Source organism: Medicago truncatula, chromosome 2 (genome assembly GCF_003473485.1).
Source record: "Medicago truncatula cultivar Jemalong A17 chromosome 2, MtrunA17r5.0-ANR, whole genome shotgun sequence".
Taxonomy (NCBI): domain Eukaryota; kingdom Viridiplantae; phylum Streptophyta; class Magnoliopsida; order Fabales; family Fabaceae; genus Medicago; species Medicago truncatula.
Window position 1 is genome coordinate 51,889,867 of NC_053043.1, and position 72,089 is coordinate 51,961,955.

General features: G+C 34.7%; 4 protein-coding genes and 1 long non-coding RNA gene across 11 annotated transcripts; 3 read left to right on the top strand and 2 right to left on the bottom strand.

Annotated features, from left to right (window-relative positions):
- Positions 1–1,962: 1,962 nt before the first annotated feature.
- LOC112418978 (uncharacterized) lies at positions 1,963–5,429 on the top strand. Its single transcript, XR_003008955.2, has 2 exons — positions 1,963–2,106; positions 5,139–5,429. It is a non-coding gene; the product is annotated as an uncharacterized lncRNA (long non-coding RNA).
- Positions 5,430–7,456: 2,027 nt separating this feature from the next.
- Positions 7,457–11,113, top strand: LOC25488020 (uncharacterized). The gene is made up of 4 exons (XM_013610196.3): positions 7,457–7,548; positions 7,641–7,793; positions 10,147–10,297; positions 10,398–11,113. Exons 1-4 carry the CDS (start codon positions 7,495–7,497, stop codon positions 10,928–10,930), a joined length of 891 nt encoding a protein of 296 aa, XP_013465650.2. The 5' UTR covers positions 7,457–7,494; the 3' UTR covers positions 10,931–11,113.
- A 7,426-nt stretch (positions 11,114–18,539) lies between these two features.
- On the bottom strand, positions 18,540–39,401 carry LOC25488022 (uncharacterized ATP-dependent helicase C29A10.10c). 7 transcript variants are annotated; one of them, XM_013610198.3, is made up of 22 exons: positions 39,129–39,401; positions 38,663–39,047; positions 38,049–38,165; positions 37,877–37,956; positions 37,380–37,526; positions 37,128–37,276; positions 36,909–37,039; positions 36,671–36,793; positions 36,491–36,564; positions 33,983–34,585; positions 33,751–33,862; positions 33,492–33,629; positions 31,738–32,067; positions 31,017–31,290; positions 29,647–30,914; positions 28,492–28,894; positions 27,492–28,399; positions 27,339–27,404; positions 27,136–27,261; positions 24,913–25,157; positions 23,667–24,805; positions 18,540–18,891 (listed from the first exon to the last, which is right to left on the bottom strand). In XM_013610198.3, the coding sequence occupies exons 1-22, from the start codon at positions 39,278–39,280 to the stop codon at positions 18,875–18,877; spliced, it is 6,987 nt and encodes a 2,328-aa protein (XP_013465652.1). In that variant the 5' UTR covers positions 39,281–39,401; the 3' UTR covers positions 18,540–18,874. The 7 variants fall into 7 exon arrangements, with proteins under 7 accessions (XP_013465652.1, XP_024633063.1, XP_024633064.1 ...); XM_024777295.2 differs by having other exon boundaries at positions 38,663–39,039; positions 39,129–39,347; XM_024777296.2 differs by having other exon boundaries at positions 38,663–38,894; positions 39,129–39,266.
- A 254-nt stretch (positions 39,402–39,655) lies between these two features.
- On the top strand, positions 39,656–49,472 carry LOC25488024 (uncharacterized). Its single transcript, XM_039831149.1, has 2 exons — positions 39,656–39,709; positions 48,732–49,472. The coding sequence occupies exons 1-2, from the start codon at positions 39,656–39,658 to the stop codon at positions 49,194–49,196; spliced, it is 519 nt and encodes a 172-aa protein (XP_039687083.1). The 3' UTR covers positions 49,197–49,472.
- Positions 49,473–49,695: 223 nt separating this feature from the next.
- Positions 49,696–58,443, bottom strand: LOC25488025 (mediator of RNA polymerase II transcription subunit 33B). Its single transcript, XM_013610203.3, has 9 exons — positions 57,292–58,443; positions 56,502–56,904; positions 55,906–56,257; positions 55,109–55,319; positions 53,448–53,562; positions 53,174–53,335; positions 52,370–53,036; positions 51,678–51,884; positions 49,696–51,272 (listed from the first exon to the last, which is right to left on the bottom strand). Exons 1-9 carry the CDS (start codon positions 58,002–58,004, stop codon positions 50,152–50,154), a joined length of 3,951 nt encoding a protein of 1,316 aa, XP_013465657.1. The 5' UTR covers positions 58,005–58,443; the 3' UTR covers positions 49,696–50,151.
- Between the last annotated feature and the right edge of the window lie 13,646 nt (positions 58,444–72,089).

Here is a 72,089-nt window from a genome sequence, read left to right on the forward strand (position 1 = left end):
TATTATATTTAAAATTCTAGCACAAACTAAGCTTTTAGACATGCTAATAGGTTATGTCAGACTTTTTAAAAGGTCAAACCAAACTTAAAATAAAGTCTTTGACAGACTAATAGGCTAGACTTAAGCTTTAGTATTTTAAATTAAGTCCGATCTATTTAAGCAAAGTCCGACTCTATCTGATATATTCTCACCCCTATCTAACAGTTTGATCATTTATCTTCTTTTTTCATTTCAATTTTATCCTTTTGGTCCATTTACATTTTGATTTTAAAACTTCAAATCTAATATTCATACGCAAACATTGATTAAAGACCATATATTTAAAGATTAAAAGGTCATAAAAAAAAAAAAAAAAACATGAACTTTAAGCTTGAAAATCTATATGTAAGTAACCTAAAAGGGAAAAACTGAAATAAAATAAACAATAAAAAATTAAACTGTTATCTAAAATTAAGTTAAGGGACGCAATTTTCCAAAAAAAAAAGTGTTATTTAAGAGCTTTTTTTTAGGGGAGTGTTATTATTTATGAATTGACTTTTCGGGCAGGGTAGCGTTTAGCCTGGGAAAACTGAAGAATTTCCCATGATGGAAAAATTCACTTTTTACATATAGATGCCAATTTTCTTGGTTGTGAAACCACTTCTTTCTCCTTTAAAAAATAAATAAATAAATCATTTCTCTCTCCTTGCTCCAACCCAAATTCATTATCTAACGACGCCGATGCACCTCTTTCCTCATCCTCTTAGGCTTGTGTCAGAACCTCAAAGGCATGTGTCCCCCTCCATGGTTGAAATCTTTTTCATCCTTAAATATGAAGTCCCAACGACAACAATTAGAGATGAGAGCACATGCAAAGAGAAGCACCAACCTTTAAAAGAATGAACAATTCTCTTTGATGATAACAAAATATTGAAGAAAACTTGGATATGCTAATATTTATTCAAGTGTGTGGGACCATATAATATAATCTATTAATGAATTGAACATGTATTAGAGCATCAGAATCACAAGAGAAGTTTAAAACACTCTGGTAGTACAATTATGCCTTCTTCTGAAACCATGTAGAAACGGACAAAGACGTTCAATGACAAAGAGAATGAACGGACAATTCCAGTTTCAGCAAAGGAATTTCAAATGACTATTCAACGGAATTATTGATGACATGTCATCTTACGTTAATCTTAGCATGTTTTTTTAGTCAATTTCGGTAGGTTTTACCAGTATAACATATGAATATTAGAACAATTGCCTATGATTTGGGGACATTTATAATGTTTTTTAGATTTGAGCATGTAGTTCTATTCTTTCTTAAACATAGCAATTTTAGGATGTTTTGTTGTAAATTCACGAAGAAATCATACATATTGGCAAAACAAGGTATCTGAACATTTGCGAAGACCTTGGGAAAATGAAGAAGGTTGATTCAAGAAAGCCTCAGAAGACTTTACAAAGGGAGGAATTTTGTTCCCAAGTTCCAAGACATCTTACATAGAAGCAAATACCTAAAAGGCGAAGAAATAGGCGTTTTCAACACCGGACGATACACACATGCTCCCAACGCACAGAAAGAGGCGTCCAAAAGCCTATTTTCGTTAGATTTATTTTAATTAATTTTATATGTGTTTATATGTGCTCGTATGTGATTAATTGCCTCTATGTGTATTTTTGGTGGGGATCATTAGAATTCGGTGTTAGAAGAGTATTTTGGTCATTGTGTGAGCAAGAGTAAATTAATAATTTCACTGTGAGAATTATTTTTAGTGTTTCAAGTGAGAACCATTAATTTTACTAAGTTACTTGTGGGTTGTGGTAATTAGTTTAGAGTCGGTGACTATTAAGGCGTTGTGAATTGGTTAATGAGTAATTTAAGCCCATTAAGACATTAAGGGTTAAGCCCAATAGTGAGGAGCCTATTTAAACTCTAGTTTTGAGGAAATTAGGTCACATAGAATCATTTGTTCATTTTCACAAAACTTTTGAGAGAGGTAGAGAGAAAGAGAAAGAACAACGGTAAGAGAGAGGAAGCTTGAGAGAAGAAGAAAAAGGTTTGAGATTCAAGGGGTTGGAGCTGAATTGAAGTTAAGGCTAGGATTTGCTTGTTGTGAGGTAAGGGGGATAGATTTCATTCATAATCTCTTAGTTGTAATCTCTTCTTTAATTCTTTGCATAAGTGTTTATTTAGATAAGTGATTATTGTGAGTTTAATTGTTGAAATTCGTGCTCTTATTTTGATGTTATGTTTGGGTGTATAAATTTGTTGCTAAACATGTTGTTGTTGATTCTACATACTTGAATTGTGGTTATATGAGATTTTGTTGATTTTCACTCAAAGTGGCATAAATTAGTGTTGTTGTTGTTGATTGGGATGAATTCATGTTTAAATGAAGTTGTTGTTGAATTGAATGTGTTGTTGTTGCTGAATTGTATCATGGGTGTTCCATTTTGTGAAGTTGTTGTTTGAATTGGTGAAGTTTGTGTTGAGTTGTTCATGTGAATGACCTAAATGAAATTTTGATATATGAGTTTGTTGACTGGATTTTTTATGTTGTTGGGTGAGTTAGATCTAGTAGAATTTCTTTTTTCATGTTGCGGTTGTGTTAGTCAAGTCATTTGGGAGAAAACGGGATTTTCGTGTGAAAAGTCCGTGTATAAGCATTTTTGCAAATAAGCGATTATGTGAGGTTCTGGAAATCGATTTTAGGGTGGGTGAAACTTGAATTTTTCAATAGATTATGGTATATCTAAGTTCCAGGAGCGTGTAGGCGAAAACGGCGTCGAAAACAGATTAACAGTTTGGATTTTACGCGCGAAAACGTGAAAATTGGAAAATCTGATCTTATCTGTCAGGCAGCCATCATACTACCATTTTGACCAGGTTTTGGGGTGTTTTCAACACCGGAAAAATCATACTACGATGGGGGAAAATGGTGCAACGATTTTGCGTGACCAAAAACCTTTAAAATGCATTTTCTTCAATCCAATTGTTTCCAAACTTATTCCTAAGTGCATGGACTTTATCCTAACCATCTAGGGGTGGTTTTATGAAAGAAATAACTTTGTATAAAGGGTCTAATGAGTTCTTGTGTTGCTTGACATTAAATTATGTAATTATGAGACGAACTTAGGATTTTCTCAAATGAACTTTGGTGAAACTTTGAACTAATGTTTGTTAGGTTGCAAGTGGTCTAATTTCATATAGTTCAACAACTTCATACAATTTCTCACAATTCAAGTAAAAGAGAAAATACAACACATTATGATAAAAATCATATTCAACACGTAGAAAGCATTCACATATCTTCATATAATCATATCAAATTATCCACAAAAGATTTACCAAGTAATTGGTCTTAAAGATTATTTTCGACAAAGTTCGTATCATTTTGTAAAATGGATAATGACACTTTTCAAAGCAAAGCAACTTATTCAAGTTTGAAATCCGACAATTCAATCATAATCAATCATGTAAGCATAAACATATAGTTGATGTTGATTAATGCATATATGTTAATTGATGGTGATATTGTTGGTGAATGCATATGTGATAAACACAGGCCCAACCTTGAGGGTGTGCAAGGTGCTCAGCCAGGCCGGGCCTCCAAATGCTACGGGCCTCTAACGAAAAATAAATCTAATACCCACCCCCCATTTAAATAAAAAAATATATATGTTATATCCTTTTCTTTCTTTAGTATACGTTTGAGTTTTTTCTAGACTTCTAGTTCTCCTTTTTGTACATAAATCGGATCCTATCAAACCACCCCTAATTTGTATAATCACTTAATCAGTCAATTTGGAAGCTATTTCATTGAAAGAATCACAACAATCATTTTTTTCTTCGCATAAACCATTTGTTTTACCCTTTTCCACAACAGAGGAGTGACAAATCCAAACGACACCGTTAGATAAATTTCACCTCTTTCACTTAATTTTTTTTAATTCCTTTCATGTTTAGAACTTCTTCTGATTCTGATTTTTTTTAATGAAATTTAGCTTCACAAACAAATTACGTTTTATTTTACTAAGGGCCTATTTTAAAAAGAGAGTCGAGCCTCGTATTTCACGGGGACGGCCCTGGATAAACATAGTTGATGTTGAGTAATGCATATATGTTAATCATGATGATGATTATGTTGATGATAATGTGGTGATGACTCATATTTGAATTGTGACTTGTTGATTGTGTAGACGTAAATACTTGATAATGCAATTGTTGTTGGAGTTAATCAATGTAAATGGAGGGGATCTCTTACATTGTTGTTGTTGAATACATATGAGGTGACTTTGCATTGTCGAGTCTTTGCTTGTATGTCCATGCATCATAGTCATATTGAGTCTTAGGATGTTTACATCAAGTGGTGAGATTTGAATACTTTGTATTCAATGGTTTAGGATATTTATATCCAGTGGTGAGATTTGAATACTTTGTATTCAATGGATATGATGTTTTTGTTGCATCATGACGACCTGTTTTTGTTGGTGACGGTACCGCATGCATCTAGAAGAGTCTAGAACATTGCATGCATTTGAATGGTTGATGAATTGTGTCATAATTGAATACGTGACTTGGTGAATTTGTGCATTGGTGAAATTTGTTGAATGTTGTGATTTATTTGGATTGGTGTATATGTACAATTGGTGGACTTTGTTGATGATTGCGAATGATTGAACTATGTTCTAATTGCATGTCTTATTTGTTTGTGCTTATACTCTTAGTGAATCTATTTGATGATAATTATTTTGGTAATAGTAATGAGGTGAGAATTGTATAGGTATATATATATGATTTGGGGATTTCTTTAATAATGATGAATTGTGCTTGCTAAGTTAAGTATGCTAAATGAAGAATAAGGTAAGTAATCATTTCTTTGATTGATGTTGATAAATGATGAGCTTATATCGAAGACTCGATTAGAGAGTGAATATGTTTGCTATGCCATGTTCGAATTGTAATAGCATGACATGTATGGAATGGGGATATATGTATGTGGTGGTGATATTCTAGGAATGTTTAGTATGTATATGTGTTATGCATGAAATCCTTGAATGCTTATGTTTGTTTATTTGATTATGATTGATGTGAAGCTAACCCTCAGTGGTCTGTGGTGGACCGCCTACCTATTTGTATGAATGGGTAGACGGTGTGCAGGAGTAGTTGTTGATTGCTTGGGGAGTGCTCAGATAGCGGGAGCTATCTCCGTTATCGATCTTTTGAGTCTTAAAGTAGGCTCTGATCTAGGATGTCTGTCTTTATGATTATTCTAGATTGATTATGCTGGATTTATGTTATAGAGATTTTGCCGATATGTCGGGATTTGGAGATTTTTATGTATCGCCATATTTGGAGTAATAACATGTATACTTGGAGATGTATGATTTATATCCGCTGCGCAGTTGTTTGAATTTTATGCATGTTATATTCTGGTGAACTTTTGGAGATGTGACGTCTATTTCTTGAATAAATGCTTTATTCGCATGTTTTATCGCTTTAATAGAAATAGGGCGTTACAGCGCTTCTGCCTTGCGGCCCAAGGCGTTGTATTGTAACTTCGTGAAGAAATCCCGCGTTTTTAGCTCAAAATCAGTGGAAACTTTCTCGATAAAAACCGTCTTCCTCATTCACAATTTCTCATTCAGAACGAAGTGGTTCAAGAGGAAGGCAAGCACTTAGAGCTTTCAGGGATGAGTATCTCTCTCCTCACTCTAAGTTTTTCTAGAGTATGATTGATTTCTTTTGTAATTTGTTTTTAGTTAACATAGGTAACCAAATTTTTTTAGGCTAGGGTTCTAAGATGAACCTCTAATTTATTTGTTGGATAATTATTTAATTTAAAGTCGTTTATTTAGTTATTTTTAGTTCGCTATTTAGTTTTATTGTAGTGCGTAAGATTTGTCTCCTATGGAGCACAACCCTGATTTAGGCACTTAGTAGTGACATGGCCTAATATTGATAATTATATCTTGATATTTGTCTAACCATGAAGTAATTAGTTAGTAACTAGCGATACAAACCGAAAACGAGTGTACCCTAATAGTAAGTACTTAGGAGGTGACACAACTAATATTGATGCAAATCTGCTGAAATCATGTAGTAAGTAACTAGTTAGTAATTAAGGAAACAAGTTACTTCACGACTTAAATCAGCCTACTAACTTCATTCTCCTCGCACCTTGGTAAGGTAGACGTTGATAGGGTTGTCCGTTTGTAGAACTACCAAGAGGAAGATTGTCTTATGTACTTCTAAGGTTCATAGATGGAAAATTTAGGAACGCCAATTTAAGTCTATGTTTCAATTACCCCTGAGGGAGTAAGACTCCACACGTAAGGATCACCGTGTGACCACCAGGACTCAACAGGCGGAGGGATAGACCAAAAATCAACCGAGAGAGTACGACTCCGCACATAAGGATCACCGCGCAACCAGCAGGTGCAACTTGACAAACCGATTAAGTTATCAAGTCCTAAAGAACTCTTCACTTAGATAGTCTACTTGGAATAATTGAATGTGACTTGACTGTTAATTAATTCCAACAAATGAATAGAGGGGATTCAAAGAATCTTAACCGCCGCTAACATTCTGCAATCAAAACAAGTAAACTTGCTATGTTGCAAACAGATAAAAATTACAAACTCTAACCCTTATCATCTTTTATTTTATTTTGTTCAAAAAATAAGTAACACGAATTGTTTGGACGAAACGACAATCCTTGTAGATACGATACTCTACTTCTCACTTTATTACTTGGTAAACGATTTTGTACACTTTCTTAATCCGACCATCAATTATCCATATCAGGCAATGCCTCAACATCCTTGATTGGAAACTTCTCAAAGACTCTTAATGCACCGACACTCTTCTCCAACGTCTCTTAAATCCTACGTATAAAATGAGTTGAATATCCGAAGAAGATTAACAAAACTCTACTATTTTTATTGTGCCATTACTTTGTTAAAATCAACTAACGCAAAAACACTTAGAGATTTCTTATCAAAATTTATATCTTATAAATTCCAAGTTGTAAAGAGTCTGCTCTAGATTGTATTGTTTACACAGGGAAGCGGTGTCGTAGTGGTGCTCACAGGGAGGATATAATTTGTAGATGGAGTTTTTTGTTTTGTTTTGTGTGTCAAAAGTTGCCAACATGTAGCCAATTTAAAATCTGAACCATTTAATAAATTTAACAATATATCAATGACTATGACATTAATTAACTGCACTTGATCAGCTTTCCCATTCTAGATGTTGCCTTGGGGCAGTACCCCATGAATCCATGAATTTAATAACGTGGCATACATACATACATGTGCATGTGCTACACCAAAACACAAATGGCTCTGGTCTGGAACGTGTCTCCCCAGCTAAACGCCACGGTAAGTTTTTCGTTTCACCTACGTGTTTGTTTTTTAAACTGTAGTAAATAAATATAAATTGTGGAACTAAGATTGTTTCGACTTCTCGTCCATCCATTTTGTAGAAGAACACTAAAATAAGTAATGGGACAAGGCCAAGAGCAGAAGATCCGACCAGAACCCCAAATAGAAATTCAGGTACGTACGTTCTTCTTTTCAAACATATATCATATCATTAGAGGAAATTTGAAGTATCCATCAATTCATTTCATTTCATTTCATGCATGCAGGAAAGGGGTGAGATATTTTTCTTCTATCGGTCCAAAGTTAACAAGGAAGAAGCTCATAGTGCTGATGACGTACAGCGTCTCTACATCATCATGCGACCAGAGTCTGGTGAAAGGGCCGTCGAAGTGAAGCAACGAAAGGACGGTGGCAGCCAGGTCATAATTGCTCTTTCATGTTGGTAGTAAAATATATAATAATTAATTAGCTTTGTCAATATTATTTTTTACTATAGTATATACTACCGTATAAAGCATCACCCAATTAAGAGTGGTGATAGGTATACATACTTAGGTGGCATACCACTTTGTACCACCCTTAGGGATATGATCCTCTCCTGCTTTTAATATCATGTTGTATGTCTTGTGCAATTCTAGATCTTTGGATTGATCTAAAGGTTGAGACACAGAGGGAAGAGAAAATTAGGGGAGAGAGAAAAGTCTATCCTATTCATATTTTCCTTCAATTTTTGTGGGCTTTCTTTCTCAATCCTCTCTCTTCTTCTTCAACAGGTTCCATAGCCACAAATAATCTCTCATTTTGAGTTTGTCCTATAAAATATCTCACTTTGAGTTTGTAAAACAAGCAACCACATTTTTTTTTTCTGAGTTTCAGTTTTATCCGCCTACTCTTTAATAATGCAGCCCTCATCAAAACTTGTGATCCTTTGAGTTTAAATTGTATCATAGCATACACCACCAAAGCTAGTAGACTACCACTGTTAAAGATGCAATTCAACTTAAACTGAATATTGTAAATCCCTATTTCATTATAAAACTTGCCAAACAGACATTATTACCATAACTTCTAACCAATTTCCTCCACCATATTACCATAACTCTCTCCTTCTTTCTCTTCTCGGACTATTTTCTCCCTTTCTCTAGCTCTTCCCCAACCATCCCTCTACCTCATGACCGCCAGAGACATAGATCTGAAAGAAAGAAAAAAGGCCAGTGGTGGTTAATGGTGATGGACGGAAATCAAACCAAAACGCCGGTAGAGATGGACGAACGGTGGAGATGGAGAAGAAGGGGTTGTGGGTCGGTGATGGGTTACAACTGCACGGCGGCGGCGATGGCGATCTGAGAACGGCGGCGACGGTGGTATGTCGAGAGAGAAGAGGAAACAGATTATTAGAGAGAAGTAGTGGATTAAAGAGTAGGTGTGGTTTTGAGGTGAAATTACTTAGATGCCCATGCCACATAGGGTGGTATAAGAGTGGTACAAATAAAAAGGTGTCAATGTATATTTTCCCATTAAGTAATCCCTATCCTAAGTGGAAGTAGTTGGTTGGATTGCATTTGGAGGTGTAATTTGAAGCTTATTTATTTTGTGGTTACGGATAATTGCCCAAGGCATGGATTTTAAAATAAATAAAAAAAGAAAAATGTTATCGAGTGTTCCGACACTTTTAAGAATTAAAATGGGCAAGATATTATGAAAATTCAATGCATATATTGCATTGAAAATTGAAGTTTTAATTTCTTTTTTAAAGAATAATTTTTTCATTAAGGATACTTAAAGACTATCCGAAACACTCGTTAACAAGATCCAATAAAAAATTATTTTATAAAAAAGTTAAATATTTTAATTTTGCACTTATATTCATTAAAAGTTACCAGTACCAGTACTATTTAAAGGCTTTAAAATAATATTTTCTGAGGCACTCATTAGCATCTTTTCTTTATTTTTCGTTTAAAAATATGTTTTGAATCTGAGAGCTTTTGGGTTCGAGCTTCACGGGTGCCTTTGGAGGCAGATAAATTTAAATACTTTTGTAAGTGTGATTTGAGTCTAAGGTCTATCCACCCTTGGACTAGGGTGTCATCCATTCACCTTAATTTTTTTTATTAAAAAGAAAAAGGAAATAGAGGATTTTGGACTAGCTTTTTCAATGTTCAATTATATCCTTAAACAAATTTGTCTATAATAATGTTATATTTTTAATCAAAACCAAAATTTCATTAAAAAAAACATTGTTTACATGCATTAGTGCATTAATAAAAGCGTAATTGATTTCACGGGTTAATCATAATCATTTTCTATAAAGTCACCCTCTTAAATAAAGTTATAGGTTTTTATCTCTTTCTCGCCCTCCAAAAGCCCCACTTCCCTCCTCTCTGAACGTCCGAAAGTCGAGAAATTAGTATATAGTTGTACACCCAGATATTTGTAAACTAAAATACGGGTGAAGATCCTCTCCATTTGGCAAAATAAATGGAGTTTTACAAGTTGGAGAGAGATAGACACAAGAAATAAATTGTGGGTCCCACCATCATTAATTTTATTTTATATTTTTCAAGATTTTACGTGTCTTTATCTCTCTAAATTGAAGAAATGGAGAAACACATTGAGAGGATCCTAACCCCTAAAAAAAACTTACTGATGTACTTGTATTAGGTATATTATCAATCAATATAAATTTGTAGACTCCATATTAATTATTCCCTAACATGTAAAATTAATGTATCTTTCTTGGTTTTTGCTTTTAATTCCAAGGTACTTGTGTAGGAAGTAAACATTGAAGAGCAACCATTGTTTCGTTTTACCGTAATGGGACGAAAAAGCCTCCCTGATCCGAACGAGAAAAGCAGGCCATATTGGGGTTTTGTAGAAATGGTTACCACAAATGCAGATCATGTGAAAAATGCTCTTAAAGGAGGTGAGAAGTGCTTATTTTTACTTTTCCTTTTGATTATTACAATGAACAAATTTACAATTTATCTATTTTTTGTTTTATCTTTCTATGAATGGATTGGCAGGAGAGTATGAAACTAAGAGTAGAGGAAAGAGACATACTAGTGATGCCAGAGCATTGGGAGAAGGCATATACCGCATTTTAAGGCACAAAGCAGAGAGTGGGAAAAGAAGCCACACCCATTTAATCTACAAGTTAGAATTTCCAGGTGAAGATGAGAAGAATGAACCCCAGGAAGCAATCAACATTGAACGTGAGGGATCGTTCATAATTCAAATAAAGAACCCTGAAGAAAAAGTTGGTGCAGGTGGAGGTGGTTTGCAAAAGAAACGCAAGGCGATGTTCCCGGCTCACCTGCAAGGACAATTAGGTCATGTCAGATTCGCCCCAGCTGACCCACCAGACTTTCTAAACTATGAAGGATGCGAGTTTTTGCTCATATCTGCTTCTGACCATATTGAAGATGAGTTGGGTCTTGAGCTTCTGACTGAAGAAGGGGAGCATGATGCATCCTGCTCTGATCTCCTCGACACTTTTAAATTTGAAGACACTGCAACTCCCTCTACTGTTCCCCTTCTCAAGGGAATTTGGACCTGAAATCAAATCAATATAAATATAGCTTTCGAATAGTATAGTCATGTATGTTAATATTGTTAGATGCGCATATCTATATATCTTTTGTAGTTTCCGCGTTCAGTGTCCAAAATCAAGATATTGAGTGTAAGACTCCTTCTTTTCATTTAATCCGTTATTATAACTCAATATCATACTAGTCATCCACTCTTAAGTTACAACATAATTTTCTTCTCTTAAGCTCAAGGGTGATGCCTAGGTCGCCATTTATTAGTCATATATGTTAGTTCATAAATGCAAAGAGTATCTTTACTCATATGGTTAATTAATTTCTTTGAATATTGATTTTACATTCTCTTTTATTGTGGAGGTTCTCTTGTTTGGTTTACACGTAACACCTTTGGCCTTTGGGTGAGATGGTTATTCGTTCAAGACTTTGGTGTACTACTCTATTTACAAAAAATGAAATGTTTTAATGCATGAAATAGTAAAATCCCATGAATTTAACTTTCTTGCTTTAAAGGAATTTTTACATATAAAAATATTCTGGTGTATGATATCTATCTTTCTGATATTGTTATTGTGCTTTTGAGTTACACTTTTTATTCGCCCATTTATTTGACAAGTGTATAAAAATTATATTTTATTTTAGAGAAATTGTTAGAACCCGTGTTGGAGGACTGCAACAAATTTTAACAGGATGAAAATTATGAACATTATAAAGAATGTACATAAATTTTAAAACGTGAGTCAACACTAAGTTTTAGTTTCTATTTTCCTCCATCGGTTTATATCAACCGGATGCAATGAGTATACAAGCGAATTCCATTTAAGTTAATTTTGAATCTTACATAACTTGCAAATTTACATCAAACGTATCGCCTATTGATATTTTACAAAAAAAATTCTCTCATTTACGATAGAATATTTAGTATTATTTTCGATAGAATTTTGACATTGTTTATGAAAAACCTAATAGTATGTTTGGATACACGTTTCTCTCTTTTCTCACGTCCCAAGGCAATATTTTCGTGATTTTACAACTCCAAAATTCCAAGCTTCTTACCATTCGTGTGTTTGAAAGTTGTTTCAACGTCGAAACAAACGGACACTATGTCTTTTGGTAACACTAAACAACTTTTTGAAAGAGTTTGTTCATGAATGTACACAATTGTTACATTGCTTCGATGATCAAGCATTACACCTATTTAATCATTGCAACTTTATAAATTTAGTTTAAAAATTCCTTTCACATTTTCCGCCAACAATTACTAATATAACTTTAGTTAACTCTATAACAAATATAACAAATAAAAGAAAAAAAATAAATATAACAAATACGTTTCCAACAAGGTAAGGAATTAGGATTACCACTTAGGATAGGACAGCAGAATCAAACTAAGAATGTGAATCAAATTTACAATAATATTTTATAGAATAAACAAATATGATGGTGGATTTTTTAATGAATTGATTATATATGTTTTCCTGTTTCGAATTGGAATCTAAATTCACTTGGGAGCTATATCTCTTTATGTTGACTAACATCTTCGTCTATCCACTTTTTTTAATTACACTAATGCATATAAACCACGAGCAATACTTTTTATAAAATTTTAATTAAAATTATATGTACAGATATTTTTTTTTTTTATATTGTAACAAACTTATAAATTCTTATATTTTTAAAGAGAAATGCTAGGGACAAACTCCCTAACACACTCTTTTAACACACTCCAATTAAAATTTCTTTTATTTGTTATAGGTTGTTCTAGTTGCTAAACTTAACAAAAAAAATGGTGCAGTTTTTTTTTTTCGTTGTCTTTCTAGTTTTTACTATGACAATTTTGTAGAATGACAAATACTGTTGTGATAGTGAGCCATCATTATCGTTCCACTTTTTTCCATTTCTCCTCCGTTCTCATTCTCAATTTCCATACCTTTCTTCTCCCGTTCTAATTCACTTTTATTTTCAATTTCTAACAACAACCCCTCTTCTCAATTTGTGAAGATGCAAAATGAAAGAAAAACATAAATCTTAAAGAAAATTGGTGACAGTGAGCGCTGGAACAAGTATATTGGAGTCATGGATGACAAAATGGGGATGATGAGATTTTTTCATGGGTCTTCAATGAAGAAACCATTGCCATGGATCTTAAGGAAATGGGGTGTATAAGTCATAAGGGACCACAAATTGAAAAAAATCAGAAATGGGTCTTGTTCTGTTGGTGTCGTTATTTTTTAAGAAGGAGGATCTTATTGATGTCTCCAAACACCACCATCGGCAGAAAACAAATCAGGGAGGAAGACGGCGAACAAATTTTTTAACGTTAAGCGACGTTTATTTTTGGAAGGAAAAGTTAAGCTACTTGTTGTGCCCGTGCCAGGTTAAAATAATTAAAAGAAGGGGTGATGTGGTTAAATTTTATTGGAGTGTGTTAGAGAGTGTGTTAGGGAGTGTGTCCCTAGCATTTCTCATTTTTAAATGACACAAACGATATACTACCTCCGTCCCTAATTATAAAGCCCTTTTGAAAAAATAACGGGAATTAAGATAGTGGATATTTGTATTAAATATGTTTGTAATTACTATTGTTTTTACAATTTTACCCTTTAAAAAAGAGGGTTGGCTTATATTTTCAACATTCTATTTATTGCTGATTGAAGAAAAAGATGTATAATAAATAGGGGCATGTATGTAAAGAAATAATTAATGTAGTTGAAAATAGAAAATGAATCTTATAAAAAGGGACAAAAAATTCTCAAAAGGGTCTTATAATTAAGGATGGAGGTAGTAACATTTTCAAATGCAAGTATATTTAAGGGTATATTGAAAATAAATAAATAAATCACGCCAAAACCATGTATTCTTTATGTGTATAGTATAGATTTTAATTTTTTTTCTTCTTATTTTGTTATAGATTGATTGGTTTGTTCAATATGGATACGGTGCCGCTGACATGTGGATTTTCTTTTATCTTTTCTCAGTGTAACCGTTGTAAATTTGATATCAAAGAAATGAAATAAAAGAAGAAAACCTAACTAGAGTTAGATAACTCGTTAGTTCTTAAATGTTTGACATTTCTTCCAATTGAATGAAAACTCAACGAATCATTTAATTCAAATGTGATAATAAAAAAGGGTCATGCGCTAACATGTATTTTAAGGGTACAAGTTAATAAACTAAAATTAGAATTTAAAAATAATTCTTATATTGAAATGATAAAAGTTTGAACTTCCAAAATAAAGAGACAAATTTCAAAATTTTCTTTCTACTTCTAATTTCTTAACTTGTGTCATTAAATCACAAATTAATATTTCTTAAAAAATAATTAAAGGCAAATACGCAAATTACTTAATTAGACTTTTAAATATAGGGTTAAGATTCTTAAAAAAAAAAAAAAGGGTTAAAATCTCTCCATTTAAAACCATCTTCATTTCTTCTGTTTGAAAAAAGATTAAAATTTGAAAGATTTATAAAATAATTAACAATGATATTAACATTTTTTTTAAAGGGATGATAGAAAAACGTAGCGGTACAATCTACTATAATTTATTTATGGGGTTTGCTAGAATACACCCACTAGTTTTTATGTGGGAGTGTTTTTACCAAAGATATAACTAAAAAGTTGTTAAATACACCTTAAGATGAATGTTGCTAAAACACACCTAAAAAATAAGTGGGTATATTCTAGCAACTCCTAGAAGTTAAATGCACCTTAAGGTGTAGCTTGCTAAAAAACTCACATATAAAAACAAGTGGGTGTGTTCCAACAAATCCCTTTATATATATATATATGAGTAAATAGTCAATTTCCCCCCTAAAATTGTAAGTTTCATCAATTACCCCCCTAAAATTAACAAAACTTCAATTACCCCCCTGAAATTTCACAACGTTAGTCAATTTACCCCCTCCGTCAAATTTTTCTGTTAGTGAACATGACGTTTTGCAAATACCCCTCTGAAGTTTTGCACTTATGTGCAAAATGCCCCCCCAAACTTAAAAATTTATATTATTTTTTTCTTAAAATCAAACAATTAATAGTTAAATATTAAAACTAACTATTAATTTTGGAATTTTGGAAAACTACATGCATATATACATCAAAATAAGAAAAATGTGTATTTATAGGGACTAAAATTATATTTAACCCTTTTTATTTTTTGGGCAAATTAAATCTAAAGAGCACACATGTAATTTCCGTATTTTCTTTTACGAGAAACTCTTTATGTCCCTTTGATTCTCTTTCTTTCTTCCTTCTCCATTCCCTTTCTTTTTCTTGAGTTTGCGACTCATCATGCTCCATGGATTTACGTCGTGTTTCATCCAAATGCACGAACTCCTGAGACCAAAAAACTCTTGCACTACATCCAAATGTTCATCCCTTCCTATGGCAGCTCTAGTAAGCTAATCAGAAATATGAAAACTATGCATCATAGAAGAATGGGAAACAAATTGGAGCTGGTGACGTGGCTGGAATTATCTTTGGTGTTGCTTTTGTTGTTCTTTTAGTTGTTGGAGTCTATTATGTTAAGGTCATTCGCCAAGTTAACATGAATAGAACCATTAATAATGCTCAATCTCATGCTTAATATGTATTGAAGTAATATCTCACTTTCTTATTTCTTATATTGTAAATCATATGCAACAAATCTTGTATTGAAGAAAAGGTATACTCATTTCGACCGTGCCTCCATTTATCTATGTCACAATCAATTGAATCCAAATCCAATAAAACTAAAACTCACTTCCACTCAAGTTTTTGAGCTATTAGCGAGGTGGTGGAGGAGCAAGTTTTGAGCTATTAGAACTGAAACATCCCATGGTGGTGTTGGCGCTGGAAACGGAACTCAGGGAAAGTGGTGAGAGAAGGGAAGAGAGAAAGAAGAAAGAAAGAGAACGGGAGGTACATGAAGAGTTTATGTGAAAAAATAAATAAAAAATCCAACATTTAAACAAAATTTACATTTGTGTCCTTTAGATTTAATTTACCCAAAAAACAAAAATAAGGGTTTTTATGTCCAAGTGTAAAGGTGTAGCTTGCTAAAATAGACCTTCATAAAATGAAGTGGGTCTATTGTAACAAACCCCTATATATATATATATATGGTATTTCAAATGAGATAATTTTTTAAATGAGAGGGTGAGAGGAACAAATAGTGGCCAATGGATTAAAATCAAAGGTTGTGATTAAATTTTGTTTAAAAAATATCATGTACGGCATCACTACCCTTTTGTCCCTGTCCTGCTTCGTTTCTGCAAACTCCCCTTCTTCTCAGTTCATTGCTTCGTATTCCATAACTTTATTCCACTGTTTTTTTTTTTTTTTTTTTTTATAATTTGCATGTTCTTTACACAACCCATCCATCGCTGATTTTAATATCATTCTTGTATCTCTTCCCAGTTTCGTTTATACTTGTTCTTGCCAACAATTATTTTCTTCAACAAGAGGATTTAATCATTCTGGAGGAAAAAACTAATCTTAAAATTAACATCTATCATAAATAACTAATCCCAATTTTAAGATTAGTTAATTGTTCTTGTTATGCAACTGATGTAAAAAATGATTAAGGAATTTGATCTATCAAATTCATCACTGGAATCGCTCTTCAGCGTTGAACAAGATGGGTACGAGAATGGTCGACATCGTTGTCGGAGAATCACCGTCACAAAATCATTAGGTTAGAGAATTGTCGAGACTGATAGCAGATGATGAGAGATGAGAGCGCTTCTATGTTGAAGAGGATTTACTATGAGCGCTTCTAGAGCGCTTCTACGTTGAAGAGGATTTACTATGAGCGCTTCTATCACCGTCACAAAATCATTAGGTTCAGTGTGTGAATTGATGGAGAGGAACCCAAGAAGGAGCAGCACGTTTCAAGAGAAGAGGAAAACAGTAGAAAGGCTAATTGAGGAAATTAGATACCTCAAAACAGGATGAACAAATCTTCATCAATTTCTGTTTCCACATATGCAACAAATCTTCATTAAAACAGATTTTTTTTCTTCTTTTTAATGATGCTAATCATAAACCATGGAGGAGGAAGAATTGGGTAATGATAAAAAAAAAAAAAAAATTATTCAAAATTGGCTATCACATATCCTACTTTTGATTACGATGATGATGATAGTGAAATTAAGACTATGAGAAGAAGAGAAACACAGAAAGAGATTACCCGTGAGAGAGAGACAACAACAAAGTGGAGAAGATGAAAGGAAAGTTGAAGGTTGCATACAATACATGACCCTTTTTAAAGTGCAATTAAATCTAAAGCGTTGATTTAGATCCAACGGTTTAAATTAATTCCTCTCATCTCTCATTGTAACTACTCCTCTCACTTGATATGCTCTCACTTGATATATACATGATACTAAATCATAGCCGTCCTTTATTTTAATCTTAGTGGCTATCATTTATTCAAGGGTTAATGGTGTTTTACCCCCTGTAATATAGGTCATTTTTTGTTTTCCCCCTGTAAAATATTTTTTTTGATTTACCCCTCTACAAAAATAATTATTTTTTTGAATACCCCCCTAATAGGTCATAAAAAAACGAATTTTTTTTTTAAAAAAAATTTATAGGGGGTAAATCAAAAAAAATATTTTACAGGGGGGAAAACAAAAAATGACCTATATTAAAGGGGATAAAGCACCATTAACCCTTTATTCAACTAATTGTTCACGTCGGGACTCTTCAAAAACATATAACGCTGCTCTCATCTTTAAGATTTCGTTGGAACAAAGGTTATACTGTTGATTTTTGGCGAGGAATAGGCAGAGAGAAATGACAGCAAAAGCAAAACCTAGAAAGTGAGTGTGATTGTGTGAGGAGAGTCCATATAGAAGTTATTATGTCATTAATTGTTGTGTATATATATATTTCTCTCTAAAGGAACTCTACATTTGTTTTGAGAAATTGAGATGATTTTGACTTCTAAATAAATATGGATCATGCTAACAAATGATGCACATATTAATTATCATCTCTCACCTCTTATTTACATATGATTGTTTTCTATTTTTCAGGGCAGAGGAACGGCCAACTCAAGGGATGATATCCTGTCAACTTACGGAACCACTACATTAGTCCCCTGAAATTAAAGGTTTATTATGGTAGCAATGTCCAACAACATATACAGTATACTATCACAAATATTTTGGGGGTTAGAGTTGACCTAATAAAACTGCATGGAAATATCAATGGCGGCTGTTTCTTTGACTGCAGTGAATGTCAACGCAGAATCTGAATAAAATACTCCATGTTGCATGGACAGGCTTAGAGGTGGTAATAGACTAGATCACTAGACTAGATATGGAAAGACTTGAGCCTGGGCTACTTTGATAAAAGCTTAACAAGTACTATAAGGTGATATACATAATTTTTCAGAAAAAATGGAGAGAGAAAAATCTGAACTAATGCAGTAAAGTTATTACTCTGATATTTATATTTTATCTGTTTAAAATGTTTAATGCAAGTAAAAGGAAAATTTGTTACAGATATTATGAGGGAAAACTAAGTATTAAGTGCTACAGAAAATCTAAATTTTCACATGTAAGCAAATGAAAAGTTGTATATTGCAGTAAATTATTCCATTTTATTCTTATGAAGAAAAATGTTTTTCCATTTTATCATTTGGAAGAAAAGGATATAGGTATTCCACTATGAACAAAATTTCTTGTATTTGCACAAATCTGCCACCATGTATACAATATATCTTTTGTTCCACGTTTTAGCCAACATCCATTAGAGTAAACTAAACCATTTAAGTTTCTACTTTCTAGTGATTTCATGTTTTACAGTAATAAAAACCCACTAACCAATTAGATTATAGATAGAAAAGCATCAGCGGAGCAGCAAAAAACGCCTTCATCCAAGTGGCAAGACAAAAAGGTGATCACAACAGGATCAGGGAAAAAGCTTCGGCCTAAACCCTCATAGAAAAGTTGCTTCTTCCATAATTCCGTGCTCATTCATCGGGTCTCACTGGAAAAAAAATCAAAATTAGAGGGATATCAAACAACAAGCACATAACCAGCTTTTACTACCCTATATATTCATTTGCTTACAAAGAAAGGCGATAACCATCTTTAAATTGCAATGTGAGTTTCTGGCAGAAAATATTAGAAATTTTTGCAGCATAAATTGTGATTATTGTTGATGTAAAGATTGTAGATTTATGTGAATGTGGTTCTGTAAGAAAGGTTGTCGGGAGTTGAGGAGGCGGTCGTAGTGGCGTGGTTAGTTATTAAAAAGGCCACCGGAGTTGACAGCGATTTACGTATGTAACCAAAAATTGAAAGGTTGTGCAAGCCGAAAGTGGTTGTGAAGCACAAGGACAGGTCACATAATCAGAACCTACTCTACTCTGATACCATGTTAAACTTTGGGTCGGACCTAACTCAATCTTACAAAACCTGCTTTGAAAGGATAAATTAAGTCCAATATAAAAACCTAAGATGGTATAAGAAATTATGGTTCGACCGAGTCTTTGTGTCGAAAGTCTTCTGGGCAATGGTGGTCAAGCGACGTGTCCTGTTGATGTAGTGGATATTAGCGATGTTGCAAGTATATATGGATAAAAAAGCTTCCGTTTGAGGGGAACATATACCCAAATGAATGAATGACTCACACTTGAGGGGGACATTGTTGTGTATGAAGTGTGAGATGGATGAAAAAGTGAATAATGAGTAATAATATACAAGTGTAAGGTTTTGGGTTAAGATGTGGTGTCTAACACACTTGTGTTGTTGCTGCTGGCCCGATATGGATGAACCCCCCAAACTCCCCTCATGACCCAATAGAAGCAGCACAGCGGGGGCAAAGCTTTTATTCACCCTACAACTAAAATTCACATCGGCCTCCAGATACAAGAGTGTCAGTTTAATAACACATCAATACTACCACAAGTAGCAGCAACCATCAGAGGAGTTTTATGCTCAACCAATATGCCCAAACCCATTTTGCCGACCATACCAAATCCCCGCCTCATTAATTGAAGGTGCTCCTTCCCTGCCTAAAAGCAATTTGAAACCTTCAATGTCATTGTTAGAAGGAAGTTCAATAAACCTGGGAAAAGAATCTTCAATATTAACAGTTAGTGTATTCATATCCTTGTTTTTGATTTCTGTGGGCCACCACACATGCTTCGGTTAATGGTTATCATCAGTGGAAGTTGAAGCCCATGTGGTGGCCCAGAGAAATCAAAATTACGGTTTTCAATTTCGTGTTGTCAGTTGTAGAAGTTTCAATTTTCAACTAACAACGAGGATATGAAAACACTAATATTGAAGATTCTTTTTCCAGTTTACTGGAACTTGCTTCTAACAATGACATTAAAGGTTTTAAGTTGCTTTTAGACAAGGAAGGGGCTTCTTCAATTAATGAGGCAAGAATTTTTTATACAATCGGCAAAATGGGTCTAAGCAAATTGTTTGAGCATAAAACTTCTTTGATGGTTGATGTTACTTATGGTAGTATTGATGTTATTAAACTGATACTCTTGTGTCCGGAGGCCAATGTGAATTTTGCTTTTCCGATGAATAAAAGCACTGCCCTTAACTGTGTTGTTTATGGTGGGTTTGTTGGTTTATGAGGGGAGCCCTAGGGATCGTCCTCATTGGGCCAAGAGCAACAATACAAGTGTGTTGGACACCACATCTTAACTCAAAGACACCACATCTTAACTCAAAACCTTCGGGCATTAGGTTTATAGGTCTTCACATGTATATATTGCTCAACATTCACGTTTTCATCCAATGTGGGACTTTTATCTCAGACTCTCTACCCCACTATCTCTCCCTAATGTGAGTCACACATATATATTTCCCGACATTCACTTTTCCATTCAATGTGAGACTTCTATCTCACACTTGGTACACAACAATCTCCCTCTCAAGTGTGAGTCATCCATCCATTCATTTGGGTATATGCGCCCCTTCAAACAAGAATTTTTTCATCCACATATACTTGCATCATCGATTCATCGTTGACACCCACCACATCAATGGGACACGACACCTGACCACCATTGTCATGAAAACTTTTGACTCAAGGAACCGATTGCTTCCTTCGTCAAACCATCGACTCTGATACCATATTAGGTTTTTATATTGGGCCTAACTCATCCTTAGAAAACCGACTTGTAATGCCATATTTACAAGCAATGTCATAAATCCGTCACTTCATACCCAACACAATGAAGGTGTTTGAGACTGCAAATCAAGGCACCCCAAATGCCGCAATAAGGCGTCTAGGGTGGACCACAATGATGGAGGAATTTCCAACAGGGTCTTTACTAACTTCACCCTCATCCATCCATAGTCAGTGGTGTTTATGCATCTTCGGATATCATTCGTCGTCGTTGGATAAGTTAAATGTGTTGGTTCCTCATCTTTCACTTTTGAAGTCCTTGAATTGTAAGGTATGTCGGCTTTACAAACATGCTAAGAGTATCTTTCCCAAGCAGAGCCAGTAAAAGATCCATGTTTTCATGTGATATTGTTTGTTATGATATTTAGGATCCTCGTTGTGTGCCATTTGGGATACATTACTATTAATATGTCACTTTCATTGATGATTACTCAAGATGCACGTAGATTATTTTATTGAAGGATCATTCAAATTTATTTGATGCCTTTCAGGCGTTTTGTTCAAAGATAAAAGACCCAAAATTGAAAGGAAAAGAAAATCGAATTTTGCGGAGTGACAATACAAATGAATATTTTTCTGCACTATACAACTCCTTCATGGCTTCTCGTGGTATCATATATCAGTCAAGTTGTACAACACACCGCAAAAAAAATGGTGTCGTTGAAAGGAAACTGTCGATAGAATTGAAAGCAAAATTATTCATTAGTGCTGATTTGGTGCTGATTTGTTGGTCATTAAACCAGCAGATTTGCACAGACTTGATTGCAAGTCAAACCAACATATTCTACATTATTGTATAGTTATAATTGTGTAATTATGTATTTATTAAATAGCCTAGCTGTAGATAACAGTTACAAATTGTATCAGAAATATTTAAATGAAAACAGTCCAGCAAAAGGGATCATAGTTTTGACCCTAATTTCTGAGTTTAACTGAGTTTAACAGAAACATCATCACTTAGTCGATGCACCTTTAAAATTTTGTGGTGATGTTATTCTCTCTTCCTATTATTTGATAAACTGCATGCCATCTTTAATATTTAGGTAATTTTGGTGTGTTTAAAACTGAGTTATCACCAATTGTCTCCTCCTTACCTTTCTTTTGTTTCTGCTCTTTTATTTGTCTCTTATTCCCAAGACAGTTCGGGAAGCATTATCTTTACCTAGGGGGGAAACATGTCAATACTGATGAGATTATAGCTTTAGATTTTAGACTCTAACCATACTTGGGAACTTATTCCACCTCCTCCTGGAAAATTTGTTGTTGGTTGCAAATGGGAGTTTAATATCAAAGTGGGACTGATGGACAGGTTGGTCGATTAAAGGCTTGATTAGTGGCGAAAGACTTTACTCAGGACTATAGTCAAGATTACAGTGAAATCTTCTCACCCATTGCGAAGATGACATTTGTTAGTCTCTTTATAACTAGTTATGCCTGTCTTGAAATGTTGGCCCTTATTTCAATTGGATATCAAGAATGCTTTCTGACATGGTGACCTAGAAGAGGAGATTGGTCAAATGGAACTTGTATGTGATAACCAATAAGCTTTGCGCTTCTCCAATCCACTTTTTCACGAGAGGACAAAGTTGGTTGTCACATCATTAGGAAAAAGATTCTCTCTAGAGTCATCAGAAGTTCCTTTGTCAATTCTAAGGATCAACTTGCCAATAATTTTATGAAATCTCTAGAGTCTTCGAATGACTTACATGTGACAAGATGGATTCATATGATATATATGCTCCACCTTGAGGGGGGTGTTGAGAGATTGATATTTATTTATTATAGGCCAAATATCTCCCTGGGTCCTTTAAGTTTCATGTTTGTTTCAGATAGGTCCTTTAAGTTTCTAACGTTTCAGATAGGTCCTTTAAGTTTCGAGTTTGTTTCGGATAGGTCCTTTAAGTTTCTAAAGTTTCAGATAGGTCCTTTAAGGTTCGAGTTTGTTTCAGATAGGTCATTTCTATCAAATCAACTTTGGCTTAACGGAGTTTGATAGAAAGGACTTATCTGAAACAAACTCGAAACTTAAAGGATCTATCTGAAACCTTAGAAACTTAAAGGACCTATCCGAAACAAACTCCATACTTAAAGGACCTATTTGAAACCTTAGAAACTTAAAGGATCTATCTGAAACAAACATGAAACTTAAAGGACCTGGGGATGTATTTGGCCTTTATTATAATACGATAGGATTACATTCCTATTTAGATTATATCTTGCATGTACAGTATATAAATAGTTGTTCGAACCTTTTCATTGATAATGAAAAATATTCATATTTAAGAATCTAAAATCTGGCACTTCACATATATTCATGTACAGTCAAGAGAAAAATACGATGGAAAATGATGCCAAAGATGAGGAATTGATGACATCGGCACTTTTAGGATGACAATTGATGATCATGTAATGATTAGAAAAAGACAGAAATATAGGAGCATGAGGGAAAATATCACTTGATTTTATTTAGAGAGAGATAAGAGAGTAGAATAAAGATAAGAAAAAATCCTGAAAAACTGTTATCATGGCATCATCACATTCCCATCAACAAAAGGGAAACAGCATCTAAATCATCAATATTAGTGAAGAGCAAAGATGAGGAAGTTTACCACTTCTTTTCTTAGGTGGTTTCATATTCCCGTTTGCAATAGATGAGGAAAAGGACCTTTTTGCAGAAACTTCTGTCGATCTCTCATCCTTCTTCGTAGATATCAAACATGAGTTAAGAATAGCATCAACAGCTTCACGCTGCTGTTTCCTTTTTGAAATTTCAGCCCCCATACTTTGATTAGAAGCTCTATCTTGATTATTCGCAACTCTCTCTTTGTGGCATCCTTTCATTGAGGATGCAGTAACTTCTGTAGAACTGCTCATATCCCCTCTGGAATGCATAGCCAGTTTTTCTGACTCAGAAGGTTTTGATGCCTGTCCACCGCCTAGTTTTTCCACCGGATGATCCAAATCAGTCCTTGAATTTTGAAATTTGGATTGCCTTTTACTCAATGGTGTCTTTCCCAAGCGAATCTTCATTCTATGTTTTCCTTCTCTTCCACCTTCTACACATGTTGTATCCTTCTTTACGGAAATATGCTTATTTTTGGAATCTCTTTCCTTGGCCTGAGGATTTTGTCCCAAAACTGAAAAGTTATTCTCATCACGACTATCATTATTCCTGTCTTTGACTTCAGAAACAGATTTATTTTTCTTGACAAGGGTATCGTTGTCGTTGACCAATTTTTTTGGTGCGTTGTGGCCATTATCCTTAACGTTCTTCTCATGCTTCGACGGCCTTGCGTGATTATCAGAATTTTCAAAAACACGCTTATTTTTAGCTGTTTTGAACAATGATTGATATGGCATCTTAGCCGTCATGATCAAGTTTCTTTCTTTAGCATCTTTAACAAGAGCTGCCCAGTTATGGTTTGTCTGCAAAGTTCTTGCATTACCCAAAATCCAAAGTGATAACTTGGCCCTTGTCAAGGCAACATTCATCCGTCTTATATCAGCAACAAATCCAATAGAGCTTGAGTTTATTTCAGATGCAGCAGTGCCTGAATGACCTGCTCTTACAGTGGAAAGCAACAATATATCCACCTCTCTACCTTGGAAACCATCCACGGTGTTAAATTCAATGTCAGCTATGGTCGAAGATCCAAATGCATTAAGAAAACGAGACCGCAGAAGAGAAAGTTGGCACTTGTATGGAGTAATAATGCCAATTCTTCCACCAATAAATTCAGCTGGGTACCTAAGGAGGCATACATACTTAGTTTTGTAAGAAGTCAACATACATAAGAGAGTGAGAGAGAGAGAGAGAGAGAGAGAGAGAGAGAGAGAGAGAGAGTACATTGGTACCTTTTCTTGAAAAATCTTAGTATTTCAATTGCAGCATCAGCTTCATGCTCATTACAAAGTGACATTGCACCAGAGTTTTTCCCATGAGCCTCCCGACCATCAATAATATCATAGAATGCATAAGGCCCAAGACCCTTGGTCTCATGAAATGGTGCTGATTTGCTAGACATTTGGCTACCATTTAGTAATTTGTTGTCATAGAAATGCAACGAAGGAAACTTGCATATCTCTGGATGCATTCTATACTGCCATTGTGAGAAAAGCCAAAGGGAAGGGATTCAGCTCTTTAACATAAAACAGGATAAACAAATATACAAGAACAAGAATATACAATAAGAACAAGACTCTGTGGGCAATGGTGGATAGCAGAGCGTAGCGGCAGGCCTCTAGTCATATAATAAGCACACAACAACAACCAAGCCTTTGTCCCACCAAGTGGAGTTGGTTACATAGATCAAACAGCACCATAATGTTCTATCATATTCCCACCCAACTTATTAATCTCTAGATCTTTCTTAATAGTTTCTCTTAAAGCTTTTTTGGGTCTTTATCTGCCTCTAGTGATTGGACTACTCTCCTTACTTCCAAATCTACAGGTCTTCACTCTACATGCCCAAACCATGTACGCAGTTATCGTATAACAAGATATTCCCCCCCTCCCTCCCTAAAAAAAAAAATATATTCCTTAATTCTGTTTTTATTAGGAATGCTTTAGTCTAGATTTATTGCCTTAATTAAGGAATTCTCTTTGTACAGTTTTCATTAGAAATACATCAAGTTGAGAGCTAATTCTCGAGTCATTCAGTACCCAAACCCAACTCTCAAGTTGGAACCAGAGCTCACGGTCAGTGGGCCTGTCAAGAGTGTGTGAGACTTGGGAATAATGATTGAAAATCCTATTGGATCAAGGGGAGTCCTTTCCAGATCCAGAAAGATGTTGGAGAATCCGTGTGACTCTTTCCTTTCTTATTTAGTGCAGATTTTCTATTGTATGTTATGATTTTATTTCCTAACATCTCTCCTTAATTCAAGGAAGAGAATTGATTGTAATCTCTCTATATAAATAGTCCTTGATTGATGAATAAAGCATAACAACATTTGCATCACTATTTTCTACATGGTATCAGCAGCACTGGGTTTCTTTTTATCCTTTTTTGATAGAATCTTCATTCCTCTAAGGGAGGCTGTTTATCCTTCTTGATTTCTAATAACAATTTATAGATCTGAATAATGTCTGGTAAACCTTCCTTGATGTAATCTATGTTCGTCGTCATTTGTTTCATCAACTTCACTTGTTCGTCGATCCATTTCTCCAAAGAGTTCATTATGGTTTCCATGGCACTGAGCATTGTGATCCGGCAGGTTGGACCAATTGTTAGAGTTCTATGGAAGAACAATCGGGGAAGGAGAGTTTATCATACCTGGTAGTTTTATTCAGTGTAGTCAAAATCTAGATTTTGCGCATGATCAGTAAGGGGAAGTAAAATCGTAAATCCTAACAGTAATCGTAAGATTATACAAAACTCATAAATCTCAATTTATATTTGATATGTATGCATGTAAAATAACATAAGACAAAAAAAAAACCTTAACACACTTGAAATACTTATGTAAATTTAAATTCATAAGCATAGCTCACATTAAAACATAGTTGCATAACACTTATGTAACTTAAACTTGAAATACTTATGTAGTTATAACACTAACACTAACACTCACATAACAGCAGCTTAACACTTGAAATACTTGTGCAATTCAAACGTTAAATCAAACTCATAAGTCACAAACAAAACAACAACTACAATAGCATTCTGTAGTTACACTGCGACCATAATCGTAGAATTATTTCAAAGATCCGTAGATTATACAAGATACCACCAAGTATAATCGCAAAATCATAAGATTTTACGATTCAAATCGAGATTTTGACTACCACTTTTATTGATTGAAAAGATAAAAGGAACACAAGAAAGAATGTTCTCTAAGATCACTCTTAAAGGAAAAGGAAGCCTTATATATAGGCATTAGGCTTCCTATACAACCATTGCTAAAGGGATCACAACGACCCTAATTAACTAACAAAACAGCCAAACCAGACAAACACAAACTAACTTAATACAAAATATTAATTCCTATACCTTCTGAGGCTTAGTATTAGGCTTCTTATTTACTTCCTTTACAAAAGCACAGTTTTGGATGATATCCAGAAGGAAAAAAAAGTACCTGTTCCGTAAGCATAATAACAGGATGCCCAGCCTTTTGTAAACGCTCAAACATGCTGCACTCAAAACGAAATTTACTTGCAATATTTGATAGGACAGTTGCAGGAAGCTGCTTTGGGTCACCAACCTTGAATAAATAACAAAGGTAAGTCAAACTACTTACCCTATCTCAGAACGTCAAAAGTTTGAGTGAGTAACTCTTACCATAATGCATTGGGTTCCAATTGATTTTAAAAGCTGAAGAGGAATTAGACTAGCTGGCTCAAGAGCCTGTAACAACAGAAATAGGTCATAAGGCAAAATGGAAACTAGAAGATCACGGACAAATTATTTATAGCAGAACAGAGATGTATATACTTGGGCAGCTTCATCAATTACAACAGCATCGAAAAGGGTATGTTCAGAAGGACCCCGAAACTTTGAGCATAACATTGTTTCAGTGCAAACTCCATAAAGGTCCCCACCACATCCACTCAACGTAGTTACCACAATTTCAGCTTCCCTTAGTATAGACTTCCGCAGCTTATTCCTAAGAGTTTTGGTTTCTTCATTGGCTTTCTTTTCCTGAGCCTGAACATTACGAAGATCTTTATATAGCTTCCTTTTCTGTTCATACAGCTTGCCTAACTTCATTTCAATTTCAGCATCAGACGTTTCTGTCTTATCCCACATAGCACTTTTAACATCAGAATCCACATCCCTTAAGTTAGCACGCTTGGTTTCATAGAATCTGATAGAATCAACCAGTTTCTCCAAATTAGACCGCAACACTGCTGATGAATCTACCCTCAAATCATTCCTCCCATCTTTTGAATGCATCCTCTCTTCAGCTACACGATGATCAACAATTGTATCAATAAAGAATGGCAATGAATTTGGATGGACTGTTTTAGCATTTCCAACCCTCACAAGATAAGGCTTGTACATTTTCCCATTACTTCCATAAAGACCGTGGCTAGAAATTCTTGATACCAATTCATCTACTGCAGCATTAGATTGAGCACAGATAAGAACCCTTTGTCTAGCACAGTTTCCGAAAGATTTTGATGAACTCTGGACATCATCATTTAATTGTCTAGCCACAGCAGCATCCTGCCATGCCCTTGCAATAGCAGCACTCTGGTCAACCTTTGGTCTTGAATAGGTAGATAAAGAATTTTGGGCCATGTTTTCATTTAAAGGATTTTTTAAACCATTTATCTTATGTGAAGGAGAAGCTAGAAGGGCACTGACAATTGCAACAATAGTACGCGTCTTCCCAGTTCCTACATATACATAACAAACATGCAAACTTCTTAATAAAAAACATTAGTAAAAAGTTATAAGATCTACAAAGTCAAGAGGGTGGATCGCATACCTGGAGGACCCTGAACAAGAGATAATTCAACAGTTTTCTTTTGCTTAGCCCTTCCAATAGAAACACTTATTGCTCGGAGCTGAGTGACATTAAACGAGGACCTAAGAGTTTGCTGCAATGACTGGCACAACTTGCTGAGATCTGCTTCTTTACACTCATCAAGACAATAGGAATCGTTGACAGGATTTAAAATGAGTGGAAGTAAGGGAATGTGTTTTATGGATGACAATGCATGAAATTCTCGAATTTGTGAGGTAATGCTCATTATTCGGCATCCATGCCATTTACTTCGTTCAGTGAGATTTCTTCTAGCTTGATTTAAACGTGACGAACCATTTTGAAAATAGAACCGGATGCAAACAATATTTATACTTCTGTTGTTGTCTTTCTCACGCCTTTCAACCTGCAAACATATACTGACTGCTTTAGAAGGAGAAATAAACCACATTGGCTTTAGGGTAATGTACATTGGGGAGCCAGCTATTTTCAGTTCATCAAAAACAAATGCACATCACATAGAAAAGTCTTACCAGTATGTAACTGATCTTACCTATAGCTCACTCATCTATAAATATGAAGAGACAGTTATGTCAAGTGGAGACATAACAATTTATATTCAGATTTCTTCCTAACTTTATCTTTTACCTCTTCTCTCAATTCTTCTTGAACCTTCAATCTCAATACTTAGTTACTAGAATTTAAAGTGAAAAATTCAAAGCGTGTTGGATTGGCAATCAATTATGAGAAAAATGGGCATGGCTTACCACATGTGATTAAACAATTTCTCATGTAAGTGAAAGCTCTCAGCAAAACGTGATAATGCCAATAAGTGGATCCATGTGCCAAATTGCCAAAATATATATATATATATATATATATATATATATATATATATATCATTATTTGTAAAAAAACACTAAGGCAATACTTGCTTGGGTGGGAAGAAAACAGAGAGGAGGGTGAAAATGGAGTGGGGTAAAAAGGTTTTAACCTGCATTTTGATTGTAGAATGAAAATATCAAGAGATTTCCCCTTTGTTTCAATATTTACATTTTGCACCTACTCTATCATGCATTGCCCAAAACAATCAAATGCAGGACTTCATAGATTAGTGACAAAACTCCCTAGATAAATCATACCTAGAGAACAGTATACCTTTCCCACCATATGAACATCGTGATTAGATTTATGTGGAGGATCTTTCGTTAGCAAAACTAAGTCGTTTTCTGAAAAGCTCCAGCATGTTGCAGAATCACCATCATCATGGACAAAACGAACAATATGAAAATCGTCAATTCTCTCTACTGACATCACAGAAAGGCTTCCATGAAACATCTCCTCCCACGAAGACATTTCAAGAAAAGAATTTTGAAGTTGTGCTTTAAACTCCTCCAAAACTAATGGCCGAAATATCTCCACATACTGTTCAGCTGATTGAAAACATACAGGAACTTCCTTTAATTTGTTAACAGCCCGGCTTTCATCTTTTCTTGCAGATGACAAACCAACTATTGCAAAATAATCTATTTCAAGAATAGGTTTATACCAATCATCCAAACTTGGTGGCTTGAATCTTCTCGTTGGGTCCTCTACCCTATGAAGACAAGCAGATCTGTTTTCAAGAGTAGTTTTTAGTTGAATAACTTTTCTTTTCAAAATTGAAGTAGGCTTTGGTACATACAACTGGGTACGTCCCACGGATTTCAAAGCAGTCTCTAGCGGATCATCTTCAGAATCCCGAAAATCACGTAAAATTTTGTTGGCAGTACTTGACACAGTGTCAATAATTTTGTTCAAATTTTTAGTGCTGACAGCTTCAGCAGAAGATTTTATCAAATTGACCCTATCCTTGGATTTTGAGATTACTTCCCTCTTACAAATCTCTGGGGCCTTTGAATCAATATCTGGAGTAACTGCAAGCTTATTCCGTATATTAGCAGAGTCTCTCTTCTGAGAAGAATGACAGAAAACAGCAGTAGTATCCTTTTTCTGGAAGGTCTCCTCTGTTTCCTTAGAAGTTTTCATGTACGAAACATTCTGGATTTCACGGTCAGAAGCTGGTAAATTATTACCAGCAGCGTGAGGGATTATGTTGCCATCAGATATGTTCTGACCTGTCTCACTAACTGGTAAAATGGCATTGGGAAACACTTTTGGTTCAGCTTCATCATCTGAAAGAATGACTATAGTTTCAATATCGTTTTTGTCAGTCATCACTTCAGAATCCAAAATTTGTAAACCTTTATCCTCCATGGATGAAGAATGAATATTAGCACTTAAAAAGTTCTTGTCAAATGGCAAGCTTTTAGATACTAAAGATTTGAGCTTCACATTTCCCTCCTGAAAATTACGAGAGTCTTTGCTAGATAGAGACATGGACAACCGAGAGACCTGTTCTGTCAATTCTTCCAAAGTATAACCATCTAAGTTGCCAATGCAAAACAAAAACAGAACATATTAATGGCATAGAACTTTAGAATCATGGGGGGAAACAAGTACAGGAAAAAGAGGGGGAAAAAACTCACCGCTCATAATAAGATTTTCAATGGTCATGATTGCTGATGCAGAAGTGTTATTACAAGAACCTTTGAACAGATTCAGTAAATAAGTAAGTGCTCTCTTCCAGTAAACGATTACAACTTTTAGTGATGACTTTCCCCACTCCATGAGATTTTGAAGCCATTTAAAACCCAATTTATTTTTTACCAGCATTGTGAAATTTCTAAGCTCTTCTTCACCAAATAGGCAGAGTTTATCAACAAGAACAGGGAGAATCTCAAGTAAACGAACACAAGTCATCTGAAACAACAAGGAACTATAGAGGTGAAGAACTTCCTGCTTCTACAACCAAGATAATCTAGAATCGCAGAAGTAAATATGCTAGCTTTTCTTTTGTAAAAGAAGAAACTTATTGATATTTAGAGAAAAATTCAAAGGGTGAAGTGGGAAAAGCTAAATTGAACCCAAATGTGATGGAATCTCAATTACTTATTTTAACCTGAACTCGGAAATCAGAAGCCAACATTGACGTAAAAAATCATTTATGAAAAACGTTCATTGATAAATTATGGACAGTAGCCAAATTTCACATTTGCATGTCATCAAATGATGACAGCATTATAAAAGCACCATGCTGAATATTCTTTGGGTTTGAAATAACAAAGTATTTTAAAATACCACAACATAGCCAGGAAAAGAAAAGGAAAAAGAAAAAGATTTCACTTAGAAAAATAGACTACATAATACCTGGCAGAAATTGTAATCAATAAATTCCTTGCCTTTTACCAGGCACCTGCAAAAAACGGGCCATGCCATTTCAGATAGTAAGCAACTAAATTTTTCCTTTATTTTTAGTTCAACGTTAATAACATGTTTATCAGTATCGATGTGCAGAGAATCAAAAGCTGGCTGCTTCAAAAACCCGCCTTGTGAAGAGAACTTTGACACCCTGGATTCACCGTGTGAACTTTCAGGCAACTGTGGGCCAAGTACACCCTCATCTTTGAGTAATTTGCATAAAAGAAACCAAAAATGATGTAAAGTATGAAACTTCAACAGAACAGAATCCAGTCGGGCCTAGCATGGAAACACAATGATATTAGTAAAATTGAAAAAATAAAGGGCAGTCGGTCAAATTATCACTAAATCAAGGATGTCAAACTTTAGAATTTGTGAGCGTGGAGTCTCTTCAAACTCGACTCGTAAACTTGTAATAGATTGCTTAATACAAAAGCTATGTTGTTTACCTAAGATGATTTAATACTATGTGCATAGTAAATATCCAACAATCTAATAAATACCAAGTGACCATATCAGACAATTATAGTTCAAAATTAATAAACAAATTCACAAATCACAAAATAGCTTTACGACTAAGCACGGAAAAAAAGCATAACAAGTTCAAAATCAATGTTCAAATTGACAAATCAACAAGTTCAAAATCACTAGAGTGAGGAACAGTGGGACACACGATGCTAAACTCAACACAGTAGATCCCAGTGTTAAGCTCATCAAAGTTAAGTTATAAGAAAACATGCAATGACGGTTTTGTTTTTGTTTTCTAGTTCATGACTTTGTCTATGTTGGGCAAAGATCACTGGTAGTTGAGGTGCTAGCATATCTGAATGTCATTTATCATGATGATGCTTGGGCATATCAATTTTGGATTAAAAGAAGATTTTGTTGTCTATGATGGGATCTATGGGGTATGGGCTCAATCCAACATAGTTCACCTCTTTTGAAGACGATTTCTTGTGGAGAAATTAGATGCATTGGTGCAATCAATTGATACAACTGAGAGGCTAGTGTTTTGTGCACACTGTAGAGAATAAAGTTATTGCATTTAGGACTTTGAAAAAACATATACTGAACCACCATCAGTTTAGGCATATGTGGGGGGACATAATCATTACGCTGTAGACTCGTTCAATCATCCTCAAACTCACGAATCTAGGTGAGGTTATACAAGTCTGTAAGTTTGCTAACACAACCAATTTTGTAAGTTAACTAAATTTTGATGCCTAAAGTCATAAACGTGTATGCTTCTATGAATTAAATCCGGAGTTGGACAACCATGCACAAGGAAAAATTCAATTTAAAACAACTCATTATTTCCCAAGCACAAAGAAGCATGTCCATAAAATCTAAAGATCAAATTGGACACTGAAAGAACTTGTAGCGCCAGTGCAACATTTTAAAGGTTGTTGGAAGAATAGGGAGCCCAGAATTCTGATGCAATAATAACTTTTGCAATTATCAATCAACCCCGTCCAACAAATGCTACAAAAGATTGGTTCTCTCTGGGGGGACATTTTGAGTATGCAAAAAGAATGGATAGTTCTGCAGCTTTTTGCTATCTGTCTTCTGTTTCAGAGAATCTGTATCCTTCCTAGAAGTTGAATTTTTGTATTCTCTAATGAGCTTTCCTCTTTTGCATAAACACAAAGAAAGGATAGATAGAAACCACATTATTATTCAGTAAGATTTGCTGAAAATATTACCAGTTTCATAGCATGTTTTAGGCCCAAAATAGTTGCACACAATGAGGGTCTGTAAGAACAAAGAAACTTCAATCCACAAGAAAGACCACGAGTTTCTGAAACTTGCTCCAACATAGACTTTCCAAATTGTCTAACATCCTGCATGAAAAAGAAAAGTGCGTACCTTAGGCAGCATTCCACGAATAAGAACAAAATTCATCACATTTGGACAAGAGCAATAACACATGATCTATAATTCTAGATAATTTGGGCATATTACATCATTTGGATCCAATAGCGAAAGGATCAAGCTTTGACTCATCAGTGGTTCCCAAATCCACCGACTTCGAAGTTCTTCTTGCCTCATCTGAACTAGAAAATGTGTAGTGAACCTGAGGTGCAACTCCAAATTATTTAGTCAATAAATTAAAAACCTACTTCTAATTTAAAAGCACAACCTCTCGAACTTCAATATATCATAAGATGAATATGAAGTCAAGCTGGTGTTCAACCTGTTAAATGTTCTTATTAAAGGAAAAGACATGGTCAACACTTCAACTGAGTTATTTGATTTGTTTCCATCTCCACCATCATCAGATCCAGTTGGAACCTTCCATCCATATGAAGATGATATTTCTGCAGCAAAAGATGAAAGGCAAGATCTGACTGGAAGCATCATTTCAGCACTGCTCTCATGTTCTACCATTGGAAAACAAGACCGTGCCCAAAAAACAGCTTTGGAAAATGAAAGTGGAAGAACTGAGGGACTGGTATCAACTAAAACATCAGCCCATAACATTGGAATGCACATCCACTCTCTGCACTCTTGAGAGGCTATGTCACTCTGCACATTGAATTCACTCCAAGAACTTTTACAATCCTGCTCTTCACCATCTCGAATAGACGGCAACCAAATATCATCACTTTCATCATCCAACTTAAGGAACTCACATTCCATGCTACTATCAATGCTCCGAGTTGTGCAGCAATTCAGCACTGGATATATTAAAGCAGTAGCATCTGATATTATGATTGTCTGTATAAGATCAAAAGCAGGTTGCCTCAAAGAACTGTGAAGCGAGGAGTCCTTCAGAGATGAGACAAGCGAAGGTCCCCTGTCCAACACAAATGTTGAGAAATTATCAAGTAATGAACAGAAGAGCAAGAATATCATAAACATGTTACCATACATTTAAGCTCATCTGTATTATATATGCAGAAGCTGTTTTGTATAAGGTCTCAGACAGTTCACTATGTGCATTAACATTATACAACCAAGATGAAGACAATATCCTAGCCCATACATTTCTGCTGTGGAAATGGAAATGAAGCAATCAACAAAGCATGTTATTGTGCCTCAACTCATCAAAACTTAAAATCACTATTTGAGTTTTTCCTGACTTTCTGCGCAATAAGTATAATGCTGTAACATGATTAGAGTGTACGACATGTGTGTTTTTCTCAATCTCTGTTCTATGAAGGTGTTTCTGCATGTGCAATAATTGTAACAGTGCACTGCTGACGCCGTCATCTGATTTATTTGGAGTCTGTTATGGTCTGAGATGGTCGGTTACAATTCTGTAAACTGGAATAGAGCTAAGCTAACAGATATTGTGTATAAATACTAGAACTTCTCATAAAATTCAGTGACATTTTTCATAGTAGATCATTTTCTCGGAGATTCATCTATGATTACTATGCTGATATTTTCTATCTCATTCTCAATTACACTTATTTTCCCCCATTTTCTTTGGGAAAGATTTCCTACAATGGTATTGCAAGAGGTCTCTTGGGCCTGAACCATTGCTTTCTTTTTAGTTTTTTTAACAGTTACACAAGAAACAACTCCTTGGTACCTACATCAGCACCATTTACCTTCTCTCATTGTCTCTATTAGCCAAGATCAGAAAGAAAAAAAATCTTTTCTGGAAGCAACAGATTGAATCAGTAACTAAAGGATGCAAAGATTTGTTGTTGATGCAAAGATTTGTTGTGCTTTGAATCAGAATAAGATTCTGATTGGTGAGCTTGGCAGTTAGTGCAGAGTACCTTTTCTGGGAACAGCAGGATCAATGCTGGTGTTGAAGTTGTGAGATTTTAGATAAAAGGATGAGACTATTCAGTTGAATAACTAAAGATATTCTAATATAATATAGGGATACATAAACTCAATCTTAAATCAAAAACAGATCATAATAATAGAAAGTGATATAAAATATAATCCTAAGAGATACCCTTAAGAATATAAACTAATCCTAGGAAACTACTTGAAGATATTCTAAAATAATATAAAAGATACCTCAGTTCCTTATTATAAGAGACAATTAACTTTTTAGGTTTATTGAATAACTGATGAATCTGTTCTATAATATAGACCAGATACATCAATTATTCAAAGAATCTAATAAATGAATTGTCTCTTATAGTAAGGAATGGATGTAGTATTATGAGATATTTTCTTATATTCTAACAGCTGTGAACTAGATAGTAGATTCAAAGGATAAAGCCTTATAGGGATATTTACTGTACAGATTAAGAAACTCAAGACAATTTTTAGCTTTTCATTCAGTTTTAAAGTACCTACCAAAGGATTATATCATATATGTGAATAGGACAAACTTACATTTTCAGTAACAAATATATCATTGAAAGGGTTGCCTTGTGTCCTGGAAAATAGAATTTCCCTATCCAAAGCATGACTGCGTTCTAAGTTATTCGATAGAACAATATGTAGAGACTATTTCTTATATTTGTCTTGCTTTCATACTTAAAGATGACAATGAGTAATAGATCCAACGGATAGTTACAAAAATTATCCAACACAAACTCTATCACTACAGAGCCGTTCAATTTTCCTTTCCTGTAAAGTTCTGTCCTTTTAAGTCAATTTTTTTAGTCCCAAATCTCTGCATTGTTAAGTTGAAGGTAGGTAAACTTACTTCTTTTTCAATTAACAACATCTTAGTTCCAGATTTTAAATTTAAACCCAGACAGACAAGAGGGAGAGTAGAATTACATACCACATATGTGCACATTCAAAAGGAGGGCATGGTGGGTTCATCTTGTAACCTCGGTGTACAATAAGAAGTGCTATCTGAAAATATAGCAACTAAGATAAGCCAAAACATTTTGCATTCATCAATTACTAAATCGACACAAGCCACACAACAGCAATTACACAAAAATCTAAATGTAAAAACCTGGCATGCCAATTTTCTTGTTAGAATGCTGAAGTTACTGCTCACTGGCACTTGATGGAGGAGAAAATAGAGAAAATGCCTACGTTGCTTTTCATGATCCCCATCATGCAAAGCTTCAAGAGACTGGAAAATTTGATCATTCAAATAATGTCAACAGCAGAACAAGCCCAGCCCCCCAACCCACCAAAACACACACAGAGCAAGCAAACAAACAAACACCAAATCAATATGCACGTGCCTGTAGAAAGGGTTGGAATAGACCAAAAATATCTTTATGGATTTTCTCATTGCGGATATGGAAGCATTGACCAAGTAGAGTGTTGCGCATTACACTTGGAGACAGTGTAGAACTTAGCCAAAGCTTACAGCCTTAAGCCAAAAGAACAAAATAAAATGTCAGCCAAACAAATACACATTAAAATTGAAGAGAAAAAAACAACTAAAGGAAAATGCATACCGAGCATTTCAAAAAGCAGTCTCAAGCAAGTAACAGCATGTGAAAATTCAAGTGAATCACCACTAATATGATTGAGTACGATGTCAAGAAAAAAGGGATAATTTTCCAATATCCCTTCTTCAAAAGCTGGAGGATCCAAGAAGCCAAGTCTTCAAAAAACACATGCATCAAAATGTAACATGTAAATTTGAGAAAATACCTGACTAGGCTAAATCTTGATACTATAAAAGATATAAAAAAAACACTTCTTACAATGATTTGATACCAATCCATACGGACATGCGATCCAGTGGAGTTCTTGGTACTGAAGTCTCCACAACCAATGGCAAAGCATCTGCCTCTAAACAGCCAATAAATTTCTTAAGCAGCGGTTGCAGAGGTTCCAAGTCTGCAGCAGTCCTAAGCGCACGTACACAATTATTAATCGTTACAAATTTGACATAAATACTTAAAATGTCTCGATAGAGAAAAATATATTTGAATACAGTAACGAATAAAAAAAGATAAGCACAATGTATATTTCCATGAATCTATCAATGGTAATTGGTAATTATAATATCTACCATGCATAGAAAAACTATGGGTTCACCATTCACATCTTCAAATCTTTTGAGTCAAACAAAATTGTTGAGATAAAATATTATTAAAATTTTTTCTGGGATGTATACACAGAGAAATTGCTTTCAGGTACAATATGAAATCGCAACTAGTGTAGCTTAAGCTGTTTCATGATAACCAACAATGAGTACCTTACTCTTCCCATTGATCCAGCTAGACGGTATCCAACAGAACGAACGCTTCTCTTGCAAAAAAGTAATGCATATACTCCCTAGAAGAAAATAGGTGTAACAAAAAAATATAAAACAAAAATTATATTTCAAATCAGCAGAAATATGCAGCCAGGAAAGCAACAAAAATTACCGGAAATTGTTGATGCCCAGACAAAGCCAGTTCGTGCTTATTATCAATAGCTTCCACAAACAACTCAAACTCGGTGAATAGAGGCTGATAATCTAAGAGAATTGGGAACATCAATACCTGTTTCAAATTACAGAGATAGAAAAAACCAATGAATAGAGGTGATAAACTCTGAACTTAGGATTAGAAAATTCATGCACAAACAAACAAACAACCAAGCCTTATCCCACTAAGTGGGGTCGTCTAGAAAATGCATACACAAGCAAAATAAAATGATCTTAAGATATAAATAAGAGCAGTTATGATAACATGAACAGAGTAACTGTTTAAGCACTGAATACATTTCTTTGGTTCCCAGTCTAACAATATTCAAATTGCAGTTCTCCTTGAACATCTCATTGCAGCCAGTAACAAAAACTTCAATATAAAATAAGAAATGTAATAGCATACTAAGGGAAACAGAAAACAAATGTGGACATAATAATAATACAATCAACTATTTCTATTACAGGAGAAGCATAAAAACTGTACTTATAAATCAGACTATGCAATACCAATTCCAATAAATAGATGTAAAATAGTATATCAATCAACTATACTAAGAGAAAAGCAAGTACCTCATACAAAACAATAACAACTTGAGCATTATCACGAGCAGAATCATATTTTTGTGCGGTTATTCTTGCATTGATATCACTGAGGTGTGATGTGACCCTCTCGTGATCAAGCTTTCGCAAGATATGGAGAAGAGGGCCGATAGATGTAGACTCGTACTCGGTGTTATACATGTCTTGGGCTTGATGATGCTGAGAAATGCACTGAAGGCAGTGGTTCATTTCATGAGAGATTCTGTTCCACAACCGTCTAAGAGGTGAATCGTGGCGGTCATCTTTGTAGTAATTGTAAAAAGTCTCCAAAAGAGGAGCCATTATATCCCAAAAACCACACCAAATATGATTTTCAGTAGGTAAACAGATTATAAAATTATATGCATCTGCAAACCTAACAGTAATTAAAACGATTTTCATTAATTAAATTGGATTAAGACATAATAGTAATATGTGAAAGAGGGAAGGAACGAACCATTGCTCTTTGTGGAGGTGGATGCGACGATGTTTAGAGGGATCAAGATCAACAACATCGACATCGTCATCGGCGTTCTCTTCTTCTTCTTCTTCCTCGATGCATCTCCACCGTTCGAGTAGCTCCTGTTTAGTAACAACTTTGTTCGCCATTGAAATTGAAATTGAAATTGGTAGTGGTAGGTTTAGGGTTTTACACGAATAGGAATGAATGCGGAAATTAGGTTATTAGGCTTCTAACATTTCTTCCATTTCGCGCGCTTCATTATCAGAAATTTTATTTATTTTTTATTTACAATTTGTCTCCAAATTAGTTGTATTTATCTTTGTATTTTCAAAGCTTGTTTATTACGCTGTAACCAAAAAAAAAAGTTTGTTTATTACGCATTAAAATAAATGTGATTTTATATACAATATTATTTTTTATAAATGTTATAAAAAATAGTATGTATTTTGCGTTTGTTTATGATAATAAAAATTATTTTTCTTCAACTAAATAATTTAGTTTGTTTGAATACAACTATATAAATGTCTGTCTCCCGAGAAGTCACTTGGTTGCAAGGTTTGCCCAACAACCTAGAGGTACTCGGTTCGAGACCCGGCATCGAGAGAATACAACTATATAAATGAGATTTTTTGTTACAAAATTAGTTCAATTTTTTGAATTGTATTTTCTCTCTCCTCTGAAAAAATCTATTTTTTGAGAAGCTATTTTTAGAGCATGTTCGTTATAGCTTTTTTTTTTAGAATTTTTTTTTTAAATAATCACATATAAGAGAGAATGAATATGGTTTAAAAACTGAACTAATTTTATAACAAAAAATTAAATTTATATAGTTGTATGCAAACAAACTAAATTAAAAAATCTCATTTATCTAATTGTAACAAAACAAACTAAATTATTTATTTTAAAAAAATGATTTTTATTACTGTTGTTTTCAAAGGTTTTTTATTTGAAGTTGTGACATAAAAGACTTGGTCAAATTTGCATATCCTATAAGTCTCACTGTCATTGGTGATACAAATCCTTTTCATTTTATAATATCATTGTTGTGGCAACTGGCAAATGACTTTTTTAATTTAACTTTTATTTTATTTCTTAACTGAAGCATCTTCTTCATAAAATATTGGGATAAAAAGTAGTAATATATCTACAGAGTAGGCAGCGGCGAAGCTAGCAAAAAATTTAAGAAGGGGTCAAATATAGAGGAACAATAAAATATTTTTAAAACGAATATTTAAATTTAAGGATAAAAATGTTTTTAGTTTCATAGATTATAATTTTTTAGGTTTAGTTCTTAAAAAAAAAAATTATTCAATTTTTGTCTCGATTTTTTAAAATTTTACAAAAAAAAAGTGTTTTTACTCTAACAAAAAATTAAGGACTAAAATCAAACAAAATCTTAGAAACATAACTCAAAAATCGCAAGTGTTGTAAAAACTAAAAACAAATTTAATCCAAAAATTAATCAATACTTGAAAAAAAAATGAAAATAATTTTTACTTATATCAAATGTAAATTAAAGCAACAACAAAGGATAAGAATTAACAATAGCTATTTAAAAAAGTTGGGTAAAATGCATTTCAAAAAGCCAATTTTATTCATAATTGACCGTTTACTAAATAGATTAATAATGTCTTTTTCAATGTAAACAAATAGGTTATTTGCAAGAAATTCAATGTCCATTTCAATTGTTTATGCTAGCTTTCGACAACTGAATTTGTTTGGGGTAGCTCAATATTTATTATTTGGGGTAGCCGAAAATAAATTTATACCAACCAATTAAAAATTAATATATTTTTTGGGGTAGCCAAGGCTACCCCTTGCCAATGAAGGGCTATGCCCGTGAGAGTAGGTATGTCAAATGAGATTCAGACTGAGCCATGGAACACAAGACAAATAAACGATCCTTACCAAGGTAAAATATATCTTTATATAATTAATTGCAATAAGAGTTATATACAAATAAGTTAATGTTCATCTTTTTGCGTATTAGTGCAGTTGGGAGAGAAAATACATCATCACTATTATAAATATTTGTCTTTTTTTTTTTTTTTAAGTACACGTCTCACTCCTTCTTGCTTCCTCTCATTAATTGCTTGATCAAATATTCAAATCATCACATATTTACTCACATGTTATTTATGTCATTTGCATCATTCACGCAAATTTGATTTATTTCAATTAATTTATTAAAAACAAAAATGAAAATTATAACATTTTAATAGCTTATCATGAATAAATTTTGTATTATCAGCCAATAAAAATTGAGCATGATTGATGATTTAAATTATCAGTCAATCATGATTCATGATTGAAATTACCAACCAATCAAAATTGAGATAACATGTCATCGTTATAACATTTACTTAGTTCTTTTTTCCTATATATATAGTCAATATGCTCATTTTCATCATCATACCTCTCTCTCTCTCTCTCTCTCTCTCTCTCTCTCTCTCTCTCTCTCTCTCTCTCTCTCTCTCTCTCTCTCTCTCTCTCTCTCTCTCTCTCATTCCATTTGTTTTCGTTTTCTTTATTCATCCATTGTGTTTTAATTTTGTTTTTGTTTTCGTTTTCTTTATTTTTGTTTTGTTTTCTTTTTAAATATTTCATCGAAGGGAAAGCTCTCTAAATTTTTGTAACGCCTTCCATAGTTTATGCAACATTAAAGGAATGATATGGTACATAATATGTTTATACACATTTTTAGTTTTTTTTTACACATTTAATTAAATAAAAATATATTTGGTCAAAAAATAGTGTGTGTAAATGTCAAAACATGGTTATCAATAAAATAAAATCAATTGGTTTGAATTACTGCGATTTTGTTTCTAAGATCAAATGTATCAATTGATGAATATTAGTGTACAATATTATTTTTTGGTTATTGTTTGCATGAATTAAGCACTTGATTATTTTGTTTATTTTATGTCTTTGGCTATAAATATCGATTTTGACTCCTACACTTTTCATATCACTCTATATTCACAATTCATATTATTAAAAGTTTTTCTCTGAACTTCTATTTTCTCTTTTTGTTACAATGTCAATTTTTTACACATTTCTCTTATTAATTTCCATGACTCATGTATTGTAAAGACTTATTTGATACATGTAAGAGAATCATGAGTTTCGGTAATTCATATTATTAAAAGTCTTTTCTAAGTCTGTTTTTCTTTTTTTTAACAAATACAATGTAGTTTTTCTTCTTCGATATAAAGTTGCGTTGTTGAATATTTTATAATTTTTTGTTTGTTTTGGCTCTTTAACTTGCAGACATAATTCATGAATAAACAATATTCAGGAAGGTTGAATTATGAGAATAAAGAAAAAGTATAATTGAGATCCAAAGAGGGCAAAAGACAAACGTGCTTCTTTATTCTTTTAATCGGGACTTTTCCTTTGGCATGAAAGAGATTATTATGAAAGCAGCTACACTATCATTCCAGTTGTAAGATAGATGCCAATTATAATTATAATAGGTGATGGTGTTATGAATTGAATCAATATTCTATATTTCTAGGAAATTGTCTTAAGGATGTATCTAGCTAGGGAAGGAACCAAGACGATAGAAAACAATACTCCTATTGTAATTGATCACACATTGATATGACAGTTGATTCTTGCACTTAAATTCATCATCAGAGTAAAACCTATTTACTACGTTGACTGCCTTGCCTTAACTATAGAGTAAATAATCGTAATTATTGTTTATTGGGGTATTAAATTATTTTGATTTCTATTGATTTGCATTTATTAATGTATATCTTTTTCATTAATGTGCTTGTTTTTGTTTTTAGAGAAGCAAATATATATTAACTAGCATGGAAACCCGTGCTAAGCACGGGCTAGAATTTCATCAAACTTAAAGGAGATAATATTGTGATGTAGCAAAAGTCAGTTAAAGTCCAACATCAGATGAAAGAGTGCAAGTTGAACATCAAAAGAGTGAAAAAACTCATACTTAAGCCTTAAAATTTTGGATGAAAATGTAGTCTCGTTTTCACATGTGTTTGCCCTTTCTCCAATGCGTCGATTCACATTAGTGTTCGCTCCTCCAGAAAGCCCAACGGTAGTATGATATTTTGGTTCAACGTTCTGGGGGAGCGGGAGTGTTTTAGGTGGTGGATCACGAACACGGAGAGTCTGACTCTAATGAAGAAATGTTAATGTGTTCGGTGTAAATTAAAATTTCACATTGTATGCAAGAGTAGCTGCGAGCGACATATAAATAATATGATCCACGTCGTAATGCCCTGAGACTTTGGATGAAGATGTGATGTTAATCTCAATCGTGTGATTACTCTTAGGCTAATGTGATCATACAACTCAATTTAGACTCTCACATAAGTCCCAAGATTATGATAATTTGATTCTATATTTTTTAATGTCGTTTTGTTTAATTTTTTTATCTTAAATTAATTTTAGTTTTCAAATGTCAAAAAATTATTTAACCATTGTTATATCTGATTCATTCATTTTTTATCTTTGGTGAGATCTTACAATAGAAAAATGTAGATGTGAGATAAAAAAATACATACATGGCGTCCGGGCCCCCGAACCTGAGCCGAGTAAAGAAAATGTTTAGAGACCTACTGAAAAAGGTCCACTTTATTTTCAGCCAAAACAGATCGGAATCAACGTCAATCAATAGAAATGCCAAAATAAGGAAGAAAAAAAATGTTTGTTAGACATTTTAAATTGTCGTTACATTTTTTTTTTAGGGAAAATTGTCGTTACATTTTTTTAATGAGTCTAAAATTTTAGTAAAATAATTACCCATTAATTCTTAACTCTTTCACACGTAACAGAGATATGTTAATGTGTCATGTGTAAGTTAAACTTCTAAATTGGAAGCAAAAATATATATTGAGAAACATGAATGTGAGATGACTAATAATACATAATGTATTAAGGTTTTAGGTGAAGATGTGGTGTCAATCTCATATGTCGGATTTCTCTTGATAAAATATGATGATCAATCTATTATAGGCTTGCACAAAACTCCAAACACTATGATGAACTATTTTTTTAGTTTTTGGATGTCATTAGTTTAATTTTATTATATTAAATATAAGTTTTTAGATGTTCACTTTCATGAAAGAAAAAAATTATCCAACCTCTATTATTTCAAATACCTTCACTTTTGGTCTTTGGTGGGATCTAGTCATAGAAAAATGTAGACGTGTTATATTGAATTAACAAATTACATGCTTATAAGACATTTTAAAATGATGTGATATTTTTTTCAACTCCTTCCACTATCCCATAAAATTATCATGAACCCGCTCTATTCCTAACACTTCAATGGAAAAAACACACACTACTTTTTTCCCTTGTCATTTCTATCATCTTTAAATTTCTTTTTTATATTTTCTCTTTTTTTATGAAAGATAGGATCATAAACCTCCATCCATCAAACCACTATCAACTCACATTTTTTACCATGTTGTGTCTACGGTTGACCTTATTTGGCTATGTCACCAAATCTCATACGCAAGAGTCTCACACTTATGGGAGAGATGTTAAAGTGTCAATTGTGACTCAAAGTTTCAAATTGGATGCAAGTAGATCTTGAAAAACATATAAGTGAGATGATCAATATACATGATGCTTTAAGGTTTTGGGTGATGGTGTGGTGTCAATCTCAATTGTGTGCTTTGCGATGATCTAACTCATTGCAGGCTCCCTTGAAACTCTAAACATTTTGATAAACTATTTTGTTAGTTTTTTCAATGTTTGTAAACTTTTATATTAAGTTGAAGTTTTTTAATGTTTTCTGCTTTCATGTAATATTTTATAATCAATCTCTATTTATCAACTTCCTTCAGTTTTGGTCTTCGTTGGAATTTCACGATAGAATAATGTTGATGCGTTATGTTGAGTTGACAAAATACTCCCTCAGTTCCATAATATAAGCAAAAAAAAACTCATTTTCTTTGTCCCAAAATATAAGCAAAAAAAACAAACTTTTATCCTATTTAATCTTGGTTTTAAAAAAAAAATCATCTTTTTCAATAATTGTTTTTGTTTATTCTCATAAAATTAAATGCAAATTACATTTAATTTTATCTCTCTTTCATTTTCTCCATAACCAATAGCCAATGAAAATTGTTTTTACATCTTCCTATAAAACTTTTTTCAAAGAAAACACAAAAAACTATACTCCAAATTATTCTTATGTTTTAGTTTTCTTAATAAATGTGATTTTTTTTTTTTGCTTTTAATTTGGGACGGAGGGAGTACATGTTTATTGGACATTTTTAAATGTGGTGGCATTTTTTTAATTGAGTTTAATTTTTTGGTAAATTAATTACCCAAATATCTCAAACTCCTTCAACAAACCGATAAAATTACCAGAAACTCGCTTTATTTTTTATATATAATCCATGAACAAAACACACAATATTTTTTTTTACCACTATTATATCTCTTAATATCGAATTTATTTTTCATGATCTTCTTTATTTTTCTAATTTTTCTATCTCTATTATCGTGAAAGATAGGAATAGAAACTACATTTTTGACCATGTTGTGCCTTCGTTTGACCTTATTTGACTATGTTGCATGTGTCTAAAGATTTTGGATAAAAATGTGGTGTCAATCTCATTTGTGTGATTTCTCTTAAAAGTACCCCTTTATACATGAGGGAAATGATTAAAAACGCCCCTTAATAAAAGCGTCATCAACCCATCTTTTTTACCAGGTTGTGTCTTCAACCTTATTTGGCTATTTCGTCAAATCATAGAGACCAAGATTCTCACACTTATAGAGAATAAGTTAATGTGACATGTGTGAGTTAACCTTTTACATTTGATGCAAGAGTAAATATTAAGCAACATATAAGTGAGATGTCCAATATACTTAATGTCTTAAGATTTTGAATGAAAATGTAGTGTCAATCTCATTTATGGGGTTTCTCTTAGACAAATGTAATGATCCAACTCATTTTAGTCTTCCTAATGACTTTGAACTCTATGATGTATTGTTTTGTTAGTTTTGTGATGTCATTTGCTTCTTTTTTTTTTTTTTTTCATATAACATAAAAAAATCATTTCAAAATATTTTTTTTATATTATTTAAAGTTGCTTCACTTTTAGTCTAATGTTGAATACAATCCAATGTAAGCTCCATAGGAAGTCCCAACATTACAATGATTTGTTTTTGTTAATTTTTAGGTGTCATTTGTGTTAATTTTTTTTATCTTACATTTTAAATTTTTGATGTCATTCACTTTAATGAAATTATTTTTTGGTTAAAGCAATAATTTAAATTCCTTCACTTTTGGTCTTTACAAGATCTGAAAAAGGAAAAATGTAGATTTGTTATGACAAAATACATGTTTATTATACATTTTCAATTGATGTGATATTTTTTTAATTATTCTAATATTTAGGTAGAAAAATTACCCTATAATTTCTAACTCCATCAACAAATCCTGCTCAATCTTCATGTGGAAGCATATTCAGAAATTCATATGGAGCGTATTTAGGAGGATTTGCGCAAAATCTCAATACAAACTCCTCTTTTAATGCGGAGCTTCTTGCTGCTATCACTACTATTGAACTTGCTTACTCTGAAGGTTTGCTAAATCTTTGGTTAGAGACTGACTCCCACTTGGTTATGCTTGCTTTTAGAAATAAATCTTCAGTTTCCTAGGAGCTAAGAAACAGATGGTGTAAGTGTATAAAATTGCTTAGTAACATAAATTTCATTGTAAGTAGCATTTATAGGGAGGGGGAACTCTTGTGCAAATGGTTTATCTATCTTGGTTTAGCTCTATCTGCTTTTGTTTGGTTCCCTTCTTCTCCTCCTTCCATTTCAGTTGACTTTGTTAGGAACCGACTAGGCTTACCTAACTTTAGGTTTGTTGTTTCTTGAAAAGGTGTCAACCTAGTTTCCCTTATCTTTTTTGTTGTTATTGTTTCTCTTTCTTTTAATGAAATTTGGGTAATGCTCTTTGCATTACTCTTACTCAAAAAAATAAAATAATAAACTATCAAAAAACTCGTTATTTTTCCTTATCATTTCTCTCATGTTTAAATTTCTTTTACATCTTCTTTCCTTTTCTATTTTACTTACGCTCTTCTCATGAAGGAAATGAGTAAAAACGCATCTCTATAAAAACGTCACCAACCTATCTTTTTTACCAGGTTGTGTCTTCAACCTTATTTGGCTATTTCGTCAAATCATAGACACCAAGATTCTCACACTTAAGAAGAAGTTAATGTGACATGTGTGAGTTAACCTTTTACATTTGATGTAAGAGTAAATATTGAGCAACGTATAAGTAAGATGTCCAATATACGTAATGTCTTAAGATTTTGAATGAAGATGTGGTGTCAATCTCAATTGTGGGTTTCTCTTAAACAAATGTAATGATCCAACTCATTGTAGGTTTCCTCATAACTCCAAACTCTATGATGTATTGTTTTGGGATGTCATTTGCTTATTGTTTTTTATATAACATATAAAAAAATAATTTAAAAATAATTTTTTATATTATCTAAAATTCCTTCACTTTCGGTCTTTAGTGGTATTTAACAATAAAGAAAATGCTAATATATTATGTTGAGTTGACAAAATGCATGATTATTAGATATTTTAATGATTGCTAAATTAAGGTAATGATATGATGGGTGATAAATGAGTTAACATAGATTTCCTTCAGAGAAAAAAAAATGAGTAACACACACACACATATATATATATATATATATATATATATATATATATATATATATATATATATATATAACAAATGGTTTCCGATAGATGAACCACATTGGAATGCAAATAAAGAAATATGATGGTTAAATTTAAATTTAAAAGGCAACAAATTCTCATCCTTAATAAATCACTAAAAAGAGGAATTATAAATAGAAAGAGTTAATGTTCAATTTTTTATTTTTTATTTTGAAATAAGTTCATCTTCAATTCTTGAAATTTATTTTATAATAAGGATCAAATGAGGTAGTATAACATAGAAAGATTTGAGAGTTCATCTTCATTTTTTGATATATTTTTTTTTTTGTTTTGTTTAGGGATATCTCATGAGATAGATCAATTTCAACAATGTTAATCAACCTCATATTTAATTTAAAATTATCAAGATTTGATTTTCAACACTGTTAATTTCAGCAATGTCAAAACTTTCTTTAAAAAATCCAATTGAATTTAAGATTATATTGAAAAACTATTCAATTGATGTCAATTGATGTGACTAAATATATATAGCTTGTTTGACTTGCTTTGCTCCCATATATATCCAATCCAATCCTCCTTCCCTTTCAGTGAAAAACAATTGTTTCCAAATATATATAGCTTCACATCCTATAGTTTACTAAATTAGAGTATATTATTATAGGCTTAAATATGTCTTTCGTCCCTGCAAATATAGGTCATTTGAATTTTCGTTCTTGAAGTTACTAATCAGATGTAATTAGGACCAAAAGTCAAATGATTAATATTTGCAGGGCCAGATTTGAAGGATTAGTAACTTCAGGGACGAAAATTCAAATTGACTATATTTACAGGGACGAAAGACATATTTAAGCCATTATTATATTATACATAACATATGGGGAACTACATTTCATGTAGTCTATCAGTAGGAGGAAACAAAAGTATTGGAGAGGCATAAAGGTGATATTCCCAAGTGGAGAGATACACAAGTTTGAAGAAGCAGTGAAAGCAGCCGAACTTATGGTTGAGATGCCAAGTTTCTTTGTGGTAAACACTCGTTCACTGCAGATTGGAACAAGGTTTTGCGCCCTCAATGCGGATGAGGAACTAGAGTATGGTAATGTTTATGTGATGATTCCAATGAAGAAGCTTCACTCTGCTGTCACAGCAGCTGATATGGGTTCCTTGCTACTCACTGCAAAAAGGGTCTCTGCAAAAATGAACAAGATTCTTCCTTCGGCAGAATCTAATTTGGAAATGGAATCACAACCAAAGTTGGACTTGGATGACATTGATCAAGACTTGTCTATGCACAGGTTGTCCTTATGCAGCAGGTCAAAGAAGCCTTTGTTGGAGATCATAGCAGAAGAAACAGTGTGCTGAAGCTGAATTCAAATTCAAAGCTTTCTTTCTTCTCATCTGAGCTACCAAGCGCCAAGTCCAGCGTGTGGGCTTTCCTGTTTTCTTTTTGATTGATTGGTGTCATTCTCTATATTGTTAAGAGTTACACGGGCACATCATTTTTATTTATTATATATGATATGATTGGATTTGTATGTATGTACTATACTCAACCAAACGGATTTGTATGTATGTACTATACTCAACCAAACTAATTCAAAACATTATGTAATAGGATTAGGCTATTCTTTTATTCAATTCTTATAGACTCCAAAATTTTCAATACATCAGGTTCTGGTACTGGTGTCTAGTATTTTAAATTTTAAAGTAGTTTCTTATTCAATACTTTGAAATACATCGCACTAAATCAAATCATAGAAATGATGGTACATGATAGTAGAGTTAAAATATAAATGTTAAATTATATTTCTAAATGGCGGTGAAACAATTACTTAACATCAAAAATCGACGGGCTTCCTCATTGGACGACGTTTAATGCAAATGATGGATTCCACAGCCAAATTATCTTCATAGTCACTGATCAAGAGTTCTATCCAAACAAGATGTTTTATAAGGTACAAAAACATTCCCCCAAAATTTACTCACATGACCAACAACAAAATCTTTTGTTTTCTGGACAGACAATGACAAACATCTATTGAATACTTACTATGATTTAATTGTTTATACGGTAGGTTAAATGTAATGTAACCGCTCAAAATTTAAGGGGTATTATGAATTTATGCTATTTACATTATCTACAAAAATGGCAGCAAGAAGTTAGCAAATGAAGTGCACCATTTTTCTTCCTGACAAGAAATATCATCATCCCTAATATCACAAATAATGGTTAGTCTGGGATCTAGATTCCTTTCAGTAGAGATTCCATGCAGTCAACAAGTTCGGATCCATATGCACAATCCCAAGTTTTGATCCGTTAAAGTTCATTCTGTATTATCATTTCAGCTACCTCACCCATGAGGCTCTTCCCTCGGATTTCTAGTAACTGCAGAGCCAGGCCGTCTTCATTCATCTGTCTTAATCCCTTGCTCACTCTCTTCAACATATCCACATCAAGTTCTTCAATCCAGAGTGGTGTGCAACTCACCATCAAGCTCATAAACCCGGACACATAGGCACGCCAAGTTGCACAATCACAGCGAAGTGAAATTTTCCCATCTAGAGCATTTGCAAGAAATTCTAGATGAATCCCAATAATCTTTGGTCGCCGTTTTGATGCTGCTGATAAAGAATCGATACCCCAAGCAAATGTCCCACTAAGTACAGCAAAACATGCCAATGCATAGCCTCTAAGAATGGCAACCACAACCCCAGATTCTCCCACTTCTTGCTCCAACCCTGGGGCTGATAAAAACCATGAAGGTAAAGTTTCTGTTATCAAAGATTGAATCAAACTAGAACCACCGGATATCCAAAGAAAAGAAGCCCCAAGAAGCGCAGCATGCTTGACACGTGTCATTGATGCAGCAAGAGAAACCTGTCCGTATCTCATTCCATATTTAGTCATCTTTGGCTTGTGCGCTTCACCGTTGGGCAACCCACCACTTGCTATATCTCTAACCGAAAGCATTAGAAGAGATACAATTTCTTCTGTCAAGAACATAGCATCCCTAATAGACCTGTAAACTCGCAAGTAGAGAATTCCAGGAGCAACTGGAGAGATCCCTCCTAAGAAGTGAGAACCAAATCCATGACCAAGGAGAGCACCAACACCACCGTTGTTATAAATACAGGCAGAACCAAGCCCAAGGGTGGACGTGAAGCAACTTTTTAGGAGCTGAACTACAGCATCCCTGCTATGGTGGAAGACAGTTCTAGAAGCAGAGAATACAAAAAAGTCACTCCAGCGCTTAACCTTCTGAGCCCACAAAGAACCTACAATGGGCATGCAAGGCCAGGGGCAACCAGCAGAAAGGTTGATCATAGATGGGCCAATCAAAACAAGAAAGCGCTCAGAAGATTTATCAAGCTTATAGGTTATTGTGAGACTTAGAAAAGCCGCCAAAGGCAAAGGAAGTGTAGCTGGAGCGTTCCCATCTGCTTGCAGCAGTTCAAAATGTAATGTCAACAGATTGATTTTATAAACCTTGTGCATATAAATATATAATGTAAAACAAAATCAGTCCACAAAAAACAGTATGCATTCAGTAAAAAAAACAGTGGATATTTCCAGGTCAATCATATATCTGGTTGTCAATTGAGAGTTTATCATCACCCAAAAATTACAGGTCAAAAGAATTATTATTATTATTATTATTGACAGGAAAGTCAAAAGAATTACGAATATGTAAAACACAACAAGTTATTGGCCTACAGAATTTAAATGATGTAAATGCAGCAAGAATCATATATGAAAGGATAACTTGATCTTGTAAAGAGGGCCATCTCTAACTATCGAGTTCAATTAATATTCACAGAACCAAAAAAAGTGAATTTGCAAACCTATTGCGAGGCTCGGGACATCAACCCCAGTGGCTGCCAGAATTTTTTTGATTTGTTGCTCGACAATGGATAAATTAGCTGCAGGACTAGGCCAATCAGTTCCGTTCATAAAAGCTGGCTTCCACACACCACGTGTTACTTCAGCTGATAAGTAGCTTACAATAGTTGCCAAAGATGCTGGAAGAAAATCCGCAATATCTTTGAGACCTGAGATAAGAAGGAGGCACATTTAGGAAAACAACTTAAAAAACAAATGATTAGTATCCAAAATAGCTTGTTTCTGCAACTGCAACAGTCAACGGTGGAACTAAGGTACAAAATTGATAAAAGCATGTTTCTGTGTTTCTGCAATTAATTGGTTCTTCATTTATACATTTTTGCACTTCTTAGTTTGTGTTTCTGCATTTCTACCTTTGTATTCACCCAGTTTCTGCGTTTCAGGCTTAGTTTTTGTGGTTTTTTTGTTTCTGTGTTGCATTAGCTTGAGAAGGACCCCCAGAAACTAAGTTTTCTTCCCAAATGTCATGTTCAAGCTTCTTTAAATTTTTTGTAGGACATCCTTACTTCACAGTTCCGACATTCTCTAGTTTTATTTTAAAGCATGAAAGCCTCAATACAATCCTGAGATAATTCTTAATGATACATAACGATAATGCAAAATAAAAAAGCACCCATGAGGAAACTAGGCAAACCTGTAGCCAGTTCACGGGGACTAAGTCTTCCATGAGCACAAGCTGTAAGAGCAGCATCAAGAACAAATGGAGCTGCTTCAAGGATATCCCATGCTGGCACTTTGAGTTTCATCAAAGCGTCATCCAATGAAGAACCAGATGAGTTGCTGCTTCCTGAAGTCGTAGATGTCAATGATTGAGCACTTCTATTTATTTTCCTGCACATCATGCTTAACAGTGCATCAACGATCCGAAGAATAGGCCCTCCAGGAACTAGAGCACATCGAGTTGATGCAAGACATTCTTGATGTTGCTGATACCAAGTGTTTAGTTTTGGAAAGGAATCCATAAACACGGGCTCTGTAGAAAAACTTATCATTTTTGAAAATCTTCTGCTTTTTATTCTATCTCTTGGTGATTTCCCAAAGGATGCTAACGTGCTATTCCGAACCAATAAAAGGTACTCAGGACCTAACTGTGATCCTAATGCTGGAGTTGCTGCACCTCCCATCACATGTTCAACAGGTGGATGATTAAACTGCCATAATCTCAGCAGGAGAACAAATGCATTAGAGAACACCACATGGCAAGAGAGTTTTTCACCAGTTGCAGCAGTCCATGACACACTAGGAACACATGATCCAAACGCCTCACATATTGGCATTAGTGCAGCAGCAAGTAGTGGAACCTGAAAAAAGATGGTAAAATGAATTCAAAGAATCAGGAAACAAACTGGATGCAGAAATAGTGAAGTGAATCGAAGATGCGAACTTTTATTGTGCATGTACAAGCATGCGTTAGAATACACATTAAATCTGAACATACCGCACCATGTAGGGAGAAAATCTGAACACTGTCTACAGATGAAATTCCAATCAGTAGGACATTCAAAAATGGAGCATAGCTAATCAAATGGTTTTCTGTCCCGGCGTATTTAGGAGGAACCGCAGGAGAAAGCAATTTTATGATGAAAAAAACGACGTGTTCCTGCAAACAGCAATAGAAAAATAATGAACAAGGAGGATAGAGACAAAAAATGAGCCAGACAAAGTTTTGATATTATGCGAAAGTCAAACGATATTGTTGATGTTAAGATCACCTGCACATTCCACCCACGTACTAGAGATGCTCCACAAAGAATGGTAGCAGCAGATATCTTTTCTTCATCAGAGCCATTGATTGCAAATTCAAAAATTTTCTCAATCTCTGCTAAGCTTCCATCAAATTGAAAAGCTTAAAACTCAGGTGCAGTACCACTTAATATAAATAATAGAGCATTGATACACCTTACTTCAGGAAACAGAAAGGGGAAACTAAAGCCAGATATTAGGCAAAACTACAACCAATTAGACATCTGCCACTTTCAAACACAGACATCTCTATTAATGCATGTGTGGTGTCTGTGTCTATTTAAAATCTATGAATCCATCTCTAGTTTGGATAAAGAACAAGTAATTGCTCTTCAGTTCCAGATGAAACGAGTCACTTTATCCCGTATTTATAGGAGTAAGTAATAAAGCCCAACATAGACTAAGTACTAGTACTACCCTTCCCAGTCTCTAATAAGACAAGGTGATATGCAAAACCTTTATAATATTAGTTAGGGTATACTATCTATGATACCTAGATACATATTCTATATAATGTATTTTACCTACCACATTAACTTATCAACGTCTTAAATAGAAGCACCGACTGATTCATTTTTTTTTTCTTTCTAAAAAGTATTTATTGAAGAATAGAGAAATACAGAAGAACACACAAGTGTCAGCTTAAGAGAGCTTTCCAGTTCGACTGAATGGCAAAAAAAAAAAACCCCACTTCGGAAACAAAAAAAAAAAGCACATGTTCATGAAACCAAAAGGAAATAAGGAAAAAAATCAAACGGAAATAAGAAACATCAGAGCTGCCATTTCATTGATGCAGGATGAATACTGTAGTAAAAATTAGCGAATGCTGAGACATTTCTAGACTCTAGAGATCAATTTAGCTAGTAATAGAAAGTAAAATACAACAGAAAGGACGGTGATCTTCAAGTCTGAATGAACTAGGAGTGATGAGGAATCCCTCCACAAAATCGAATCTGGACTACCAGTTATTGCCTTAAATCATTTACTTCAAATATGAGAGTAAAATACAATAAAAAGAAGGGTGATCTTCAAGTCTGAATGAACCAAGAGTGATAAGGAATTCCTCCTAAAAATTTAATCTGGACTACCAGTTATTGCCTTAAAACATTTACTTCATATATGACAGAAATGATGAGAAGTTAAGTTAAATATCCAATTATAATACTAAAGAAGAAAAAAAAGCATAATCTTGACTGTTCAGAGTAACTCTAGTAAAGGATACACAATCCTACAATGAAAAGCCCAAAATAGTCACTAGTAACGATACTAATGCACTAAGAGCGATCTAAGTGAGCAGAGTGAATGGCAGCAACCAAGGGGTATTATTTACGAACTAGAAATTTGGAATGTCCAAAGTTATACCAAAGGTTGCTAATGGAATTAATAATGCAATTTAATTGATTTAAAGCATAGAAGCTTTAGGGCAAATCAACAGCTAAAAAGACCAAGGAAAGAACACGGCCAAGAGGTGGAAGCTGTATAGAAAAGGAAACAAAAAGATAAATAGAAACACTGCACCAGATAGTATTGTATGATATTCATCACTGTTACTTTAACCATGTAGGAAGCAACTATCACAGAGAGCATGTGGCATATTAAGGAAGCAATGATATACGAGGCAGCAGCATACCTGGAAGCAGGAGTTGCAACTAAGACATTAACCCATGGAGGATTTAGCAGTGAACCCTTCATCAATGATGACCAGCTAGGTAAATGGTTGGGAATACCACGAGGTAGCTGATTGGAAGGTGCACTCACATAACCAGGCCAAAAATAAGCCGAGGTATCAATCAGATGTCTTGCAATACAAGCCTCAACAATCAAATGCCGCAGGTTACCAGCTGCAGTGAATCATAAAAGAGGTATGATTAGGAGCTCAAGACTAACATGAAAAACCATCAAGAAACCACCAAATCTGAGAGCAAATCAGGAGAAGAAAACAGAAAACTAGATCACTTAATGACTTAAAAAAAGATTAAATCCAATGGAACCAGACTAAATTGAAAACGATAAACAATGGATGATTAAAATTATGATGGCCAAGATAAAGATAGAGAGAAGGGCCAGGTCGTTTGCCCCAGAAAATTCATTAAGGAACAGTTAACATGGTAAATGAAGGCATACATATACGATGGCCCATATTAACTATTTGAACTTGAGAGTCCGGAGTAGGCCTACATTGTTCTTGGTTTTAATTTGTTATGAAGTTTCCTTACATAATAGTATTGGATGAAATTTGTTTTGAATTGTTCATAAAACCATCCATTAATTTAAATTTTGGGCCCCTAACAAATAAATTACATTCTTCCCATATCTGAACATATCACCCAAAATAAAATGAATATTTGATCAAGTGCAAATAAATAATAATGAGCGGGGTTCCTTCCAAAACTGACACTTAAGAGATTCACAAAAGCAATCACTTACAGCAGTTTGTGGGTAAGTCATTCACATTCATATATTCCAAGTATCCACTATGTCCCGATACAAACATAGTAGCCTTGGCAGCAGCCTGATTAGCTACCCAAGTAACAGGCTGAGGTGGATTGAGTAAATCCTCATAATCACCCAATAACTGTAAGCTTGCAACCAATTCCCCACGACGCTTTCCCATAGCCAGCTTGTCCTTCCTTTGATTTCTAGGGCTACGTTCAGCTTCTTCAATCAGTTCACCTTCCTCTTCTTCAATAAGATTAGCAACTACAAGGGTCGTAATGCACAATAACATACACAAGCAGGTATCAAGGCGAGGTACAGGACCCTCACTAGGATCTCTCTCCTAAAAGAACAGGAAATAAATGCCAAGTTTCAAAACAAGGTAATAGAGTCCAAAAATATGCAAGCTTACAAAGAAGGTAAATTGACATGCTATATTTTCTTTAATTTTTATGGCTAAAAAATCTGCATTTGACCACATGTTACACATTTGTAAGCTCGTGGACAATGCAGTGTCTGGCACATAAATGAGCAACCAGAACAGATTTGAGTTAATCAATTGGCTGAAACAAGTTAGTATTTCTTACCCGTTGAACGAGCCGCAGGGCAGCAAACCATAAACCTAAAAAAGCATTGTGCCATGCAGTAGCATTGACTGCCTGTAAAGCCTTGACCAAGTCAGTAAGAAGTTCAACAGCACTGGCAGCCATGACATGATGATGACCATCCATTGCATCCTCCAGTATTAGATCAATGGGAAGCCAAAGTGAACTATCATTATGAGATTGGTCGGCACTTCCACTCCCACTTGCACACAACACTGAGCTCAACTTCATCTTCTTGTTCGATTCACAAGACAAAGGCCAATTCAATTTTAAATTCAAAGGATAAAACAACTCAGGAGATACATCATGTTTCAAGCTCCTCAAAATCAACGAGTTCGCTGCAAGCTGCTCTAGGTCATCAACAAAAGCACCCCAATGCGTTGACCTACATACAAACAAGAAACTTAAATTGAGAGAAATAAACAAGTATATGAGGGGACTACATGTTTTTCTTTTTGTTTTTTGAAAAAACTAAAATAACCCACCCAAATTGACACGGAGGAGAATTGAACCTGAGACCTAGAGGAGGAACATACTCCAAGGTCTCAAGGCAAAACCACAAGGCCAATCCAAGTGGGTTTGAGGGGACTACATGTTTTTCTTTTTGTTTTTTGAAAAAACTAAACTAACCCACCCAAATTGACACGGAGGAGAATTGAACCTGAGACCTAGAGGAGGAACATACTCCAAGGTCTCAAGGCAAAACCACAAGGCCAACCCAAGTGGGTTTGAAGGGACTACATGTTAAAACAAATATAGTAAGTGTTGTTACATGTTTCGTTGAACCAAGGAGAGGATCCTTGAAGTGAGTTTGTTGTGAAGAAAGTGTGCAATGAATTGAATAGCTGTTGCAGTATTTTTGGCGTGTAGAGGATGGTGGTGGTGATTATCCAATTCCATAGTGAGATCGGGATGATCGAGGAATAATAAGGAATTCTTATGTTGGAGTAAGGCTTCGTCCTGTAAGGATGCTTGAAGTAACTGCCACACAAGAGTGAAAAGAAATTGAACAAGAACAACGCCAGGGTGAGGAGGAGGAGGAGGAGGAGGATAAGAAGAAGAATCATGATAGAGTTGGGAAAGGCGAAGAAGTTGATGAATGGAGTTCATGAGAGAAGGGTAATTAGGAGAATTGATGAGAGAAGAGAGAGAGAAAGCGTGTGTGTTGAGAAGGTGAAGGTAGAGAGAGTAAGCTGGAGGGTGAAGAAGAGGGTGTCTGTTGGGTACTACTTTTGTGGAGAGGAGAGCCAAGACAAGGAAAGGAGGAACCATTCTTGATTCCATAGCTTTCTCTAAGTATTTCCATGTCACAGCAACGTTGTTGTCCCAACAGATGTGAGACACAAGGCGGTGTGCAAGCTCCACCGACGGTAACAACACACCCGCCGTCTTCAGCCATGAGGTTACCTCAATTGACCATACTTCAGTTGAACGTCCACACTTAGTTATCTCTATTACCCTCTCCCACACCACCGCCGTCGTCATCTTCCGTTTTGCTTACCTTTTCTGCCCTCTCTCTTTCTCTTTTTTGACTAATCAACTCACTCGCTATGTATTCTTCCTTCTTTTTACAAGGGTTTGACCAATTTATATGGATGGATGAGAATATGTTAGATAGAGGTAGCTTCGCAATGGTTAATTGAGGGAACGTGATTCACTGCTGTCAGAAAAACAATGCAGTCATGCAGTCAAACAATACATGGCCATCCGATTAAATCAAGGGTTCAGATACACCTTTTCCAATTTTCCACTCTCAAGCCACAACAACACAGGTAGTAACGACGCTATCATTAGTTGTATAAAATTGAAAGCCTCCTTCTCAATTTCTCCCTCTGAGACCGTGTCAATCACTCTATCTTGATGCATTTCTCATATCTTTATCTTGAATGAAAGGAACCCATCACTGTGAAATTGATGGATTGCAATGAAATGAATTGGAATTCTTAATTGAATTGGAACTCACCTCCATCAAATAAACTATGAATGAGGATCGATTGATCAGAGGTACTTGCTATATTAATAATACTCCTTTAGTTGCTATTATTGATATTGGTGCTACGCATTGTTTTATTGCTTTCGATTGTGCTTCTGCTTTGGGTCTTGTTTTGTCTGATATGAATGGAGAGATGGTTGTCGAAACTCCAGCTAAGGGTTCGGTGACTACTTCTCTCGTATGTTTGAGATGTCTTTTGTCTATGTTTGGTCGTGATTTTGAAATGAATTTAGTTTGTCTACCTTTGAGCGGTATGGATGTGATTCTGGGTATGAATTGGTTAGAGTACAACCATGTTCATATTAATTGTTTTAGCAAGTCAGTGTATTTCTCTTCCGTCGAAGAGGAAAGTGGTGCAGAGTTCTTATCTACCAAGCAGCTGAAGCAACTGGAACGCGATGGTATTTTGATGGCTTCCTTATCTATTGAGAATCAAGCAGTGATTGATAAGCTACAAGTGGTATGCGATTTTCCTGAAGTTTTTTCAGATGAAATTCCTGATGTGCCTCCAGAGAGAGAAGTCGAGTTTTCTATTGATCTTGTTCCTGGGACGAAGCCGGTGTCGATGGCACCTTATCGTATGTCTGCTTCTGAGTTAGCTGAGTTGAAGAAACAATTAGAAGATTTGCTTGAGAAGAAGTTTGTTAGACCAAGTGTTTCACCTTGGGGAGCGCCGGTTTTGTTAGTAAAGAAGAAAGATGGTAGTATGAGGTTGTGTATCGATTATCGTCAGTTGAATAAAGTAACTATCAAGAATAGGTATCCACTTCCGAGAATTGATGATTTGATGGATCAGTTAGTGGGTGTACGTGTTTTCAGCAAGATTGATTTGAGATCAGGTTATCACCAGATTAAAGTAAAAGATGAAGATATGCAGAAGACAGCTTTTAGAACGCGTTATGGTCACTTTGAATACAAAATCATGCCTTTGGGTGTTACGAATGCACCTGGAGTGTTTATGGAGTATATGAATCGCATCTTCCATGCATTTTTGGATCGGTTCGTGGTTGTTTTTATCGACGATATTTTGATTTACTCTAAGACTGAAGAAGAACATGCTGAGCATCTGAAGATTGTCTTGCAAGTGTTGAAAGAGAAGAAACTTTATGCTAAATTATCTAAGTGTGAGTTCTGGTTGAAAGAGGTAAGTTTTCTTGGCCATGTTATTTCTGGTGATGGTATTGTTGTAGATCCCTCTAAAGTCGATGCAGTATCGCAATGGGAGACTCCTAAATCAGTTATAGAGATTAGAAGTTTCTTGGGTTTAGCCGGTTACTACAGAAGATTTGTAGAAGGATTTTCCAAGTTAGCACTTCCGCTAACGTAGTTGACTTGTAAAGGTTAAGCTTTTGTGTGGGATGTTCAATGCGAGAACAGTTTCAGTGAATTGAAGAAGCGGCTGACGACAGCTCCGGTTTTGATTTTGCCGAAGTCGGATGAACCTTTTGTGGTATATTGTGATGCGTCCAAGTTGGGTTTAGGAGGTATACTTATGCAAGATGGTAAAGTGGTAGCTTATGCTTCAAGACAGTTGAGAATTCATGAGAAGAATTACCCGACGCACGATTTAGAGTTGGCGGCTGTGGTCTTTGTATTGAAGATATGGAGACATTACTTGTATGGTTCAAGGTTTGAGGTGTTTAGTGATCACAGGAGCTTAAAGTATTTGTTCGATCAGAAAGAATTGAATATGAGGCAGCGAAGGTGGCTCAAATTATTGAAAGATTGCAACTTTGGTTTGAATTATCATCCAGGTAAAGCTAATGTTGTTGTAGATGCCTTGAGTAGGAAGACATTGCATATGTCCGCTATGATGGCTAGAGAGTTCGAGTTACTTGAACAATTTAGGGATATGAGCTTAGTTTGTGAGTGGTCACCTCAGAGTGTGAAACTGGGAATGCTGAAGATTGATAGTGAATTTCTGAAGAGTATTAAAGAGGCACAGAAAGTTGATGTCAAGTTTGTAGACTTGTTGGTTGCTAGTAATCAGACTGAAGATGGCGACTTTAAGGTCGATGACCATAGTGTGTTGAGATTCCGAGGCCGAATTTGTATTCCTGATGATGAAGAGATGAAGAAAATGATTCTTGAAGGGAGTCATAGAAGTAGCTTGAGTATTCACCCGGGAGCTACGAAGATGTATCATGATCTAAAGAAGATATTCTGGTGGTCTGGATTGAAAAGCGATGTGGCACAGTTTGTGTATTCCTGTTTAGTTTGTCAGAAGTCGAAGATTGAACATAAGAAACCTGCTGGTATGATGGTATCTTTAGATGTGCCAGAGTGGAAGTGGGATAATATATCCATGGATTTTGTGACGAGTTTGCCGAATACTCCTAGAGGGAATGACGCAATTTGGGTGATCGTTGATAGATTGACGAAGTCGGCTCATTTTCTACCGATTAATATTAGTTTCCCTGTTGCCCAGTTGGCAGAGATTTATATTAAGGAGATTGTGAAGTTGCATGGTGTTCCTTCGAGCATTGTATCAGATAGAGATCCAAGATTTACTTCTAGATTCTGGAAAAGTTTGCAAGAGGCTTTGGGTTCTAAGCTGAGATTGAGTTCGGCGTATCATCCGCAGACAGATGGTCAGTCGGAGAGGACGATACAGTCGTTAGAGGATTTGTTGAGAGTTTGTGTTCTTGAGCAAGGAGGAACTTGGGATAGTCATCTTCCATTGATTGAGTTCACATACAATACTAGTTATCATTCTAGTATTGGAATGACACCTTTTGAGGCTTTATATGGTCGGAGATGCAGAACTCCGTTGTGTTGGTTTGAGTCAGGAGAAAGAGTGGTCTTAGGATCAGAGATTGTTCAGCAGACTACTGAGAAAGTTAAGATGATTCAAGAGAAGATGAAAGCGTCGCAGAGTCGACAGAAGAGTTATCATGATAAGCGCAGGAAAAATCTTGAATTTCAAAAAGGAGACCACGTGTTTTTGAGAGTCACTTCTGTGACTGGTGTGGGACGAGCTTTGAAGTCAAAGAAGTTGACTCCGAGATTTATAGGTCTGTATCAGATATCGGAAAGAGTTGGAACGGTGGCGTATCGAGTGGGATTGCCACCGCATCTTTCGAATTTGCATGATGTTTTCCATGTGTCGCAACTTCAGAAGTATGTTCCGGATCCATCCCATGTGATCCAGAGTGATGATGTGCAAGTTAGAGACAACCTTACGGTAGAGACTTTACCGGTGAGGATTGATGATCGGAAAGTGAAGACGTTGAGAGGCAAGGAAATACCCCTTGTGAGAGTCGTTTGGGACGGAGCGACTGGTGAAAGTTTGACGTGGGAGCTTGAGAGTAAGATGCTGGAGTCTTATCCAGAGTTGTTTGCATGAGGTAAATTTTCGAGGATGAAAATCTTATAAGTTGGGGAGAGTTATAACGCCCACTTTTATTTAATTAATTATTTAATCGAGTCTAAACGAGTTATATTATATTTATATAATATATGTGTGATTTATGATGATTTATGACGATTTAGATGATTTGGATGATTTTAGATGAGTTACGTGATGTGATGATTTTTATGAGGTTATGACCTTATTTTGTTGTTTAATAAAATAAGATTTGAAAATAAAATAAAATATTTAGTTAGGGGCTGTTTTGAGATTTTAGAGAGTTTTGGGGGAGAAAGAGAGATAAGATAAGATGTTAGGAGGAGATATAAAAGAGAAGACCTAGGTTTTTAGAAAAGTTAGTACGTACGACTGTTTTTGGAGAAAAGGGGGAAAAAGCCAAGAGAAGGGAGAACACCTAGGGAAGCTGCGATTTTCTTCAAACAAGGTAAGGGTGAGACTAATAATTCAGTAGTATTAATCCATGTAATTCTGATGATCAAATTAACAAGTTAGGATTGAATTAAAAAGTTTATGAAATTAGGGTTAATAGGTGATTTTGATGATCCAATGATGTTAGGTTGTTAGATTGATGCTTAAAACGTCCTTTGACCTTAGATTATGAATAGAAGGAATTCTGAAATCGAAATTAGGCTTTAAACCATGTGAGTTGTTGAATTTTCGTGAAAAACTGCATTATGCCCGAGCCTACATTCATCGCTCGCCCCCGCGAACGATGATCCTCGCCTCGCGAGTGATGAAGTTCATCGCTCGCCACACGAGCCATTTCCCTTCGCCTCGCGAGTTACAAGTCGTAGCTCGCCACAACGAACAACCTTACTCGCCGTAGCGAGCATGACCAGAGAGCATGTTGAATTCTGTATTTTTGACTTTTGAGTTGAACCTTAGATGTTTTTGAGTGCCTAAAGATGTTTATTAAAGATTAGATGATGACTTAGAGTGAGATTGAACCTGGTTTAGCTTAGAACAACTTTAGTTGGGAATCTGGCTTGTACTCGCCATGGCGAGCAGATGCTCTCGCCTCGTGAGCACTTCCAGAACTGAGTGCAATTGAGAATGTTGTGATCTGTGTCGCATGAGTTGATTAGGGATGGACTCTTAGGTAGTAATGTGACCTATATAGGATGTTAATTGCAATCTGTGATTTAATGATTAATTGCATTACTTGAAATGTTAATGAATGAATGATTGAGTTGATACTTGCTTCTATTTGATACCTTTATATGATGTCATAATGTTGTTGTGATTTGCCCGTGCTGCTATTGTTATTTAACTATGTTGCATGAGTCCATACAAGATGATTAAGATGATGTTGAACTCCAAATTATTGGAAATATATGAGATGATGATTAAGATGTTTTAGGAGATTGAGTCCATGCATTAGCATACATTTGTTGGGGGCTCATGCCCTGGAGCTTTGTACTCACCACGATGGAGCATTAGCTCAAAATAACGATGGGGGCTCATGCCCTGAAAGTATATTAATACTAAAATAATGTTGGGGGCTCATGCCCTGTATTGGTACCACATGCATATAAGAGGTCTAAGTTGCATAGTCGCATAGTCGAGTCAATGATGAATGATGTTAAGATGTTATGAGATTTATGATGCTTTAATAAAATGATTACTTGATATATTATTAGCTATGATGCTATGATGTTTTGAGATGCTTATGTTGAAGATTTATGATGTTAATTATGATTGTTGAATTATATTGATTAATATTATTGTTTTGTGAAATCTCACCCCTTCTGCTTGGAAATGTTGCTCTTCGTATGAGTAACTTGCAGGTGATCGAGCGTAGGTTGCTGTTGTGCTGTCGTGAGTGGCCTTGCCTCACTGAGTCCTAGGTTGCTCTGATACGTAACAAGATGGGGTTTATGATATGCATGCTTCATTTCCTTTACGTGTTCATTTATGATGTTTTATGATGTTTAACTGAATTTATTTGAGATATTATGATGGGGCCTACGTGCCAAGATAATTTATGATTTTGAATTAACTCCGCTGCGATGATTGTAATATTTTGTTGGAAGTTAAATTGTTATTTAACTGTTTTTAGATTATGTGAAATGTGATATCCCGTTTTGTGATGTTTACTCTGATTTATGTTAAAAAAATTTATGTTGAGAAAACGGGGTGTTACATATTTCACATTCAATAATAGTAATCATATAATTCTATAAAAGAATTTAACAACACATAACAACATCCATTCATCATTAGCAATACTAATAAACAATAATTTAGATAAGAGAATTTATCAACATAAAACAACAACAAATCATCATCAACAATAATTCACATAATTCCAACTATAATTCATCACTTATTTCGACAACTTGACAACACGACGACAACACCAACAACTCGACATCAACGACAACAACATCAACTTGACAATGCACTATGCATGTAGTACCAATCAGAGCATCAACCCCTCAACTTTAATATGAATGATTATACATTCCAGAGCATCAAGCCCTCAACTTTAATATGAATGATTATACATTCCAGAGCATCATGATTATACATTCCAGAGCATCAAGCCCTCAACTTTAAATGAATGATTATACATTCCAGAGCATCAAGCCCTCTACTTTAATATGAATGATTATACATTCCAGAGTATCAAGCCCTCAACTTTAATATTTATGCATGGACTCAGCATCAAATTGATGGGATGAAACCGCAAGTGCACGGTCTTACCGAAGTAGTAATGAAAAGAGCATCGTTCCGACAGAGAGTTGTTTAATTTAATTAACTTTAGTTGGTGATTAGAAGAGAATCAAGAATGTAAGATTGTTGTTTTCAAATGGTTGAAAGATAAAATAATAATAAAAGAGAGCCTTGGGATCGTTGGTCCGTCATAGGCGACAAATCATTCACAAACCAAGCCATTAAACCTAAACCTTATTTTAGACCTAGTTTCTAAAGACAAGTTTCTCTTAAGCCTATCACATCTCCTATCGGTCTCAGTGACTGTGTTCCTCTAGCAAGCACGCCTATTTTCATGGTTGATTACTATTAGAATCCTTGAAGTTCGAAACTCTATAACTCTCAAGGTTCACTAGACTATAATCCTTGTCTAAATTCACTTGATCGAATATTAAAGCTCCACTTTCGTTTTATGATTTAACATTTGGAATAATGGATTAACGATTATCAAACCCTCCACTTTCGTTTCCACAGTTTGATAATATTTAATCCATGTTAAAACGGTGAATTTAGAAGAGAAAATAGGGTTACATAGTATTAAGGTTTAAAGCTTGACTTGATTAGGATTATTTTATTAGACTTATCCAACAATCCCAAGACATAAGAAGTCTACTCTGTTGGAACAAAATGTGTTTCACAATAAACCTTAACGAGTTTTGAAGATAACAAGGTATTAAAAATTGTCAATTGGTTATTGCTAATAATTGTTCAAGTATACAGGACCATAGGCAAAGTCAATCAATTTCAATAGGTCTTGGAAGAACAATGGAGAGCAAAGGAATCCAAAGCAACTGAAGAAAACTGTGTCTGAAGCTAAGAAGTGCTTCTGAAGTAACAAGTGCCTCTGAAGTAATGACGTCATCAGAAGCAGAAGTCCATCAGAAGCAGAAGACCATCAGAAGCAAGATTTCATCAGAAGCTATATCATCACCAGAAGCTACAATTGTTCAGTAAATTTAAACTGAAGATTCAAAGGAGCTGTTTTTCGTTTCAACCTCGTCTAAGAGAACGAAGAATTGAAAGGGAGGTATCAACGGTCGTTTGAAAAGCACTGGGTAATTGTCCTTCATTATCAGAGTTGACAAAGTACAAGTGCACAACCACTACCTCCACTACTCTGTTTTTGTCTACGCTACAAGACAAGACAACAGCTCTGCATGCAGAAATGTTCCTTCAAGATGGGAATGAATTTGAAGCTGATCCTTCAAAGGACTACACCCAAATCAGGCAAAAGATTACTGGTGGATGATCAAAGGAACTCAACGACTCTTTAGACGTGCTAAAAAATCTCAACGTCTCTTTCACACCTCTATATAAAGGAGTGAAGACTTGAAGATTGGCAAGAGACATCAACACAAGTTAAAAGTGCCAAAACTCTGCCAAATTTGATTCTACAAAGCACTTTGAATTTATGCACTGATTTGATACATCTTAGAAATTCTTAAGTCTAGAGTCTTTATTGCATTGTATTGTGAACACTGTCACACCCTAAATTTTGACCAAGGATCCCACGGACGCGCGTCGTTTGACTCTAGCCGATCTCATGATTCAGTGAAAATTTCGGCAGGGAGGTATTTTAAAATACCTCATTTTTTGCTCCGATTGCAGGCACTTTCCTCTCGTTTTATTTCATTATCTAATTTCCATCTTTTATTTTTAATTTTAAAGTTAGTTACTTTTTTTTAATAGTTAATAAATGTTTATTTTCCAGTTTTTGTCCAATAAAGTTAATAAGTCCAAAAATTCCAACAAGGGTCCTTTTTTTCTTTTTTCATTTCTCCTCCGTACGCCTCGTGTTCAGCCAATTTCACAGGGTCAATTTTTTTGTTTCCAAATCCGGGAACGCGGTAGTAACTTCTGCAAGTTATTTCCTTATTCAATCCAACCCTAATGCTATAAAAGCAAACCTGCAAAATACAGAAAAGGGAGACAATTTTCCACAGCCGCAAACGGAGAAACCACAGAATCACCAATCAGTAGCCGCAATCATCAAACCCTAATTTTCTTTCTCTTTCAAAAAATTTCAAAATCAAACACTCAAATCCAAACCGATTTCAACCAACGCTTTATTCAAACCGAATATGTTCATAAGCACCTCAAATAAATCAAGTTTCGCACTTAAACATCACCTTTTCTTTTGAATCCGTCACTTACAAACTCGAATCCGAACCCACAACAATAAGAGTAACGGATCCGATTTAAACAAAGGTTCAATCGCGCCGTTTCAACAAGTATCAGAACCGAGTTTGATGAACAGAAGCGAATTCAAAGATTAGAGAAGAAGCAGATCGGAATCCGAGGTAAAAAAAAGGTAGTATTTTATTTTCGTGTTGTTTGATTGTAGATCTAGAACGTGTTGTTGCTTTTCTTTGAAATCTAAGTCCGGATCTATCACCTATACGAAAAAGGATATAATAATATGTATTTGTTTTTGAAAGAGGAGGGTTTTGAAAACTCCAGCACGGTGGTGCACCACCGGCCACCGCGCCGGAAAACTCATGAAAAGAAGAACAGAGAAGAGGGAGACGTGAGATCAGAGAAGTGAAGAGAGAGAAATGAATGGAGAAAGTGAAAGAAATGGGTCTTACACCCTATTTATATAACCTCGAACCGGGCGGGTCTAACCGACCCGCCCACGACCCGTTTCTGCTTAAGCCCAGTTGTTCCCTTTTTAATTTCACTACAGTTTTATTAATTACACCTCTGTTTTTGCTTTCTGCACCCCTTTGCTAAAAGAAAATTATCTAAAAAACTTACAAAAATATTGTGTTTGTTTTAATTTTTTATTTACTGTTTTTATTTTATAATTGCCTTTTTTTATTTATTTAGAATCATCTCATGCATATTTTAATTTCTTGTCATTTTATTGTCATTAATTTTTTTTTTTTAGTGTGTATAATTAGGAAATTGATGTAATTTATTTTGCGCATTTTTTTTATTTCTTATTATATTTCTCTTGAGACCATAGAATGTATCTAGGAGGGTATGTAATAGTGTAGTAACACACGCACCGACACTATGCCGCTTTATTTACCGCTTATTTTATTTTTGCTCCGTTACGTTAGTTTTTAAGGTTAGTCTAAAAAAATCAAATATGCAAAACTCCAAAAATATTTTCTTAATAAACCTTGGTTTGTAACCCAAGTGTTTTCCTTTTTATTTTCTTAATCAAATGCTTAATTGAATTAATATTCATAATAGACTTGATTTCTTTGTAATTAAAATTTGACCAACCTCACCTTATTTTATCTCATGCCTTGAGGCCTCTTATCTCTTCTTAAAACTATTTTCAAAAATTAAAATCAACCTAACCCACCAAAGAAATTCTTTAGGTGAACTACATTGGTTTTGATCCCTTTTCTTAAAGGGTATGTAGGCATAGGATTTTTATCCTTCCAAATCAAATAAAAATGACCAAAAACATACTTCTTTTCCCTCCATTCTTTCACTTAGATTTTTAGGTAATAATTTTCAAGTAAGCAATGAATGTAGCACAAGATAAGTTAGGTAAGAGGTTCCTACGGAATACCGTAGACGCTTAGGGTGCTAGCACCTTCCCTTCGCGTAACCAACCCCCGAATCCAAAGTCTCGATGAGGTTTTTTTTTACTCATTTTTTCCCTTCCCACGAATAAAAATTGAGAGTTCAAAGATTGACGATTCAAATCAATTAATGGTTTGATATCCGAAAATCACGAGCACAAACACCACTGAGTGTATATCAAGTGTTCAAAGTCAAACACTTTCTGTGTATTTCTGTTTGATTAGAAGCCTCTTGCCTGCGTGCTTGAGCATTGGAAGACTCTTGCTTTAGTGCTTGAGCATTGGAAGTCTCTCGCCTGCGTGCTTGAGCATTTGAGAAGTCTCATACTAAGAGAGTATTGAGCATTTGTAATCTTTGAGATTATTAGTGAAAATCTCCTTGGAAGTGCAAGGGGGACTGGACTACTTCCGGATTGTGGAAGGAACCAGGATAATTGCTTGTGTCTCTCTTTCTTTTCTCTGCTCTGTTTTATTCCGCTGCATATATGATTCTGAACATTACATCAGAAGCACTCCCAACTAGCTTCTGAAGTAATACCAGAAGAAGATTTTTTTTTTTTTAAGAGAAAAAGAAAACACAATTCAACCCCCCCTTCTTCTGTTTTTCTCACCTTCAATTGGTATCAGAGCTTGCTCTGTTATCAAAGCACTTAACCGTGTGACAGATCAAGATCCGAGAAAAACATGTCTACTTAAGATGAATCCACTACATCTACAAAATACAATAGTGTCAAACATGACTATGATACTGCTGACAGGAAATCAGATTCTGGAAAAGCTCCAAAGTTCAATGGAGATCCAGAAGAGTTTTCATGGTGGAAAACCAACATGTACAGCTACATCATGGGATTGGATGAAGAGCTATGAGACATTCTTGAAGATGGAGTTGATGATCTGGATTTGGATGAAGAAGGAGCTGCTATTGACAGAAGGATACACACTCCTACTCAGAAGAAGCTTTACAAAAAGCATAACAAGATCAGAGGGATCATTGTTGCTTCTATACCTCGCACTGAATATATGAAGATGAGTGATAAATCCACTGCTAAGGCAATGTTTGCATCACTCTGTGTAACTACGAAGGTAGCAAGAATGTTAAAGAAGCAAAGGCACTAATGCTAGTTCATCAGTATGAGCTGTTCAAGATGAAGGATGATGAGAGTATAGAGGAGATGTACTCAAGATTTCAAACTTTAGTATCTGGACTGCAAATACTGAAGAAAAGTTATGTTGCTTCTGATCACGTTAGCAAGATTCTGAGAAGCTTGCCTTCTAAATGGAGACCCAAAGTAACTGCCATTGAGGAAGCTAAGGATCTAAACACTTTGAGTGTTGAAGATCTTGTCAGTTCCCTCAAGGTACATGAAATGAGTCTGAATGAGCATGAATCCTCTAAGAAGAATAGATCTATTGCTCTACCATCTAAAGGAAAGTCTTCCAAAGCTTACAAGGCCAGTGAATCTGAAGAAGAATCACCAGATGGAGATTCTGATGAAGATCAATCTGTGAAGATGGCTATGCTGTCTAACAAGCTTGAATATCAGGCAAGGAAGCAGAAGAAGTTTTTGAGCAAGAGAGGTGGTTATAAGAACTCCAAGAAAGAAGATCAAAATGGATGCTTCAACTGTAAGAAGCCTGGACATTTCATTGCTGATTGCCCTGATCTTCAGAAGGAGAAGTCAAAGAGCAGACCTAAGAAACCAAGCTTCAGCTCTAGCAAATTCAGAAAGCAAATCAAGAAGAGTTTGATGGCGGCCTGGGAAGATCTGGATAGTGAATCTGGTTCTGATAAAGAAGAAGCAGATGATGATGCAAAAGCAGCCATGGGGTTAGTGGCAACAGTATCATCAGAAGCAATATCAAAAGCTAAATCAGATTCAGAAGATGAAAATGAGGTATATTCCAAAATTCCCAGACAAGAACTTGTTGATTCTCTTAAAGAACTCTTATCACTATTTGAACACAGAACCAATGAGTTGTCCGATTTAAAAGAAAAATATGTTGATTTAATGAAACAACAAGAAACAACTCTATTGGAACTGAAAGCTTCTGAAGAAGAACTCAGAGGGTTTAACTTCATATCAACCACATATGAAGACAAACTCAAGATTCTTTGTCAGAAGCTACAAGAAAAATGTGATAAAGGTTCTGGCAATAAACATGAAATTGCCTTGGATGATTTTATAATGGCTGGCATAGACAGAAGCAAAGTAGCTTCTATGATCTACAGCATATACAAAAACAATGGCAAAGGGATTGGATACTCTGAGGAGAAATCCAAAGAGTACAGTCTTAAAAGCTATTGTGATTGTATTAAGGATGGATTGAAATCCACCTTTGTGCCTGAGGGTACTGATGCTGTAACTGCTGTTCAGTCAGAACCTGAAGCTTCTGGTTCTAAGGCTAAGATTACATCAAAGCCAGAAAACCTCAAGTCTAAGGTTATGACAAAATCTGATCCTAAGACTACAAAGATCAAAATTCTGAAAAGATCAGAACCTGTTCCTCAGAGTCCGATCAAACCAGAATCTATAATCTCAAAGTCAAAAGATCAGAAGAACAAAACAGTTATTGCTTCTGAGAAAACAATACCCAAAGGTGTTAAACCTAAAGTATTGAATGATCAGAAGCTACTCAGCACTCACCCCAAGGTACAAGGGAGGAAAAGTAAAACCTCCAGAACTAACCCAAAAGGACCCATGAAGATATGGGTACCTAAGTCTGAATTGATCAAAACTGCAGGTATGCCTAAGGGCAAGAGAGAAACAAAGGTCCTGGTACCTAGACAGCGGGTGTTCAAGGCAGATGACAGGAGAGAAAGCTTTGTTCCTCACCCTTACCATGAAAGATGGAGGAGAAGTGAAGTTTGGTGGCAACCAAACTGGAAAAATCATTGGTACAGGTACTATTGGTAATTCCTCCATTTCAATAAATAATGTTTGGCTAGTAGATGTTTTGAAGCATAACCTATTGAGCATCAGTCAATTTTGTGACAATGGGTATGATGTTATGTTCAGTAAGACCAACTGCACTCTAGTCAACAAGGATGACAAATCCATTACCTTTAAGGGAAAGAGAGTTGAGAATGTCTATAAGATTAATTTCTTTGATCTGGCTGATCATAAGGTAGTTTGCCTTCTGTCAATGAATGATAAAAAGTGGGTATAGCATAGAAGGTTGGGACATGCTAATTGGAGATTAATTTCTAAAATCAGCAAGTTACAACTTGTCAAAGGTTTGCCTAACATTGATTATCATTCAGATGCACTATGTGGTGCATGTCAGAAAGGAAAAATTGTTAAAAGTTCTTTCAAATCTAAAGACATTGTATCAACCTCAAGACCCCTAGAGTTACTCCATATTGATCTGTTTGGACCAGTTAACACTGCATCCTTATATGGAAATAAATATGGATTGGTCGTTGTTGATGATTACAACAGATGGACTTGGGTAAAATTCATTAGAAGTAAAGATTATGCATGTGAAATGTTTAGCAGCTTCTGCACTCAAATACAATCCGAAAAGGAAATGAAAATTTTGAAAGTCAGAAGTGATCATGGTGGAGAATTTGAAAACGAGCCATTTGAATCTTTTTGTGAAAAACATGGGATTCTCCATGAATTCTCTTCTCCTAGAACTCCACAACAAAATGGGGTTGTAGAGAGAAAGAACAGAACTTTACAAGAAATGGCCAGAACCATGATTCATGAAAATAATTTAGCTAAACATTTCTGGGTATAGAAGCAGTTAATACTTCATGTTATATTCAAAATATGATCTATATCAGACCTATGTTGGAGAAAACTGCATATGAACTCTTCAAAGGAAGAAGACCCAATATCTCTTACTTTCATCAGTTTGTATGTACTTGTTACATTCTAAATACTAAAGACTATCTAAAGAAATTTGATGCCAAGTGTCGCGTCATTTTTCGGAGATCAAGGCTATTT

What these genes read in the sequence shown, in the direction of transcription:
- LOC25488020 (XM_013610196.3), top strand. Translation starts at nt 7,495, where the DNA reads ATGGGACAAGGCCAAGAGCAGAAGATCCGACCAGAACCCCAAATAGAA. An exon ending in GAAAGGACGGTGGCAGCCAG is followed by an intron (nt 7,794 to 10,146) that starts GTCATAATTGCT and finishes GTACTTGTGTAG; the next exon opens with GAAGTAAACATTGAAGAGCA. An exon ending in GAAAAATGCTCTTAAAGGAG is followed by an intron (nt 10,298 to 10,397) that starts GTGAGAAGTGCT and finishes ATGGATTGGCAG; the next exon opens with GAGAGTATGAAACTAAGAGT.
- LOC25488022 (XM_013610198.3), bottom strand. Translation starts at nt 39,280, where the DNA reads ATGGCGAACAAAGTTGTTACTAAACAGGAGCTACTCGAACGGTGGAGA. An exon ending in CACCTCCACAAAGAGCAATG is followed by an intron (nt 39,048 to 39,128) that starts GTTCGTTCCTTC and finishes AATTACTGTTAG; the next exon opens with GTTTGCAGATGCATATAATT. An exon ending in TTGGAACCCAATGCATTATG is followed by an intron (nt 27,262 to 27,338) that starts GTAAGAGTTACT and finishes TATTTATTCAAG; the next exon opens with GTTGGTGACCCAAAGCAGCT.
- LOC25488024 (XM_039831149.1), top strand. Translation starts at nt 39,656, where the DNA reads ATGTCTGTCTCCCGAGAAGTCACTTGGTTGCAAGGTTTGCCCAACAAC. An exon ending in GTTTGCCCAACAACCTAGAG is followed by an intron (nt 39,710 to 48,731) that starts GTACTCGGTTCG and finishes CATTTCATGTAG; the next exon opens with TCTATCAGTAGGAGGAAACA.
- LOC25488025 (XM_013610203.3), bottom strand. Translation starts at nt 58,004, where the DNA reads ATGACGACGGCGGTGGTGTGGGAGAGGGTAATAGAGATAACTAAGTGT. An exon ending in TTTTCTCCCTACATGGTGCG is followed by an intron (nt 53,037 to 53,173) that starts GTATGTTCAGAT and finishes ATCTTTTTTCAG; the next exon opens with GTTCCACTACTTGCTGCTGC. An exon ending in TCCCCGTGAACTGGCTACAG is followed by an intron (nt 51,885 to 52,369) that starts GTTTGCCTAGTT and finishes TTCTTATCTCAG; the next exon opens with GTCTCAAAGATATTGCGGAT.